Source organism: Dromaius novaehollandiae, chromosome 19 (assembly GCF_036370855.1).
Source record: "Dromaius novaehollandiae isolate bDroNov1 chromosome 19, bDroNov1.hap1, whole genome shotgun sequence".
Taxonomy (NCBI): domain Eukaryota; kingdom Metazoa; phylum Chordata; class Aves; order Casuariiformes; family Dromaiidae; genus Dromaius; species Dromaius novaehollandiae.
In genome coordinates, this window is record NC_088116.1 from 196,098 (window position 1) to 262,500 (window position 66,403).

Sequence of the window (66,403 nt, forward strand, 5' to 3'; positions counted from 1 at the left end):
ACGCAATGCGCATGCGCGCCCCCCCTCCCGCGTGCAGTGCCGCCTTTCAGACACGCGAGGGCAGCAAGGAGCAGGGCGCAGCGCTTTCCTGCCCCCCTTGTAAAATACTCGCTAGGCAAAAACGGCTTGGGCTCCTCCCGAACGCTTACCTGGCTTCATTACTACAGCTATTAGGAACCGAAGTGCATAGCCTTCTAGAAAAGGGAACGACCGTCTTTTCAAAACTTCCCGCGACTCCCCAGAATTGTCACTGCCTTGCATCAGCAGCCAGCTTCTTCCAACCCAGCCGCAAGAAACATTTTGCCTTCCCGCCAGAACTTTCTGCTCCCCGGGGGGTCCAAAGGAAACCCGTCACTCACTACTGGCTGTCAAAACGTACCGGAAGCCCTCAAATACAGGACAAGACGCCTTCTCTAAGGAAGCTGACTACTAGGTCTGCTTCACGGCAGCTTCTCCCCAGTATCAGGGCCCACTCAATAAACAAAATAGGACGAGAAATGTCTTAATCTGCTCCAAGTGCTTTCGTATAAGAGAACAACATCAAAACGAGGTATTGCATTTAGCCTCCACTACACGTGCTACCCCAGCGCCACGGACTTGCTTTAAAGCATCAGTGACGTACGCGGTCTGGCAGTAATTAATATTCACAGAATGAATACGCACTCGATCGAGTACGGGTGTTCATAAAAAGCTTTGCCAGTGCGTCGCTAGGTAACAAACCTAGACAAGCAGCTATTTGCCCTGATCCTTCGGCTTACATTTCTTCTGCCGGATGTAGTCAAACGTACCTGCATGCAGTGGCCTTGCGAGGCAGTGACACGGTGTCCGTGGGGTGGCTGTTCCAGGGTCTCTCGGGCTGTTCCAGGGTCCTCGGACAGCAACGGTGCTGGTCGACTTTCCCTTGCGCTGCACAGCAGGACAGCTCCGCACCGTGCCCTCCCAGCACCGCCACTCCTCCCAGCAGCTGCCTAACCGGCCCCAATCCTGAGCAAAGCTACGACCCCCAGGAGCCCGCAGCACCCCTCCTACTCTTCCCGCCCTCCCCATTTCCAAGAGGGACAGCCCCAGCCCCCGGGGACAACCCTGCCTGGTCACGCTGCTGTCCGAAAAGCGGATTCGTTGCCCGCTGTGCACTAAGCCAATAATGACACGCTCAGGAGAGACATTTGCTTATTTATTTCAGAGTTGTGCAAGCCTGGCTGCTCGGTGTTTCCCCACAAATCAAGCGCAACTTCCCCTTCCCCCGCCCCGGCTTTCCAAGTAGCATTTATACAAGTTGCAAGGTTTGCAACTTTCCCTCTTACACCGGTTGGTTAGTGATTTACATACAATTCTAATATTGCTTACACACCATTTTAAAACTACGCGTGCTCAGGGGAGGGGTCTTCACCCGGGCACAGGTCTTTCTGACCTATGGGCGTGATTTTCTTGTATTATAATGAGGACAGTTCAGTTCGGGGATACCTCGAATTCCTTTGCTAAATTGGCACCGTCTACATAGAAAACAAAACATTTTGATTTACTATTTCTTTAAGGCTTTAGCACTTCTAGCATGGCCTTGATTAAAGAATTATTTCCTCCCAGGAAATGGGGGGGGGGGGGGGGATGTTCTCCTCATCTGCCTAGTTTAAACAGCAGGAACACTCTTTCTGAGCTTCCAAGGTTGTCTTGCAACACCATCGGAGATGGAAAACACTTCCTGCCCTGTACCGGGGAAAAACAGGGGCATTCCACTGTCCCCCGTGACCTGTGGGGACTCAGGCGTGAGTGACACATGTCCAGTAAGGAACAGACCCAGCGGGCACTACAGCTCCTGGCCTGCCACGCGGCCGCCTGCTGGGAACCCCGCTGGCAGGGACCTGCCGCCGCCGCCCCCCCCCGCGGGGCCACCTCGAGAGGCGCAGCATGGTCACCCAGTAGCCCCGCCTGAGAAGACTACACCTCCCAGCATACCGTGCACGCGAAAAGGGCGGCCCGGAAGCCCAGTGCCGGAAGACTACTGCTCCCGGCATGCCATGCCAAGCAACATGGCCGCCCGGAAGCCCACTGCCGGAAGACTACCGCTCCCAGCATGCCGCGCTCAGAAAAAAAACATGCCCGACCGGAAGCCCAGTGCCGGAAGACTACTGCTCCCGGCATGCCGCGCCGAAAGCTACGGCTCCCCGCATTCCCGCACCCCAACGCCCGCCCCCCACCCGCAGCGCTGGGGCACCTTTGACCCTCGGCACATTCCGTTCCTTTCCGTCCCGCCCCCCTTCCCCTTCCCCCCTGTCCCCCCGGAAACGGCCGCAGAGCCCCGAGCGCGGCCCCGCCAGCCCCACCACCGGCCCGGGGCTCCCCCGACACCCCCGCGACCGGCCCCGCCTCAGCTCCGACACTGCCCCCGCCCCTCCACGACCCTCCTCCCCCCGCTCCCCGACACGCTCCCGAGCTGACACAGGAGACCCCCCCCCCCCGCGCTCCTCCGACCGCGCAGTAAACCGCACCACAGCCCCGGCGCACCCCCTTCCTCCCCCCGCCTCCGTGGCCCCGGGACGCTCCCAGCCGCCGGGACCCCCGGCACATGCGGGACCTGCAGCCTGCAGCGCGCCTCCCCCGGCCCCGCTCACCTCCTCCGCGGGGCGGCCGCCGGGCTGGTCCCGAAGGGCCGTGCTCCGTGGCAGCTCCGCTGCCCAGCTCCTGCCCCAGCGCCAGCTCCCCCCAACTGCGGCCCCAGCCCCCAAATGTGGGCCTGCCCTTGCCATCAGCCCCACCTGGGGCCTGTCCTGCCACCCAGCTCCCCCTGGCATTCATCCCAGCCCCAGGGCCCGCAGCTGTGGGCCTGCAGGAACTGGGCAGGGGGCCTGGCCATCAGCCCCTTCAGGGACAGCTGGGGCTGCCAGGGCAGCAGAGGCACCCCCACTCTCCTGACAGCAGCTTGCTGAGAGCTGAAGGGAGAGCCCTGCCTGGGGTGTAGAGTGCGGAAAGGGGAGTATGCGGAGCACAAGAGAACAAATCGAGAGCTCTGGGTGCAACACAAGTCAAGAAAAAAAAAAAAAAAAAAAGAACGATAGAGCAAACAGAGTGACTCTGGGGGCACCAAAAGGAGGGCCCTGGGGCACACCCAGAAGCACCCAGAAAACTCCAGGACAGGAGAAAAAGCTACACAGAGACCTCTGCGGCGTGCCGCAAAACACACACGGGGCCACAGGGCGCACCGAAAGGCACGCAGAGGGCTCGGGGGCAACCCAGAATGTGAACTGAGGGGTCCTGAGGGCATCAGAGGGCAAGTGCAGGGCTCTGGGGCAGACCAAAATACAGAGGAAGGGCCTTGGCGCACACCAGAGGGGTCACCAGGCACGCCGCAGGGCTCAACGCGGCTGACAGGATGGCGCCTGCAGGCTGCCCCAGGCACACGAGCGACACTGCGGAGTGCCAAAAGCAAATCCGGGAGCGGTTCGGGGACCTCACGCAGCCCTGGAGGGGCTCTGGCTGCCCTTGCGATGAGGGGAAACACCCCCAAGAGCCCCGAGGGTCCAGGCAACGCAAGGGAAATTCCCCGCAGCTCTGGGAACAGCACCGGGCTCCCTGGCAAGCGCAGGCACTCCCAAGTACATGGGACTCGGGGACCAGCTCCCAGCCCCGGACACAATGCGTAACCTCCTGCCCCGGGCATCGTGTTCAGGCAAACCGCCCTGGAGCTCGGCACCAGCATGCCTCCCCTTACCTACGATATCCAAAGAGTCACCGCCGCACCAGCGTCTGTCCGTCCGTCCGTCCGTCGGTGCTTTTTCCTTCAGGGCTAGGATTCAGCTTGGAGAGCTGAGAGGAAAATGCCTGATCCCGCCTGCCTGCACTTCTGCCCTAACCCAGGCCAGAGCCCCTCAGGTTACTCAGTCCTCAGCGCTGCCTCGGGGAGGCCGAAATAACTGCTAACGGTCATTAGCGATACTTACCCTAGTTACCCGTGCCAGAACGCCTCCTGCTGTAGCAGTTCCTGGTGATATCGAGGGGCCGCTGCATTCTGGCTTCCTTGTTTCATCCCGTCCCTTCGGTATTAGCCGCAAGCAAACGCTCGTCCGTCTCTTCTCTTCGTCAGCATTTGCTGTCCTTGGTTCCATCTCTGTAAGGAAGCGATAAACTCGCGTTTTACTTCCAGTGAAACGCTTAGGTTTATGCATGATCTTTTTCTCTTTACCCTGTTTTCTTTTTCCCCCTTTTTTTTCTTTTTTTTCTTCTTCTTTTCCTTAAGGGAAAGGTCTTAATACGGCACTTTGCACCATACGTTGCAGGGTAAACGGTCTGGAAACGTTACACACAGCAATTAGGGCTAGGTTATTAGGCAGGCGGGCACGTCGCCTAATACCTACCTAACGCCATCTTCCACGAAACCTTATTTTTATTCCGCTTCAGCGTTATTGTTACTGTTCGCAAACCCTCGTATGCATGCGCTTAACCGACAACTCTCTCGGTCTTTAACTACGTGGAGGAACGACAGCCCTCGATTTGCCTGTCTCCCTTTCAAACCTATTACCTTTTTGAGACTGCTCCTAGCTTCCTCTTACTCTTGCATGCTGGCCTCACAGGCGACGACCAAAATGAACCACCGGATCCCCAGGTCTTGCTGCTTCTCTTCGAGATGTCCCCCTTCGGTGGGCTACCCTGCCAAACAGACCAAAAAGACTGCCGAGGCCGCGAGGGTACCAGATTTTCAGACCGCTTCTCCGAGGCTTTCGGGGTGACTGACGTCACCGCTTCGCTTCACGTTGCTCACAGCTACCTCCGTCTATTACTTAGGGCTAAACCTGTTTCTGTTTGCAGAGGGGCTTGTTGCTTGTTTAAACTTGACATATAGTCCATAACCTGCTCTGCATGCTCCCTAGTCCCTTCTGCTTTTGCAACACTTGTGGTAATTCAAGGCGGTAATTAAGAGTCCCCATTGTCCCATAGGCTGGAGCGAGACATTGCTGCTGCTCTGAGGAGGCGCCTAAAAGCCACGCTGTTTTCGCTAGCATCACTGGGGCTTCCCAGAGCCCATCGGTGTTCTCTTTGGCTCTTCCCGAGCCTTTTAGGTTTTTTAGGCTATTCCTTAGCCCTCCATTTTAGGGCAATGTTCTCCTTAAGCACTGCGCACAGCACGATTATCCCAGATCAGCCACATCGTGCACACACAGAGGCTTCTGAGAGGCGGCTCAGAAGAAAAGAGAGAAAAGTCTCTTTGTCATCCGCACATTCACCCGTCAACACTCTTCACCAGGAAGTGCTGTAACTTCCTGTTTCTCTAAAGCGGGACTGAGTCGAGGCGGAGACGCACATCGCACCCCATCTTTGTTAGAACGCCTCACTGCTGCGGGCACTGGGTCTGGCAGCAGTTTGAGGAATGTTTGGGGCCTTGCACAGAGTGCAGGGGAAGGTCTGGAGTCAGTGACAACATTGCGGCAGGGCTCGGAGGCGTTTTGGGGCCTGTGGGGGTATTGGGGCAGGACTTGTGGGTGGTTTAATGGCTCTGGGGGGGCTGGTTGCAGGAAGGGTGGGACTCTGCGGGGCCCTCAGGGCAGGGGTGCCACCCCAGATGCGTAGTGAGCACATAGGGGTGCCCTACGTGGCTCTCAGCTCGGCGGGAGCAGCCACCGGTCTCCCACCCCACCAGACAGGGGAGCGGGGCGGGGGGGGGGGGGCAGAGGAGGTGGAGGGTACTATGAGCTCGCAGAGAACGCCAGAGGAGGCAGCAGGGAACTCCCCAAGGACCCCGCGTCCCAGACGACAGGAGGCATCAGGCTGCCGTGCCGCTGCTAGAGACATCCAGACCCCCGCGCAGACACCCCACACACACTCCTCCAGGCTGCGTCCGCAGGGGCGAGCGCACGCCCCGGCCCGCGCTGGGGAGGAACCGGGGCCCTACAGGCGACACACGCAAAAGGGAGAGTCAGAGCCGCGCTCCGGCAGACCCGGCGCCGCGCAGACCCGGCGCGGCGCGGCGCGGCCCCCAGCCCGACTCCCCCCCCCCGCCCCGCCGCCTCCACGCAGCGACGGCCCCGGCTGGCAGGACACAGCCCGACACCCGCGGCCACCCGAAGGCACATGCTCGCCTCACCTCGCCTCACCGCGGCCCCCACATGCTCGACTCCAGGCCGCCTCTGCCCTCGCCCGCCGCCGTCCAGCCAAAACACCCGCCCTGCTCGCCGCCATCTTGCCCGCCGCCGCACCGCGCCTGCGCCGGCCGCCCAGGGCTCGCGCCGCCGCACCGCGCCTGCGCGGCCCAGGGCGGCGAGCGAGGGGCGGGGGGAGCGCGAGGGGCGGGGGGAGCGCGAGGGGCGGGGGGGCGCAGCGCGAGGGGCGGGGGGAGCGGAGCGCGAGGGGCGGGGGGAGCGCAGCGCGAGGGGCGGGGGGAGCGCAGCGCGAGGGGCGGGGGGAGCGCAGCGCGAGGGGCGGGGGGAGCGCAGCGCGAGGGGCGGGGGAGCGCAGCGCGAGGGGCGGGGGGAGCGCAGCGCGAGGGGCGGGGGGAGCGCAGCGCGAGGGGCGGGGGGAGCGCAGCGCGAGGGGCGGGGGGAGCGCAGCGCGAGGCAGGCCAGACCCGCCATGGCCCCACCCTCGCGTGGTCGCAGCGCCGCGCTGCAGCCGGCCGGCTCCCGCGCGCCAACCGCAGCCCGCCGCGCCACCCCGGCGCTCAGGCCGAGCAGCGAGCGCCCCGAGGCTGCTCTGCCCGCGCCCGAGAGAGCGGCGGGCATCAGCGAGCAGGCGCTGGGGCTGCCCCGGGGAGAGAGCGCCGCGGAGCAGCTCCGAGACGGCACTGCCCGTCCCCGCGCCCCCAGGAAGCACCGAGAAGGAAAAGCCCTCTCGGGAAAAGCGCTCCCGGTCCGTGAGCACCGGGCAGGGGGCACGAGCGCGGCCCCTTCGCTTACCCGTCCCCGAGAGAGCGCAGAGTAGCGGCCAACGCGGCGACCGGCAGCGCGCACGTGTGCGCCGGCTGCCCGCAACGGTCTCCGTACGCAGCGGTGGCCGCCGGCGGCTGCAGTGCTGCCTTGTCGACACGCGAGGGCAGCCGTGAGCGCGCCGGAACGCAATGCGCATGCGCGCCCCCCCTCCCGCGTGCAGTGCCGCCTTTCAGACACGCGAGGGCAGCAAGGAGCAGGGCGCAGCGCTTTCCTGCCCCCCTTGTAAAATACTCGCTAGGCAAAAACGGCTTGGGCTCCTCCCGAACGCTTACCTGGCTTCATTACTACAGCTATTAGGAACCGAAGTGCATAGCCTTCTAGAAAAGGGAACGACCGTCTTTTCAAAACTTCCCGCGACTCCCCAGAATTGTCACTGCCTTGCATCAGCAGCCAGCTTCTTCCAACCCAGCCGCAAGAAACATTTTGCCTTCCCGCCAGAACTTTCTGCTCCCCGGGGGGTCCAAAGGAAACCCGTCACTCACTACTGGCTGTCAAAACGTACCGGAAGCCCTCAAATACAGGACAAGACGCCTTCTCTAAGGAAGCTGACTACTAGGTCTGCTTCACGGCAGCTTCTCCCCAGTATCAGGGCCCACTCAATAAACAAAATAGGACGAGAAATGTCTTAATCTGCTCCAAGTGCTTTCGTATAAGAGAACAACATCAAAACGAGGTATTGCATTTAGCCTCCACTACACGTGCTACCCCAGCGCCACGGACTTGCTTTAAAGCATCAGTGACGTACGCGGTCTGGCAGTAATTAATATTCACAGAATGAATACGCACTCGATCGAGTACGGGTGTTCATAAAAAGCTTTGCCAGTGCGTCGCTAGGTAACAAACCTAGACAAGCAGCTATTTGCCCTGATCCTTCGGCTTACATTTCTTCTGCCGGATGTAGTCAAACGTACCTGCATGCAGTGGCCTTGCGAGGCAGTGACACGGTGTCCGTGGGGTGGCTGTTCCAGGGTCTCTCGGGCTGTTCCAGGGTCCTCGGACAGCAACGGTGCTGGTCGACTTTCCCTTGCGCTGCACAGCAGGACAGCTCCGCACCGTGCCCTCCCAGCACCGCCACTCCTCCCAGCAGCTGCCTAACCGGCCCCAATCCTGAGCAAAGCTACGACCCCCAGGAGCCCGCAGCACCCCTCCTACTCTTCCCGCCCTCCCCATTTCCAAGAGGGACAGCCCCAGCCCCCGGGGACAACCCTGCCTGGTCACGCTGCTGTCCGAAAAGCGGATTCGTTGCCCGCTGTGCACTAAGCCAATAATGACACGCTCAGGAGAGACATTTGCTTATTTATTTCAGAGTTGTGCAAGCCTGGCTGCTCGGTGTTTCCCCACAAATCAAGCGCAACTTCCCCTTCCCCCGCCCCGGCTTTCCAAGTAGCATTTATACAAGTTGCAAGGTTTGCAACTTTCCCTCTTACACCGGTTGGTTAGTGATTTACATACAATTCTAATATTGCTTACACACCATTTTAAAACTACGCGTGCTCAGGGGAGGGGTCTTCACCCGGGCACAGGTCTTTCTGACCTATGGGCGTGATTTTCTTGTATTATAATGAGGACAGTTCAGTTCGGGGATACCTCGAATTCCTTTGCTAAATTGGCACCGTCTACATAGAAAACAAAACATTTTGATTTACTATTTCTTTAAGGCTTTAGCACTTCTAGCATGGCCTTGATTAAAGAATTATTTCCTCCCAGGAAATGGGGGGGGGGGGGGGGATGTTCTCCTCATCTGCCTAGTTTAAACAGCAGGAACACTCTTTCTGAGCTTCCAAGGTTGTCTTGCAACACCATCGGAGATGGAAAACACTTCCTGCCCTGTACCGGGGAAAAACAGGGGCATTCCACTGTCCCCCGTGACCTGTGGGGACTCAGGCGTGAGTGACACATGTCCAGTAAGGAACAGACCCAGCGGGCACTACAGCTCCTGGCCTGCCACGCGGCCGCCTGCTGGGAACCCCGCTGGCAGGGACCTGCCGCCGCCGCCCCCCCCCGCGGGGCCACCTCGAGAGGCGCAGCATGGTCACCCAGTAGCCCCGCCTGAGAAGACTACACCTCCCAGCATACCGTGCACGCGAAAAGGGCGGCCCGGAAGCCCAGTGCCGGAAGACTACTGCTCCCGGCATGCCATGCCAAGCAACATGGCCGCCCGGAAGCCCACTGCCGGAAGACTACCGCTCCCAGCATGCCGCGCTCAGAAAAAAAACATGCCCGACCGGAAGCCCAGTGCCGGAAGACTACTGCTCCCGGCATGCCGCGCCGAAAGCTACGGCTCCCCGCATTCCCGCACCCCAACGCCCGCCCCCCACCCGCAGCGCTGGGGCACCTTTGACCCTCGGCACATTCCGTTCCTTTCCGTCCCGCCCCCCTTCCCCTTCCCCCCTGTCCCCCCGGAAACGGCCGCAGAGCCCCGAGCGCGGCCCCGCCAGCCCCACCACCGGCCCGGGGCTCCCCCGACACCCCCGCGACCGGCCCCGCCTCAGCTCCGACACTGCCCCCGCCCCTCCACGACCCTCCTCCCCCCGCTCCCCGACACGCTCCCGAGCTGACACAGGAGACCCCCCCCCCCCGCGCTCCTCCGACCGCGCAGTAAACCGCACCACAGCCCCGGCGCACCCCCTTCCTCCCCCCGCCTCCGTGGCCCCGGGACGCTCCCAGCCGCCGGGACCCCCGGCACATGCGGGACCTGCAGCCTGCAGCGCGCCTCCCCCGGCCCCGCTCACCTCCTCCGCGGGGCGGCCGCCGGGCTGGTCCCGAAGGGCCGTGCTCCGTGGCAGCTCCGCTGCCCAGCTCCTGCCCCAGCGCCAGCTCCCCCCAACTGCGGCCCCAGCCCCCAAATGTGGGCCTGCCCTTGCCATCAGCCCCACCTGGGGCCTGTCCTGCCACCCAGCTCCCCCTGGCATTCATCCCAGCCCCAGGGCCCGCAGCTGTGGGCCTGCAGGAACTGGGCAGGGGGCCTGGCCATCAGCCCCTTCAGGGACAGCTGGGGCTGCCAGGGCAGCAGAGGCACCCCCACTCTCCTGACAGCAGCTTGCTGAGAGCTGAAGGGAGAGCCCTGCCTGGGGTGTAGAGTGCGGAAAGGGGAGTATGCGGAGCACAAGAGAACAAATCGAGAGCTCTGGGTGCAACACAAGTCAAGAAAAAAAAAAAAAAAAAAGAACGATAGAGCAAACAGAGTGACTCTGGGGGCACCAAAAGGAGGGCCCTGGGGCACACCCAGAAGCACCCAGAAAACTCCAGGACAGGAGAAAAAGCTACACAGAGACCTCTGCGGCGTGCCGCAAAACACACACGGGGCCACAGGGCGCACCGAAAGGCACGCAGAGGGCTCGGGGGCAACCCAGAATGTGAACTGAGGGGTCCTGAGGGCATCAGAGGGCAAGTGCAGGGCTCTGGGGCAGACCAAAATACAGAGGAAGGGCCTTGGCGCACACCAGAGGGGTCACCAGGCACGCCGCAGGGCTCAACGCGGCTGACAGGATGGCGCCTGCAGGCTGCCCCAGGCACACGAGCGACACTGCGGAGTGCCAAAAGCAAATCCGGGAGCGGTTCGGGGACCTCACGCAGCCCTGGAGGGGCTCTGGCTGCCCTTGCGATGAGGGGAAACACCCCCAAGAGCCCCGAGGGTCCAGGCAACGCAAGGGAAATTCCCCGCAGCTCTGGGAACAGCACCGGGCTCCCTGGCAAGCGCAGGCACTCCCAAGTACATGGGACTCGGGGACCAGCTCCCAGCCCCGGACACAATGCGTAACCTCCTGCCCCGGGCATCGTGTTCAGGCAAACCGCCCTGGAGCTCGGCACCAGCATGCCTCCCCTTACCTACGATATCCAAAGAGTCACCGCCGCACCAGCGTCCGTCCGTCCGTCCGTCCGTCGGTGCTTTTTCCTTCAGGGCTAGGATTCAGCTTGGAGAGCTGAGAGGAAAATGCCTGATCCCGCCTGCCTGCACTTCTGCCCTAACCCAGGCCAGAGCCCCTCAGGTTACTCAGTCCTCAGCGCTGCCTCGGGGAGGCCGAAATAACTGCTAACGGTCATTAGCGATACTTACCCTAGTTACCCGTGCCAGAACGCCTCCTGCTGTAGCAGTTCCTGGTGATATCGAGGGGCCGCTGCATTCTGGCTTCCTTGTTTCATCCCGTCCCTTCGGTATTAACCGCAAGCAAACGCTCGTCCGTCTCTTCTCTTCGTCAGCATTTGCTGTCCTTGGTTCCATCTCTGTAAGGAAGCGATAAACTCGCGTTTTACTTCCAGTGAAACGCTTAGGTTTATGCATGATCTTTTTCTCTTTACCCTGTTTTCTTTTTCCCCCTTTTTTTTCTTTTTTTTCTTCTTCTTTTCCTTAAGGGAAAGGTCTTAATACGGCACTTTGCACCATACGTTGCAGGGTAAACGGTCTGGAAACGTTACACACAGCAATTAGGGCTAGGTTATTAGGCAGGCGGGCACGTCGCCTAATACCTACCTAACGCCATCTTCCACGAAACCTTATTTTTATTCCGCTTCAGCGTTATTGTTACTGTTCGCAAACCCTCGTATGCATGCGCTTAACCGACAACTCTCTCGGTCTTTAACTACGTGGAGGAACGACAGCCCTCGATTTGCCTGTCTCCCTTTCAAACCTATTACCTTTTTGAGACTGCTCCTAGCTTCCTCTTACTCTTGCATGCTGGCCTCACAGGCGACGACCAAAATGAACCACCGGATCCCCAGGTCTTGCTGCTTCTCTTCGAGATGTCCCCCTTCGGTGGGCTACCCTGCCAAACAGACCAAAAAGACTGCCGAGGCCGCGAGGGTACCAGATTTTCAGACCGCTTCTCCGAGGCTTTCGGGGTGACTGACGTCACCGCTTCGCTTCACGTTGCTCACAGCTACCTCCGTCTATTACTTAGGGCTAAACCTGTTTCTGTTTGCAGAGGGGCTTGTTGCTTGTTTAAACTTGACATATAGTCCATAACCTGCTCTGCATGCTCCCTAGTCCCTTCTGCTTTTGCAACACTTGTGGTAATTCAAGGCGGTAATTAAGAGTCCCCATTGTCCCATAGGCTGGAGCGAGACATTGCTGCTGCTCTGAGGAGGCGCCTAAAAGCCACGCTGTTTTCGCTAGCATCACTGGGGCTTCCCAGAGCCCATCGGTGTTCTCTTTGGCTCTTCCCGAGCCTTTTAGGTTTTTTAGGCTATTCCTTAGCCCTCCATTTTAGGGCAATGTTCTCCTTAAGCACTGCGCACAGCACGATTATCCCAGATCAGCCACATCGTGCACACACAGAGGCTTCTGAGAGGCGGCTCAGAAGAAAAGAGAGAAAAGTCTCTTTGTCATCCGCACATTCACCCGTCAACACTCTTCACCAGGAAGTGCTGTAACTTCCTGTTTCTCTAAAGCGGGACTGAGTCGAGGCGGAGACGCACATCGCACCCCATCTTTGTTAGAACGCCTCACTGCTGCGGGCACTGGGTCTGGCAGCAGTTTGAGGAATGTTTGGGGCCTTGCACAGAGTGCAGGGGAAGGTCTGGAGTCAGTGACAACATTGCGGCAGGGCTCGGAGGCGTTTTGGGGCCTGTGGGGGTATTGGGGCAGGACTTGTGGGTGGTTTAATGGCTCTGGGGGGGCTGGTTGCAGGAAGGGTGGGACTCTGCGGGGCCCTCAGGGCAGGGGTGCCACCCCAGATGCGTAGTGAGCACATAGGGGTGCCCTACGTGGCTCTCAGCTCGGCGGGAGCAGCCACCGGTCTCCCACCCCACCAGACAGGGGAGCGGGGCGGGGGGGGGGGGGCAGAGGAGGTGGAGGGTACTATGAGCTCGCAGAGAACGCCAGAGGAGGCAGCAGGGAACTCCCCAAGGACCCCGCGTCCCAGACGACAGGAGGCATCAGGCTGCCGTGCCGCTGCTAGAGACATCCAGACCCCCGCGCAGACACCCCACACACACTCCTCCAGGCTGCGTCCGCAGGGGCGAGCGCACGCCCCGGCCCGCGCTGGGGAGGAACCGGGGCCCTACAGGCGACACACGCAAAAGGGAGAGTCAGAGCCGCGCTCCGGCAGACCCGGCGCCGCGCAGACCCGGCGCGGCGCGGCGCGGCCCCCAGCCCGACTCCCCCCCCCCGCCCCGCCGCCTCCACGCAGCGACGGCCCCGGCTGGCAGGACACAGCCCGACACCCGCGGCCACCCGAAGGCACACGCTCGCCTCACCTCGCCTCACCGCGGCCCCCACATGCTCGACTCCAGGCCGCCTCTGCCCTCGCCCGCCGCCGTCCAGCCAAAACACCCGCCCTGCTCGCCGCCATCTTGCCCGCCGCCGCACCGCGCCTGCGCCGGCCGCCCAGGGCTCGCGCCGCCGCACCGCGCCTGCGCGGCCCAGGACGGCGAGCGAGGGGCGGGGGGAGCGCGAGGGGCGGGGGGGCGCAGCGCGAGGGGCGGGGGGGCGCAGCGCGAGGGGCGGGGGGAGCGGAGCGCGAGGGGCGGGGGGAGCGGAGCGCGAGGGGCGGGGGGAGCGGAGCGCGAGGGGCGGGGGGAGCGCAGCGCGAGGGGCGGGGGGAGCGCAGCGCGAGGGGCGGGGGGAGCGCAGCGCGAGGGGCGGGGGGAGCGCAGCGCGAGGGGCGGGGGGAGCGCAGCGCGAGGGGCGGGGGGAGCGCAGCGCGAGGGGCGGGGGGGCGCAGCGCGAGGGGCGGGGGGAGCGCAGCGCGAGGGGCGGGGGGAGCGCAGCGCGAGGGGCGGGGGGAGCGCAGCGCGAGGGGCGGGGGGAGCGCAGCGCGAGGCAGGCCAGACCCGCCATGGCCCCACCCTCGCGTGGTCGCAGCGCCGCGCTGCAGCCGGCCGGCTCCCGCGCGCCAACCGCAGCCCGCCGCGCCACCCCGGCGCTCAGGCCGAGCAGCGAGCGCCCCGAGGCTGCTCTGCCCGCGCCCGAGAGAGCGGCGGGCATCAGCGAGCAGGCGCTGGGGCTGCCCCGGGGAGAGAGCGCCGCGGAGCAGCTCCGAGACGGCACTGCCCGTCCCCGCGCCCCCAGGAAGCACCGAGAAGGAAAAGCCCTCTCGGGAAAAGCGCTCCCGGTCCGTGAGCACCGGGCAGGGGGCACGAGCGCGGCCCCTTCGCTTACCCGTCCCCGAGAGAGCGCAGAGTAGCGGCCAACGCGGCGACCGGCAGCGCGCACGTGTGCGCCGGCTGCCCGCAACGGTCTCCGTACGCAGCGGTGGCCGCCGGCGGCTGCAGTGCTGCCTTGTCGACACGCGAGGGCAGCCGTGAGCGCGCCCCCCTCCCGCGTGCAGTGCCGCCTTTCAGACACGCGAGGGCAGCAAGGAGCAGGGCGCAGCGCTTTCCTGCCCCCCTTGCAAAATACTCGCTAGGCAAAAACGGCTTGGGCTCCTCCCGAACGCTTACCTGGCTTCATTACTACAGCTATTAGGAACCGAAGTGCATAGCCTTCTAGAAAAGGGAACGACCGTCTTTTCAAAACTTCCCGCGACTCCCCAGAATTGTCACTGCCTTGCATCAGCAGCCAGCTTCTTCCAACCCAGCCGCAAGAAACATTTTGCCTTCCCGCCAGAACTTTCTGCTCCCCGGGGGGTCCAAAGGAAACCCGTCACTCACTACTGGCTGTCAAAACGTACCGGAAGCCCTCAAATACAGGACAAGACGCCTTCTCTAAGGAAGCTGACTACTAGGTCTGCTTCACGGCAGCTTCTCCCCAGTATCAGGGCCCACTCAATAAACAAAATAGGACGAGAAATGTCTTAATCTGCTCCAAGTGCTTTCGTATAAGAGAACAACATCAAAACGAGGTATTATTGCATTTAGCCTCCACTACACGTGCTACCCCAGCGCCACGGACTTGCTTTAAAGCATCAGTGACGTACGCGGTCTGGCAGTAATTAATATTCACAGAATGAATACGCACTCGATCGAGTACGGGTGTTCATAAAAAGCTTTGCCAGTGAGTCGCTAGGTAACAAACCTAGACAAGCAGCTATTTGCCCTGATCCTTCGGCTTACATTTCTTCTGCCGGATGTAGTCAAACGTACCTGCATGCAGTGGCCTTGCGAGGCAGTGACACGGTGTCCGTGGGGTGGCTGTTCCAGGGTCTCTCGGGCTGTTCCAGGGTCCTCGGACAGCAACGGTGCTGGTCGACTTTCCCTTGCGCTGCACAGCAGGACAGCTCCGCACCGTGCCCTCCCAGCACCGCCACTCCTCCCAGCAGCTGCCTAACCGGCCCCAATCCTGAGCAAAGCTACGACCCCCAGGAGCCCGCAGCACCCCTCCTACTCTTCCCGCCCTCCCCATTTCCAAGAGGGACAGCCCCAGCCCCCGGGGACAACCCTGCCTGGTCACGCTGCTGTCCGAAAAGCGGATTCGTTGCCCGCTGTGCACTAAGCCAATAATGACACGCTCAGGAGAGACATTTGCTTATTTATTTCAGAGTTGTGCAAGCCTGGCTGCTCGGTGTTTCCCCACAAATCAAGCGCAACTTCCCCTTTCCCCGCCCCGGCTTTCCAAGTAGCATTTATACAAGTTGCAAGGTTTGCAACTTTCCCTCTTACACCGGTTGGTTAGTGATTTACATACAATTCTAATATTGCTTACACACCATTTTAAAACTACGCGTGCTCAGGGGAGGGGTCTTCACCCGGGCACAGGTCTTTCTGACCTATGGGCGTGATTTTCTTGTATTATAATGAGGACAGTTCAGTTCGGGGATACCTCGAATTCCTTTGCTAAATTGGCACCGTCTACATAGAAAACAAAACATTTTGATTTACTATTTCTTTAAGGCTTTAGCACTTCTAGCATGGCCTTGATTAAAGAATTATTTCCTCCCAGGAAATGGGGGGGGGGGGGGGGGGATGTTCTCCTCATCTGCCTAGTTTAAACAGCAGGAACACTCTTTCTGAGCTTCCAAGGTTGTCTTGCAACACCATCGGAGATGGAAAACACTTCCTGCCCTGTACCGGGGAAAAACAGGGGCATTCCACTGTCCCCCGTGACCTGTGGGGACTCAGGCGTGAGTGACACATGTCCAGTAAGGAACAGACCCAGCGGGCACTACAGCTCCTGGCCTGCCACGCGGCCGCCTGCTGGGAACCCCGCTGGCAGGGACCTGCCGCCGCCGCCCCCCCCGCGGGGCCACCTCGAGAGGCGCAGCATGGTCACCCAGTAGCCCCGCCTGAGAAGACTACACCTCCCAGCATACCGTGCACGCGAAAAGGGCGGCCCGGAAGCCCAGTGCCGGAAGACTACTGCTCCCGGCATGCCATGCCAAGCAACATGGCCGCCCGGAAGCCCAGTGCCGGAAGACTACCGCTCCCAGCATGCCGCGCTCAGAAAAAAAACATGCCTCCCGGAAGCCCAGTGCCGGAAGACTACTGCTCCCGGCATGCCGCGCCGAAAGCTACGGCTCCCCGCATTCCCGCACCCCAACGCCCGCCCCCCACCCGCAGCGCTGGGGCACCTTTGACCCTCGGCACATTCCGTTCCTTTCCGTCCCGCCCCCCTTCCCCTTCCCCCCTGTCCCCCCGGAAACGGCCGCAGAGCCCCGAGCGCGGCCCCGCCAGCCCCACCACCGGCCCGGGGCTCCCCCGACACCCCCGCGACCGGCCCCGCCTCAGCTCCGACACTGCCCCCGCCCCTCCACGACCCTCCTCCCCCCGCTCCCCGACACGCTCCCGAGCTGACACAGGAGACCCCCCCCCCCCGCGCTCCTCCGACCGCGCAGTAAACCGCACCACAGCCCCGGCGCACCCCCTTCCTCCCCCCGCCTCCGTGGCCCCGGGACGCTCCCAGCCGCCGGGACCCCCGGCACATGCGGGACCTGCAGCCTGCAGCGCGCCTCCCCCGGCCCCGCTCACCTCCTCCGCGGGGCGGCCGCCGGGCTGGTCCCGAAGGGCCGTGCTCCGTGGCAGCTCCGCTGCCCAGCTCCTGCCCCAGCGCCAGCTCCCCCCAACTGCGGCCCCAGCCCCCAAATGTGGGCCTGCCCTTGCCATCAGCCCCACCTGGGGCCTGTCCTGCCACCCAGCTCCCCCTGGCATTCATCCCAGCCCCAGGGCCCGCAGCTGTGGGCCTGCAGGAACTGGGCAGGGGGCCTGGCCATCAGCCCCTTCAGGGACAGCTGGGGCTGCCAGGGCAGCAGAGGCACCCCCACTCTCCTGACAGCAGCTTGCTGAGAGCTGAAGGGAGAGCCCTGCCTGGGGTGTAGAGTGCGGAAAGGGGAGTATGCGGAGCACAAGAGAACAAATCGAGAGCTCTGGGTGCAACACAAGTCAAGAAAAAAAAAAAAAAAAAGAACGATAGAGCAAACAGAGTGACTCTGGGGGCACCAAAAGGAGGGCCCTGGGGCACACCCAGAAGCACCCAGAAAACTCCAGGACAGGAGAAAAAGCTACACAGAGACCTCTGCGGCGTGCCGCAAAACACACACGGGGCCACAGGGCGCACCGAAAGGCACGCAGAGGGCTCGGGGGCAACCCAGAATGTGAACTGAGGGGTCCTGAGGGCATCAGAGGGCAAGTGCAGGGCTCTGGGGCAGACCAAAATACAGAGGAAGGGCCTTGGCGCACACCAGAGGGGTCACCAGGCACGCCGCAGGGCTCAACGCGGCTGACAGGATGGCGCCTGCAGGCTGCCCCAGGCACACGAGCGACACTGCGGAGTGCCAAAAGCAAATCCGGGAGCGGTTCGGGGACCTCACGCAGCCCTGGAGGGGCTCTGGCTGCCCTTGCGATGAGGGGAAACACCCCCAAGAGCCCCGAGGGTCCAGGCAACGCAAGGGAAATTCCCCGCAGCTCTGGGAACAGCACCGGGCTCCCTGGCAAGCGCAGGCACTCCCAAGTACATGGGACTCGGGGACCAGCTCCCAGCCCCGGACACAATGCGTAACCTCCTGCCCCGGGCATCGTGTTCAGGCAAACCGCCCTGGAGCTCGGCACCAGCGTGCCTCCCCTTACCTACGATATCCAAAGAGTCACCGCCGCACCAGCGTCTGTCCGTCCGTCCGTCCGTCGGTGCTTTTTCCTTCAGGGCTAGGATTCAGCTTGGAGAGCTGAGAGGAAAATGCCTGATCCCGCCTGCCTGCACTTCTGCCCTAACCCAGGCCAGAGCCCCTCAGGTTACTCAGTCCTCAGCGCTGCCTCGGGGAGGCCGAAATAACTGCTAACGGTCATTAGCGATACTTACCCTAGTTACCCGTGCCAGAACGCCTCCTCCTGTAGCAGTTCCTGGTGATATCGAGGGGCCGCTGCATTCTGGCTTCCTTGTTTCATCCCGTCCCTTCGGTATTAACCGCAAGCAAACGCTCGTCCGTCTCTTCTCTTCGTCAGCATTTGCTGTCCTTGGTTCCATCTCTGTAAGGAAGCGATAAACTCGCGTTTTACTTCCAGTGAAACGCTTAGGTTTATGCATGATCTTTTTCTCTTTACCCTGTTTTCTTTTTCCCCCTTTTTTTTCTTTTTTTTCTTCTTCTTTTCCTTAAGGGAAAGGTCTTAATACGGCACTTTGCACCATACGTTGCAGGGTAAACGGTCTGGAAACGTTACACACAGCAATTAGGGCTAGGTTATTAGGCAGGCGGGCACGTCGCCTAATACCTACCTAACGCCATCTTCCACGAAACCTTATTTTTATTCCGCTTCAGCGTTATTGTTACTGTTCGCAAACCCTCGTATGCATGCGCTTAACCGACAACTCTCTCGGTCTTTAACTACGTGGAGGAACGACAGCCCTCGATTTGCCTGTCTCCCTTTCAAACCTATTACCTTTTTGAGACTGCTCCTAGCTTCCTCTTACTCTTGCATGCTGGCCTCACAGGCGACGACCAAAATGAACCACCGGATCCCCAGGTCTTGCTGCTTCTCTTCGAGATGTCCCCCTTCGGTGGGCTACCCTGCCAAACAGACCAAAAAGACTGCCGAGGCCGCGAGGGTACCAGATTTTCAGACCGCTTCTCCGAGGCTTTCGGGGTGACTGACGTCACCGCTTCGCTTCACGTTGCTCACAGCTACCTCCGTCTATTACTTAGGGCTAAACCTGTTTCTGTTTGCAGAGGGGCTTGTTGCTTGTTTAAACTTGACATATAGTCCATAACCTGCTCTGCATGCTCCCTAGTCCCTTCTGCTTTTGCAACACTTGTGGTAATTCAAGGCGGTAATTAAGAGTCCCCATTGTCCCATAGGCTGGAGCGAGACATTGCTGCTGCTCTGAGGAGGTGCCTAAAAGCCACGCTGTTTTCGCTAGCATCACTGGGGCTTCCCAGAGCCCATCGGTGTTCTCTTTGGCTCTTCCCGAGCCTTTTAGGTTTTTTAGGCTATTCCTTAGCCCTCCATTTTAGGGCAATGTTCTCCTTAAGCACTGCGCACAGCACGATTATCCCAGATCAGCCACATCGTGCACACACAGAGGCTTCTGAGAGGCGGCTCAGAAGAAAAGAGAGAAAAGTCTCTTTGTCATCCGCACATTCACCCGTCAACACTCTTCACCAGGAAGTGCTGTAACTTCCTGTTTCTCTAAAGCGGGACTGAGTCGAGGCGGAGACGCACATCGCACCCCATCTTTGTTAGAACGCCTCACTGCTGCGGGCACTGGGTCTGGCAGCAGTTTGAGGAATGTTTGGGGCCTTGCACAGAGTGCAGGGGAAGGTCTGGAGTCAGTGACAACATTGCGGCAGGGCTCGGAGGCGTTTTGGGGCCTGTGGGGGTGTTGGGGCAGGACTTGTGGGTGGTTTAATGGCTCTGGGGGGGCTGGTTGCAGGAAGGGTGGGACTCTGCGGGGCCCTCAGGGCAGGGGTGCCATCCCAGATGCGTAGTGAGCACACAGGGGTGCCCTACGTGGCTCTCAGCTCGGCGGGAGCAGCCACCGGTCTCCCACCCCACCAGACAGGGGAGCGGGGCGGGGGGGGGGGGGGCAGAGGAGGTGGAGGGTACTATGAGCTCGCAGAGAACGCCAGAGGAGGCAGCAGGGAACTCCCCAAGGACCCCGCGTCCCAGACGACAGGAGGCATCAGGCTGCCGTGCCGCTGCTAGAGACATCCAGACCCCCGCGCAGACACCCCACACACACTCCTCCAGGCTGCGTCCGCAGGGGCGAGCGCACGCCCCGGCCCGCGCTGGGGAGGAACCGGGGCCCTACAGGCGACACACGCAAAAGGGAGAGTCAGAGCCGCGCTCCGGCAGACCCGGCGCCGCGCAGACCCGGCGCGGCGCGGCGCGGCCCCCAGCCCGACTCCCCCCCCCCGCCCCGCCGCCTCCACGCAGCGACGGCCCCGGCTGGCAGGACACAGCCCGACACCCGCGGCCACCCGAAGGCACACGCTCGCCTCACCTCGCCTCACCGCGGCCCCCACATGCTCGACTCCAGGCCGCCTCTGCCCTCGCCCGCCGCCGTCCAGCCAAAACACCCGCCCTGCTCGCCGCCATCTTGCCCGCCGCCGCACCGCGCCTGCGCCGGCCGCCCAGGGCTCGCGCCGCCGCACCGCGCCTGCGCCGGCCGCCCAGGGCTCGCGCCGCCGCACCGCGCCTGCGCCGGCCGCCCAGGGCTCGCGCCGCCGCACCGCGCCTGCGCGGCCCAGGACCGCGAGCGAGGGGCGGGGGGAGCGCGAGGGGCGGGGGGAGCGCGAGGGGCGGGGGGAGCGCGAGGGGCGGGGGGAGCGGAGCGCGAGGGGCGGGGGGAGCGGAGCGCGAGGGGCGGGGGGAGCGGAGCGCGAGGGGCGGGGGGAGCGGAGCGCGAGGGGCGGGGGGAGCGGAGCGCGAGGGGCGGGGGGAGCGGAGCGCGAGGGGCGGGGGGAGCGGAGCGCGAGGGGCGGGGGGAGCGGAGCGCGAGGGGCGGGGGGAGCGGAGCGCGAGGGGCGGGGGGAGCGGAGCGCGAGGGGCGGGGGGAGCGGAGCGCGAGGGGCGGGGGGAGCGGAGCGCGAGGGGCGGGGGGAGCGGAGCGCGAGGGGCGGGGGGAGCGGAGCGCGAGGGGCGGGGGGAGCGGAGCGCGAGGGGCGGGGGGAGCGGAGCGCGAGGGGCGGGGGGAGCGCAGCGCGAGGGGCGGGGGGAGCGCAGCGCGAGGGGCGGGGGGAGCGCAGCGCGAGGGGCGGGGGGAGCGCAGCGCGAGGGGCGGGGGGAGCGCAGCGCGAGGGGCGGGGGGAGCGCAGCGCGAGGGGCGGGGGGAGCGCAGCGCGAGGGGCGGGGGGAGCGCAGCGCGAGGGGCGGGGGGAGCGCAGCGCGAGGGGCGGGGGGAGCGCAGCGCGAGGGGCGGGGGGAGCGCAGCGCGAGGGGCGGGGGGAGCGCAGCGCGAGGGGCGGGGGGAGCGCAGCGCGAGGGGCGGGGGAGCGCAGCGCGAGGGGCGGGGGGAGCGCAGCGCGAGGGGCGGGGGGAGCGCAGCGCGAGGGGCGGGGGGAGCGCAGCGCGAGGCAGGCCAGACCCGCCATGGCCCCACCCTCGCGTGGTCGCAGCGCCGCGCTGCAGCCGGCCGGCTCCCGCGCGCCAACCGCAGCCCGCCGCGCCACCCCGGCGCTCAGGCCGAGCAGCGAGCGCCCCGAGGCTGCTCTGCCCGCGCCCGAGAGAGCGGCGGGCATCAGCGAGCAGGCGCTGGGGCTGCCCCGGGGAGAGAGCGCCGCGGAGCAGCTCCGAGACGGCACTGCCCGTCCCCGCGCCCCCAGGAAGCACCGAGAAGGAAAAGCCCTCTCGGGAAAAGCGCTCCCGGTCCGTGAGCACCGGGCAGGGGGCACGAGCGCGGCCCCTTCGCTTACCCGTCCCCGAGAGAGCGCAGAGTAGCGGCCAACGCGGCGACCGGCAGCGCGCACGTGTGCGCCGGCTGCCCGCAACGGTCTCCGTACGCAGCGGTGGCCGCCGGCGGCTGCAGTGCTGCCTTGTCGACACGCGAGGGCAGCCGTGAGCGCGCCGGAACGCAATGCGCATGCGCGCCCCCCCTCCCGCGTGCAGTGCCGCCTTTCAGACACGCGAGGGCAGCAAGGAGCAGGGCGCAGCGCTTTCCTGCCCCCCTTGCAAAATACTCGCTAGGCAAAAACGGCTTGGGCTCCTCCCGAACGCTTACCTGGCTTCATTACTACAGCTATTAGGAACCGAAGTGCATAGCCTTCTAGAAAAGGGAACGACCGTCTTTTCAAAACTTCCCGCGACTTCCCAGAATTGTCACTGCCTTGCATCAGCAGCCAGCTTCTTCCAACCCAGCCGCAAGAAACATTTTGCCTTCCCGCCAGAACTTTCTGCTCCCCGGGGGGTCCAAAGGAAACCCGTCACTCACTACTGGCTGTCAAAACGTACCGGAAGCCCTCAAATACAGGACAAGACGCCTTCTCTAAGGAAGCTGACTACTAGGTCTGCTTCACGGCAGCTTCTCCCCAGTATCAGGGCCCACTCAATAAACAAAATAGGACGAGAAATGTCTTAATCTGCTCCAAGTGCTTTCGTATAAGAGAACAACATCAAAACGAGGTATTATTGCATTTAGCCTCCACTACACGTGCTACCCCAGCGCCACGGACTTGCTTTAAAGCATCAGTGACGTACGCGGTCTGGCAGTAATTAATATTCACAGAATGAATACGCACTCGATCGAGTACGGGTGTTCATAAAAAGCTTTGCCAGTGAGTCGCTAGGTAACAAACCTAGACAAGCAGCTATTTGCCCTGATCCTTCGGCTTACATTTCTTCTGCCGGATGTAGTCAAACGTACCTGCATGCAGTGGCCTTGCGAGGCAGTGACACGGTGTCCGTGGGGTGGCTGTTCCAGGGTCTCTCGGGCTGTTCCAGGGTCCTCGGACAGCAACGGTGCTGGTCGACTTTCCCTTGCGCTGCACAGCAGGACAGCTCCGCACCGTGCCCTCCCAGCACCGCCACTCCTCCCAGCAGCTGCCTAACCGGCCCCAATCCTGAGCAAAGCTACGACCCCCAGGAGCCCGCAGCACCCCTCCTACTCTTCCCGCCCTCCCCATTTCCAAGAGGGACAGCCCCAGCCCCCGGGGACAACCCTGCCTGGTCACGCTGCTGTCCGAAAAGCGGATTCGTTGCCCGCTGTGCACTAAGCCAATAATGACACGCTCAGGAGAGACATTTGCTTATTTATTTCAGAGTTGTGCAAGCCTGGCTGCTCGGTGTTTCCCCACAAATCAAGCGCAACTTCCCCTTTCCCCGCCCCGGCTTTCCAAGTAGCATTTATACAAGTTGCAAGGTTTGCAACTTTCCCTCTTACACCGGTTGGTTAGTGATTTACATACAATTCTAATATTGCTTACACACCATTTTAAAACTACGCGTGCTCAGGGGAGGGGTCTTCACCCGGGCACAGGTCTTTCTGACCTATGGGCGTGATTTTCTTGTATTATAATGAGGACAGTTCAGTTCGGGGATACCTCGAATTCCTTTGCTAAATTGGCACCGTCTACATAGAAAACAAAACATTTTGATTTACTATTTCTTTAAGGCTTTAGCACTTCTAGCATGGCCTTGATTAAAGAATTATTTCCTCCCATGAAATGGGGGGGGGGGGGGGGGATGTTCTCCTCATCTGCCTAGTTTAAACAGCAGGAACACTCTTTCTGAGCTTCCAAGGTTGTCTTGCAACACCATCGGAGATGGAAAACACTTCCTGCCCTGTACCGGGGAAAAACAGGGGCATTCCACTGTCCCCCGTGACCTGTGGGGACTCAGGCGTGAGTGGCACATGTCCAGTAAGGAACAGACCCAGCGGGCACTACAGCTCCTGGCCTGCCACGCGGCCGCCTGCTGGGAACCCCGCTGGCAGGGACCTGCCGCCGCCGCCCCCCCCGCGGGGCCACCTCGAGAGGCGCAGCATGGTCACCCAGTAGCCCCGCCTGAGAAGACTACACCTCCCAGCATACCGTGCACGCGAAAAGGGCGGCCCGGAAGCCCAGTGCCGGAAGACTAATGCTCCCGGCATGCCATGCCAAGCAACATGGCCGCCCGGAAGCCCAGTGCCGGAAGACTACCGCTCCCAGCATGCCGCGCTCAGAAAAAAAACATGCCCGACCGGAAGCCCAGTGCCGGAAGACTACTGCTCCCGGCATGCCGCGCCGAAAGCTACGGCTCCCCGCATTCCCGCACCCCAACGCCCGCCCCCCACCCGCAGCGCTGGGGCACCTTTGACCCTCGGCACATTCCGTTCCTTTCCGTCCCGCCCCCCTTCCCCTTCCCCCCTGTCCCCCCGGAAACGGCCGCAGAGCCCCGAGCGCGGCCCCGCCAGCCCCACCACCGGCCCGGGGCTCCCCCGACACCCCCGCGACCGGCCCCGCCTCAGCTCCGACACTGCCCCCGCCCCTCCACGACCCTCCTCCCCCCGCTCCCCGACACGCTCCCGAGCTGACACAGGAGACCCCCCCCCCCCCCCCGCGCTCCTCCGACCGCGCAGTAAACCGCACCACAGCCCCGGCGCACCCCCTTCCTCCCCCCGCCTCCGTGGCCCCGGGACGCTCCCAGCCGCCGGGACCCCCGGCACATGCGGGACCTGCAGCGCGCCTCCCCCGGCCCCGCTCACCTCCTCCGCGGGGCGGCCGCCGGGCTGGTCCCGAAGGGCCGTGCTCCGTGGCAGCTCCGCTGCCCAGCTCCTGCCCCAGCGCCAGCTCCCCCCAACTGCGGCCCCAGCCCCCAAATGTGGGCCTGCCCTTGCCATCAGCCCCACCTGGGGCCTGTCCTGCCACCCAGCTCCCCCTGGCACTCATCCCAGCCCCAGGGCCCGCAGCTGTGGGCCTGCAGGAACTGGGCAGGGGGCCTGGCCATCAGCCCCTTCAGGGACAGCTGGGGCTGCCAGGGCAGCAGAGGCACCCCCACTCTCCTGACAGCAGCTTGCTGAGAGCTGAAGGGAGAGCCCTGCCTGGGGTGTAGAGTGCGGAAAGGGGAGTATGCGGAGCACAAGAGAACAAATCGAGAGCTCTGGGTGCAACACAAGTCAAGAAAAAAAAAAAAAAAAAAGAACGATAGAGCAAACAGAGTGACTCTGGGGGCACCAAAAGGAGGGCCCTGGGGCACACCCAGAAGCACCCAGAAAACTCCAGGACAGGAGAAAAAGCTACACAGAGACCTCTGCGGCGTGCCGCAAAACACACACGGGGCCACAGGGCGCACCGAAAGGCACGCAGAGGGCTCGGGGGCAACCCAGAATGTGAACTGAGGGGTCCTGAGGGCATCAGAGGGCAAGTGCAGGGCTCTGGGGCAGACCAAAATACAGAGGAAGGGCCTTGGCGCACACCAGAGGGGTCACCAGGCACGCCGCAGGGCTCAACGCGGCTGACAGGATGGCGCCTGCAGGCTGCCCCAGGCACACGAGCGACACTGCGGAGTGCCAAAAGCAAATCCGGGAGCGGTTCGGGGACCTCACGCAGCCCTGGAGGGGCTCTGGCTGCCCTTGCGATGAGGGGAAACACCCCCAAGAGCCCCGAGGGTCCAGGCAACGCAAGGGAAATTCCCCGCAGCTCTGGGAACAGCACCGGGCTCCCTGGCAAGCGCAGGCACTCCCAAGTACATGGGACTCGGGGACCAGCTCCCAGCCCCGGACACAATGCGTAACCTCCTGCCCCGGGCATCGTGTTCAGGCAAACCGCCCTGGAGCTCGGCACCAGCGTGCCTCCCCTTACCTACGATATCCAAAGAGTCACCGCCGCACCAGCGTCTGTCCGTCCGTCCGTCCGTCGGTGCTTTTTCCTTCAGGGCTAGGATTCAGCTTGGAGAGCTGAGAGGAAAATGCCTGATCCCACCTGCCTGCACTTCTGCCCTAACCCAGGCCAGAGCCCCTCAGGTTACTCAGTCCTCAGCGCTGCCTCGGGGAGGCCGAAATAACTGCTAACGGTCATTAGCGATACTTACCCTAGTTACCCGTGCCAGAACGCCTCCTCCTGCAGCAGTTCCTGGTGATATCGAGGGGCCGCTGCATTCTGGCTTCCTTGTTTCATCCCGTCCCTTCGGTATTAACCACAAGCAAACGCTCGTCCGTCTCTTCTCCTCGTCAGCATTTGCTGTCCTTGGTTCCATCTCTGTAAGGAAGCGATAAACTCGCGTTTTACTTCCAGTGAAACGCTTAGGTTTATGCATGATCTTTTTCTCTTTACCCTGTTTTCTTTTTCCCCCTTTTTTTTCTTTTTTTTCTTCTTCTTTTCCTTAAGGGAAAGGTCTTAATACGGCACTTTGCACCATACGTTGCAGGGTAAACGGTCTGGAAACGTTACACACAGCAATTAGGGCTAGGTTATTAGGCAGGCGGGCACGTCGCCTAATACCTACCTAACGCCATCTTCCACGAAACCTTATTTTTATTCCGCTTCAGCGTTATTGTTACTGTTCGCAAACCCTCGTATGCATGCGCTTAACCGACAACTCTCTCGGTCTTTAACTACGTGGAGGAACGACAGCCCTCGATTTGCCTGTCTCCCTTTCAAACCTATTACCTTTTTGAGACTGCTCCTAGCTTCCTCTTACTCTTGCATGCTGGCCTCACAGGCGACGACCAAAACAAACAACTGGATCGCTAGGTCTAGCCCCCTCTCTTCAAGATGTGCCCCTTCGCGGCTTACGTTTCTTGGTCTCTTCAACTTCAGCCGTGGCAATTAATCTAAAAAAGTAAGTATGACATCTATTCCTTTCCGTAGCTGCGCGTACGATAACAAAACAAAAGAGAAACAGCCAAAGCAAAGCTAAGGCAGATACAGGGAACAGCAGCCACAGGGTAGGAACGGGTTACTCAGTCCTCAGCGCTGCCTCAGGGAGGCCGAAATAACTGCTAACGGTCATTAGCGATACTTACCCTAGTTACCCGTGCCAGAACGCCTCCTCCTGTAGCAGTTCCTGGTGATATCGAGGGGCCGCTGCATTCTGGCTTCCTTGTTTCATCCCGTCCCTTCGGTATTAACCGCAAGCAAACGCTCGTCCGTCTCTTCTCTTCGTCAGCATTTGCTGTCCTTGGTTCCATCTCTGTAAGGAAGCGATAAACTCGCATTTTACTTCCAGTGAAACGCTTAGGTTTATGCATGATCTTTTTCTCTTTACCCTGTTTTCTTTTTCCCCCTTTTTTTTCTTTTTTTTCTTCTTCTTTTCCTTAAGGGAAAGGTCTTAATACGGCACTTTGCACCATACGTTGCAGGGTAAACGGTCTGGAAACGTTACACACAGCAATTAGGGCTAGGTTATTAGGCAGGCGGGCACGTCGCCTAATACCTACCTAACGCTATCTTCCACGAAACCTTATTTTTATTCCGCTTCAGCGTTATTGTTACTGTTCGCAAACCCTCGTATGCATGCGCTTAACCGACAACTCTCTCGGTCTTTAACTACGTGGAGGAACGACAGCCCTCGATTTGCCTGTCTCCCTTTCAAACCTATTACCTTTTTGAGACTGCTCCTAGCTTCCTCTTACTCTTGCATGCTGGCCTCACAGGCGACGACCAAAATGAACCACCGGATCCCCAGGTCTTGCTGCTTCTCTTCGAGATGTCCCCCTTCGGTGGGCTACCCTGCCAAACAGACCAAAAAGACTGCCGAGGCCGCAAGGGTACCAGATTTTCAGACCGCTTCTCCGAGGCTTTCGGGGTGACTGACGTCACCGCTTCGCTTCACGTTGCTCACAGCTACCTCCGTCTATTACTTAGGGCTAAACCTGTTTCTGTTTGCAGAGGGGCTTGTTGCTTGTTTAAACTTGACATATAGTCCATAACCTGCTCTGCATGCTCCCTAGTCCCTTCTGCTTTTGCAACACTTGTGGTAATTCAAGGCGGTAATTAAGAGTCCCCATTGTCCCATAGGCTGGAGCGAGACATTGCTGCTGCTCTGAGGAGGTGCCTAAAAGCCACGCTGTTTTCGCTAGCATCACTGGGGCTTCCCAGAGCCCATCGGTGTTCTCTTTGGCTCTTCCCGAGCCTTTTAGGTTTTTTAGGCTATTCCTTAGCCCTCCATTTTAGGGCAATGTTCTCCTTAAGCACTGCGCACAGCACGATTATCCCAGATCAGCCACATCGTGCACACACAGAGGCTTCTGAGAGGCGGCTCAGAAGAAAAGAGAGAAAAGTCTCTTTGTCATCCGCACATTCACCCGTCAACACTCTTCACCAGGAAGTGCTGTAACTTCCTGTTTCTCTAAAGCGGGACTGAGTCGAGGCGGAGACGCACATCGCACCCCATCTTTGTTAGAACGCCTCACTGCTGCGGGCACTGGGTCTGGCAGCAGTTTGAGGAATGTTTGGGGCCTTGCACAGAGTGCAGGGGAAGGTCTGGAGTCAGTGACAACATTGCGGCAGGGCTCGGAGGCGTTTTGGGGCCTGTGGGGGTATTGGGGCAGGACTTGTGGGTGGTTTAATGGCTCTGGGGGGGCTGGTTGCAGGAAGGGTGGGACTCTGCAGGGCCCTCAGGGCAGGGGTGCCACCCCAGATGCGTAGTGAGCACATAGGGGTGCCCTACGTGGCTCTCAGCTCGGCGGGAGCAGCCACCGGTCTCCCACCCCACCAGACAGGGGAGCGGGGCGGGGGGGGGGGGGCAGAGGAGGTGGAGGGTACTATGAGCTCGCAGAGAACGCCAGAGGAGGCAGCAGGGAACTCCCCAAGGACCCCGCGTCCCAGACGACAGGAGGCATCAGGCTGCCGTGCCGCTGCTAGAGACATCCAGACCCCCGCGCAGACACCCCACACACACTCCTCCAGGCTGCGTCCGCAGGGGCGAGCGCACGCCCCGGCCCGCGCTGGGGAGGAACCGGGGCCCTACAGGCGACACACGCAAAAGGGAGAGTCAGAGCCGCGCTCCGGCAGACCCGGCGCCGCGCAGACCCGGCGCGGCGCGGCGCGGCCCCCAGCCCGACTCCCCCCCCCCGCCCCGCCGCCTCCACGCAGCGACGGCCCCGGCTGGCAGGACACAGCCCGACACCCGCGGCCACCCGAAGGCACACGCTCGCCTCACCTCGCCTCACCGCGGCCCCCACATGCTCGACTCCAGGCCGCCTCTGCCCTCGCCCGCCGCCGTCCAGCCAAAACACCCGCCCTGCTCGCCGCCATCTTGCCCGCCGCCGCACCGCGCCTGCGCCGGCCGCCCAGGGCTCGCGCCGCCGCACCGCGCCTGCGCGGCCCAGGACGGCGAGCGAGGGGCGGGGGGAGCGCGAGGGGCGGGGGGAGCGCGAGGGGCGGGGGGGCGCAGCGCGAGGGGCGGGGGGGCGCAGCGCGAGGGGCGGGGGGAGCGGAGCGCGAGGGGCGGGGGGAGCGGAGCGCGAGGGGCGGGGGGAGCGCAGCGCGAGGGGCGGGGGGAGCGCAGCGCGAGGGGCGGGGGGAGCGCAGCGCGAGGGGCGGGGGGAGCGCAGCGCGAGGGGCGGGGGGAGCGGAGCGCGAGGGGCGGGGGGAGCGGAGCGCGAGGGGCGGGGGGAGCGGAGCGCGAGGGGCGGGGGGAGCGGAGCGCGAGGGGCGGGGGGAGCGCAGCGCGAGGGGCGGGGGGAGCGCAGCGCGAGGGGCGGGGGGAGCGGAGCGCGAGGGGCGGGGGGAGCGCAGCGCGAGGGGCGGGGGGAGCGCAGCGCGAGGGGCGGGGGGAGCGCAGCGCGAGGGGCGGGGGGAGCGCAGCGCGAGGGGCGGGGGGAGCGCAGCGCGAGGGGCGGGGGGAGCGCAGCGCGAGGGGCGGGGGGAGCGCAGCGCGAGGGGCGGGGGGAGCGCAGCGCGAGGGGCGGGGGAGCGCAGCGCGAGGGGCGGGGGGAGCGCAGCGCGAGGGGCGGGGGGAGCGCAGCGCGAGGGGCGGGGGGAGCGCAGCGCGAGGGGCGGGGGGAGCGCAGCGCGAGGGGCGGGGGGAGCGCAGCGCGAGGGGCGGGGGGAGCGCAGCGCGAGGGGCGGGGGGAGCGCAGCGCGAGGGGCGGGGGGAGCGCAGCGCGAGGGGCGGGGGGAGCGCAGCGCGAGGGGCGGGGGGAGCGCAGCGCGAGGGGCGGGGGGAGCGCAGCGCGAGGGGCGGGGGGAGCGCAGCGCGAGGGGCGGGGGGAGCGCAGCGCGAGGGGCGGGGGGAGCGCAGCGCGAGGGGCGGGGGGAGCGCAGCGCGAGGGGCGGGGGGAGCGCAGCGCGAGGGGCGGGGGGAGCGCAGCGCGAGGCAGGCCAGACCCGCCATGGCCCCACCCTCGCGTGGTCGCAGCGCCGCGCTGCAGCCGGCCGGCTCCCGCGCGCCAACCGCAGCCCGCCGCGCCACCCCGGCGCTCAGGCCGAGCAGCGAGCGCCCCGAGGCTGCTCTGCCCGCGCCCGAGAGAGCGGCGGGCATCAGCGAGCAGGCGCTGGGGCTGCCCCGGGGAGAGAGCGCCGCGGAGCAGCTCCGAGACGGCACTGCCCGTCCCCGCGCCCCCAGGAAGCACCGAGAAGGAAAAGCCCTCTCGGGAAAAGCGCTCCCGGTCCGTGAGCACCGGGCAGGGGGCACGAGCGCGGCCCCTTCGCTTACCCGTCCCCGAGAGAGCGCAGAGTAGCGGCCAACGCGGCGACCGGCAGCGCGCACGTGTGCGCCGGCTGCCCGCAACGGTCTCCGTACGCAGCGGTGGCCGCCGGCGGCTGCAGTGCTGCCTTGTCGACACGCGAGGGCAGCCGTGAGCGCGCCCCCCTCCCGCGTGCAGTGCCGCCTTTCAGACACGCGAGGGCAGCAAGGAGCAGGGCGCAGCGCTTTCCTGCCCCCCTTGCAAAATACTCGCTAGGCAAAAACGGCTTGGGCTCCTCCCGAACGCTTACCTGGCTTCATTACTACAGCTATTAGGAACCGAAGTGCATAGCCTTCTAGAAAAGGGAACGACCGTCTTTTCAAAACTTCCCGCGACTCCCCAGAATTGTCACTGCCTTGCATCAGCAGCCAGCTTCTTCCAACCCAGCCGCAAGAAACATTTTGCCTTCCCGCCAGAACTTTCTGCTCCCCGGGGGGTCCAAAGGAAACCCGTCACTCACTACTGGCTGTCAAAACGTACCGGAAGCCCTCAAATACAGGACAAGACGCCTTCTCTAAGGAAGCTGACTACTAGGTCTGCTTCACGGCAGCTTCTCCCCAGTATCAGGGCCCACTCAATAAACAAAATAGGACGAGAAATGTCTTAATCTGCTCCAAGTGCTTTCGTATAAGAGAACAACATCAAAACGAGGTATTATTGCATTTAGCCTCCACTACACGTGCTACCCCAGCGCCACGGACTTGCTTTAAAGCATCAGTGACGTACGCGGTCTGGCAGTAATTAATATTCACAGAATGAATACGCACTCGATCGAGTACGGGTGTTCATAAAAAGCTTTGCCAGTGAGTCGCTAGGTAACAAACCTAGACAAGCAGCTATTTGCCCTGATCCTTCGGCTTACATTTCTTCTGCCGGATGTAGTCAAACGTACCTGCATGCAGTGGCCTTGCGAGGCAGTGACACGGTGTCCGTGGGGTGGCTGTTCCAGGGTCTCTCGGGCTGTTCCAGGGTCCTCGGACAGCAACGGTGCTGGTCGACTTTCCCTTGCGCTGCACAGCAGGACAGCTCCGCACCGTGCCCTCCCAGCACCGCCACTCCTCCCAGCAGCTGCCTAACCGGCCCCAATCCTGAGCAAAGCTACGACCCCCAGGAGCCCGCAGCACCCCTCCTACTCTTCCCGCCCTCCCCATTTCCAAGAGGGACAGCCCCAGCCCCCGGGGACAACCCTGCCTGGTCACGCTGCTGTCCGAAAAGCGGATTCGTTGCCCGCTGTGCACTAAGCCAATAATGACACGCTCAGGAGAGACATTTGCTTATTTATTTCAGAGTTGTGCAAGCCTGGCTGCTCGGTGTTTCCCCACAAATCAAGCGCAACTTCCCCTTTCCCCGCCCCGGCTTTCCAAGTAGCATTTATACAAGTTGCAAGGTTTGCAACTTTCCCTCTTACACCGGTTGGTTAGTGATTTACATACAATTCTAATATTGCTTACACACCATTTTAAAACTACGCGTGCTCAGGGGAGGGGTCTTCACCCGGGCACAGGTCTTTCTGACCTATGGGCGTGATTTTCTTGTATTATAATGAGGACAGTTCAGTTCGGGGATACCTCGAATTCCTTTGCTAAATTGGCACCGTCTACATAGAAAACAAAACATTTTGATTTACTATTTCTTTAAGGCTTTAGCACTTCTAGCATGGCCTTGATTAAAGAATTATTTCCTCCCAGGAAATGGGGGGGGGGGGGGATGTTCTCCTCATCTGCCTAGTTTAAACAGCAGGAACACTCTTTCTGAGCTTCCAAGGTTGTCTTGCAACACCATCGGAGATGGAAAACACTTCCTGCCCTGTACCGGGGAAAAACAGGGGCATTCCACTGTCCCCCGTGACCTGTGGGGACTCAGGCGTGAGTGGCACATGTCCAGTAAGGAACAGACCCAGCGGGCACTACAGCTCCTGGCCTGCCACGCGGCCGCCTGCTGGGAACCCCGCTGGCAGGGACCTGCCGCCGCCGCCCCCCCCGCGGGGCCACCTCGAGAGGCGCAGCATGGTCACCCAGTAGCCCCGCCTGAGAAGACTACACCTCCCAGCATACCGTGCACGCGAAAAGGGCGGCCCGGAAGCCCAGTGCCGGAAGACTAATGCTCCCGGCATGCCATGCCAAGCAACATGGCCGCCCGGAAGCCCAGTGCCGGAAGACTACCGCTCCCAGCATGCCGCGCTCAGAAAAAAAACATGCCCGACCGGAAGCCCAGTGCCGGAAGACTACTGCTCCCGGCATGCCGCGCCGAAAGCTACGGCTCCCCGCATTCCCGCACCCCAACGCCCGCCCCCCACCCGCAGCGCTGGGGCACCTTTGACCCTCGGCACATTCCGTTCCTTTCCGTCCCGCCCCCCTTCCCCTTCCCCCCTGTCCCCCCGGAAACGGCCGCAGAGCCCCGAGCGCGGCCCCGCCAGCCCCACCACCGGCCCGGGGCTCCCCCGACACCCCCGCGACCGGCCCCGCCTCAGCTCCGACACTGCCCCCGCCCCTCCACGACCCTCCTCCCCCCGCTCCCCGACACGCTCCCGAGCTGACACAGGAGACCCCCCCCCCCCCGCGCTCCTCCGACCGCGCAGTAAACCGCACCACAGCCCCGGCGCACCCCCTTCCTCCCCCCGCCTCCGTGGCCCCGGGACGCTCCCAGCCGCCGGGACCCCCGGCACATGCGGGACCTGCAGCGCGCCTCCCCCGGCCCCGCTCACCTCCTCCGCGGGGCGGCCGCCGGGCTGGTCCCGAAGGGCCGTGCTCCGTGGCAGCTCCGCTGCCCAGCTCCTGCCCCAGCGCCAGCTCCCCCCAACTGCAGCCCCAGCCCCCAAATGTGGGCCTGCCCTTGCCATCAGCCCCACCTGGGGCCTGTCCTGCCACCCAGCTCCCCCTGGCACTCATCCCAGCCCCAGGGCCCGCAGCTGTGGGCCTGCAGGAACTGGGCAGGGGGCCTGGCCATCAGCCCCTTCAGGGACAGCTGGGGCTGCCAGGGCAGCAGAGGCACCCCCACTCTCCTGACAGCAGCTTGCTGAGAGCTGAAGGGAGAGCCCTGCCTGGGGTGTAGAGTGCGGAAAGGGGAGTATGCGGAGCACAAGAGAACAAATCGAGAGCTCTGGGTGCAACACAAGTCAAGAAAAAAAAAAAAAAAAAAGAACGATAGAGCAAACAGAGTGACTCTGGGGGCACCAAAAGGAGGGCCCTGGGGCACACCCAGAAGCACCCAGAAAACTCCAGGACAGGAGAAAAAGCTAAACAGAGACCTCTGCGGCGTGCCGCAAAACACACACGGGGCCACAGGGCGCACCGAAAGGCACGCAGAGGGCTCGGGGGCAACCCAGAATGTGAACTGAGGGGTCCTGAGGGCATCAGAGGGCAAGTGCAGGGCTCTGGGGCAGACCAAAATACAGAGGAAGGGCCTTGGCGCACACCAGAGGGGTCACCAGGCACGCCGCAGGGCTCAACGCGGCTGACAGGATGGCGCCTGCAGGCTGCCCCAGGCACACGAGCGACACTGCGGAGTGCCAAAAGCAAATCCGGGAGCGGTTCGGGGACCTCACGCAGCCCTGGAGGGGCTCTGGCTGCCCTTGCGATGAGGGGAAACACCCCCAAGAGCCCCGAGGGTCCAGGCAACGCAAGGGAAATTCCCCGCAGCTCTGGGAACAGCACCGGGCTCCCTGGCAAGCGCAGGCACTCCCAAGTACATGGGACTCGGGGACCAGCTCCCAGCCCCGGACACAATGCGTAACCTCCTGCCCCGGGCATCGTGTTCAGGCAAACCGCCCTGGAGCTCGGCACCAGCGTGCCTCCCCTTACCTACGATATCCAAAGAGTCACCGCCGCACCAGCGTCTGTCCGTCCGTCCGTCCGTCGGTGCTTTTTCCTTCAGGGCTAGGATTCAGCTTGGAGAGCTGAGAGGAAAATGCCTGATCCCACCTGCCTGCACTTCTGCCCTAACCCAGGCCAGAGCCCCTCAGGTTACTCAGTCCTCAGCGCTGCCTCGGGGAGGCCGAAATAACTGCTAACGGTCATTAGCGATACTTACCCTAGTTACCCGTGCCAGAACGCCTCCTCCTGCAGCAGTTCCTGGTGATATCGAGGGGCCGCTGCATTCTGGCTTCCTTGTTTCATCCCGTCCCTTCGGTATTAACCACAAGCAAACGCTCGTCCGTCTCTTCTCCTCGTCAGCATTTGCTGTCCTTGGTTCCATCTCTGTAAGGAAGCGATAAACTCGCGTTTTACTTCCAGTGAAACACTTAGGTTTATGCATGATCTTTTTCTCTTTACCCTGTTTTCTTTTTCCCCCTTTTTTTTCTTTTTTTTCTTCTTCTTTTCCTTAAGGGAAAGGTCTTAATACGGCACTTTGCACCATACGTTGCAGGGTAAACGGTCTGGAAACGTTACACACAGCAATTAGGGCTAGGTTATTAGGCAGGCGGGCACGTCGCCTAATACCTACCTAACGCCATCTTCCACGAAACCTTATTTTTATTCCGCTTCAGCGTTATTGTTACTGTTCGCAAACCCTCGTATGCATGCGCTTAACCGACAACTCTCTCGGTCTTTAACTACGTGGAGGAACGACAGCCCTCGATTTGCCTGTCTCCCTTTCAAACCTATTACCTTTTTGAGACTGCTCCTAGCTTCCTCTTACTCTTGCATGCTGGCCTCACAGGCGACGACCAAAACAAACAACTGGATCGCTAGGTCTAGCCCCCTCTCTTCAAGATGTGCCCCTTCGCGGCTTACGTTTCTTGGTCTCTTCAACTTCAGCCGTGGCAATTAATCTAAAAAAGTAAGTATGACATCTATTCCTTTCCGTAGCTGCGCGTACGATAACAAAACAAAAGAGAAACAGCCAAAGCAAAGCTAAGGCAGATACAGGGAACAGCAGCCACAGGGTAGGAACGGGTTACTCAGTCCTCAGCGCTGCCTCAGGGAGGCCGAAATAACTGCTAACGGTCATTAGCGATACTTACCCTAGTTACCCGTGCCAGAACGCCTCCTCCTGTAGCAGTTCCTGGTGATATCGAGGGGCCGCTGCATTCTGGCTTCCTTGTTTCATCCCGTCCCTTCGGTATTAACCGCAAGCAAACGCTCGTCCGTCTCTTCTCTTCGTCAGCATTTGCTGTCCTTGGTTCCATCTCTGTAAGGAAGCGATAAACTCGCATTTTACTTCCAGTGAAACGCTTAGGTTTATGCATGATCTTTTTCTCTTTACCCTGTTTTCTTTTTCCCCCTTTTTTTTCTTTTTTTTCTTCTTCTTTTCCTTAAGGGAAAGGTCTTAATACGGCACTTTGCACCATACGTTGCAGGGTAAACGGTCTGGAAACGTTACACACAGCAATTAGGGCTAGGTTATTAGGCAGGCGGGCACGTCGCCTAATACCTACCTAACGCTATCTTCCACGAAACCTTATTTTTATTCCGCTTCAGCGTTATTGTTACTGTTCGCAAACCCTCGTATGCATGCGCTTAACCGACAACTCTCTCGGTCTTTAACTACGTGGAGGAACGACAGCCCTCGATTTGCCTGTCTCCCTTTCAAACCTATTACCTTTTTGAGACTGCTCCTAGCTTCCTCTTACTCTTGCATGCTGGCCTCACAGGCGACGACCAAAATGAACCACCGGATCCCCAGGTCTTGCTGCTTCTCTTCGAGATGTCCCCCTTCGGTGGGCTACCCTGCCAAACAGACCAAAAAGACTGCCGAGGCCGCAAGGGTACCAGATTTTCAGACCGCTTCTCCGAGGCTTTCGGGGTGACTGACGTCACCGCTTCGCTTCACGTTGCTCACAGCTACCTCCGTCTATTACTTAGGGCTAAACCTGTTTCTGTTTGCAGAGGGGCTTGTTGCTTGTTTAAACTTGACATATAGTCCATAACCTGCTCTGCATGCTCCCTAGTCCCTTCTGCTTTTGCAACACTTGTGGTAATTCAAGGCGGTAATTAAGAGTCCCCATTGTCCCATAGGCTGGAGCGAGACATTGCTGCTGCTCTGAGGAGGTGCCTAAAAGCCACGCTGTTTTCGCTAGCATCACTGGGGCTTCCCAGAGCCCATCGGTGTTCTCTTTGGCTCTTCCCGAGCCTTTTAGGTTTTTTAGGCTATTCCTTAGCCCTCCATTTTAGGGCAATGTTCTCCTTAAGCACTGCGCACAGCACGATTATCCCAGATCAGCCACATCGTGCACACACAGAGGCTTCTGAGAGGCGGCTCAGAAGAAAAGAGAGAAAAGTCTCTTTGTCATCCGCACATTCACCCGTCAACACTCTTCACCAGGAAGTGCTGTAACTTCCTGTTTCTCTAAAGCGGGACTGAGTCGAGGCGGAGACGCACATCGCACCCCATCTTTGTTAGAACGCCTCACTGCTGCGGGCACTGGGTCTGGCAGCAGTTTGAGGAATGTTTGGGGCCTTGCACAGAGTGCAGGGGAAGGTCTGGAGTCAGTGACAACATTGCGGCAGGGCTCGGAGGCGTTTTGGGGCCTGTGGGGGTATTGGGGCAGGACTTGTGGGTGGTTTAATGGCTCTGGGGGGGCTGGTTGCAGGAAGGGTGGGACTCTGCGGGGCCCTCAGGGCAGGGGTGCCACCCCAGATGCGTAGTGAGCACATAGGGGTGCCCTACGTGGCTCTCAGCTCGGCGGGAGCAGCCACCGGTCTCCCACCCCACCAGACAGGGGAGCGGGGCGGGGGGGGGGGGGGCAGAGGAGGTGGAGGGTACTATGAGCTCGCAGAGAACGCCAGAGGAGGCAGCAGGGAACTCCCCAAGGACCCCGCGTCCCAGACGACAGGAGGCATCAGGCTGCCGTGCCGCTGCTAGAGACATCCAGACCCCCGCGCAGACACCCCACACACACTCCTCCAGGCTGCGTCCGCAGGGGCGAGCGCACGCCCCGGCCCGCGCTGGGGAGGAACCGGGGCCCTACAGGCGACACACGCAAAAGGGAGAGTCAGAGCCGCGCTCCGGCAGACCCGGCGCCGCGCAGACCCGGCGCGGCGCGGCGCGGCCCCCAGCCCGACTCCCCCCCCCCGCCCCGCCGCCTCCACGCAGCGACGGCCCCGGCTGGCAGGACACAGCCCGACACCCGCGGCCACCCGAAGGCACACGCTCGCCTCACCTCGCCTCACCGCGGCCCCCACATGCTCGACTCCAGGCCGCCTCTGCCCTCGCCCGCCGCCGTCCAGCCAAAACACCCGCCCTGCTCGCCGCCATCTTGCCCGCCGCCGCACCGCGCCTGCGCCGGCCGCCCAGGGCTCGCGCCGCCGCACCGCGCCTGCGCCGGCCGCCCAGGGTTCGCGCCGCCGCACCGCGCCTGCGCCGGCCGCCCAGGGCTCGCGCCGCCGCACCGCGCCTGCGCGGCCCAGGACCGCGAGCGAGGGGCGGGGGGAGCGCGAGGGGCGGGGGGAGCGCGAGGGGCGGGGGGAGCGGAGCGCGAGGGGCGGGGGGGGCGCAGCGCGAGGGGCGGGGGGAGCGGAGCGCGAGGGGCGGGGGGAGCGGAGCGCGAGGGGCGGGGGGAGCGGAGCGCGAGGGGCGGGGGGAGCGGAGCGCGAGGGGCGGGGGGAGCGGAGCGCGAGGGGCGGGGGGAGCGGAGCGCGAGGGGCGGGGGGAGCGGAGCGCGAGGGGCGGGGGGAGCGCAGCGCGAGGGGCGGGGGGAGCGCAGCGCGAGGGGCGGGGGGAGCGCAGCGCGAGGGGCGGGGGGAGCGCAGCGCGAGGGGCGGGGGGAGCGCAGCGCGAGGGGCGGGGGGAGCGCAGCGCGAGGGGCGGGGGGAGCGCAGCGCGAGGGGCGGGGGGAGCGCAGCGCGAGGGGCGGGGGGAGCGCAGCGCGAGGGGCGGGGGGAGCGCAGCGCGAGGGGCGGGGGGAGCGCAGCGCGAGGGGCGGGGGGAGCGCAGCGCGAGGGGCGGGGGGAGCGCAGCGCGAGGGGCGGGGGGAGCGCAGCGCGAGGGGCGGGGGGAGCGCAGCGCGAGGGGCGGGGGGAGCGCAGCGCGAGGGGCGGGGGGAGCGCAGCGCGAGGGGCGGGGGGAGCGCAGCGCGAGGGGCGGGGGGAGCGCAGCGCGAGGGGCGGGGGGAGCGCAGCGCGAGGGGCGGGGGGAGCGCAGCGCGAGGGGCGGGGGGAGCGCAGCGCGAGGGGCGGGGGGAGCGCAGCGCGAGGCAGGCCAGACCCGCCATGGCCCCACCCTCGCGTGGTCGCAGCGCCGCGCTGCAGCCGGCCGGCTCCCGCGCGCCAACCGCAGCCCGCCGCGCCACCCCGGCGCTCAGGCCGAGCAGCGAGCGCCCCGAGGCTGCTCTGCCCGCGCCCGAGAGAGCGGCGGGCATCAGCGAGCAGGCGCTGGGGCTGCCCCGGGGAGAGAGCGCCGCGGAGCAGCTCCGAGACGGCACTGCCCGTCCCCGCGCCCCCAGGAAGCACCGAGAAGGAAAAGCCCTCTCGGGAAAAGCGCTCCCGGTCCGTGAGCACCGGGCAGGGGGCACGAGCGCGGCCCCTTCGCTTACCCGTCCCCGAGAGAGCGCAGAGTAGCGGCCAACGCGGCGACCGGCAGCGCGCACGTGTGCGCCGGCTGCCCGCAACGGTCTCCGTACGCAGCGGTGGCCGCCGGCGGCTGCAGTGCTGCCTTGTCGACACGCGAGGGCAGCCGTGAGCGCGCCGGAACGCAATGCGCATGCGCGCCCCCCCTCCCGCGTGCAGTGCCGCCTTTCAGACACGCGAGGGCAGCAAGGAGCAGGGCGCAGCGCTTTCCTGCCCCCCTTGCAAAATACTCGCTAGGCAAAAACGGCTTGGGCTCCTCCCGAACGCTTACCTGGCTTCATTACTACAGCTATTAGGAACCGAAGTGCATAGCCTTCTAGAAAAGGGAACGACCGTCTTTTCAAAACTTCCCGCGACTCCCCAGAATTGTCACTGCCTTGCATCAGCAGCCAGCTTCTTCCAACCCAGCCGCAAGAAACATTTTGCCTTCCCGCCAGAACTTTCTGCTCCCCGGGGGGTCCAAAGGAAACCCGTCACTCACTACTGGCTGTCAAAACGTACCGGAAGCCCTCAAATACAGGACAAGACGCCTTCTCTAAGGAAGCTGACTACTAGGTCTGCTTCACGGCAGCTTCTCCCCAGTATCAGGGCCCACTCAATAAACAAAATAGGACGAGAAATGTCTTAATCTGCTCCAAGTGCTTTCGTATAAGAGAACAACATCAAAACGAGGTATTGCATTTAGCCTCCACTACACGTGCTACCCCAGCGCCACGGACTTGCTTTAAAGCATCAGTGACGTACGCGGTCTGGCAGTAATTAATATTCACAGAATGAATACGCACTCGATCGAGTACGGGTGTTCATAAAAAGCTTTGCCAGTGCGTCGCTAGGTAACAAACCTAGACAAGCAGCTATTTGCCCTGATCCTTCGGCTTACATTTCTTCTGCCGGATGTAGTCAAACGTACCTGCATGCAGTGGCCTTGCGAGGCAGTGACACGGTGTCCGTGGGGTGGCTGTTCCAGGGTCTCTCGGGCTGTTCCAGGGTCCTCGGACAGCAACGGTGCTGGTCGACTTTCCCTTGCGCTGCACAGCAGGACAGCTCCGCACCGTGCCCTCCCAGCACCGCCACTCCTCCCAGCAGCTGCCTAACCGGCCCCAATCCTGAGCAAAGCTACGACCCCCAGGAGCCCGCAGCACCCCTCCTACTCTTCCCGCCCTCCCCATTTCCAAGAGGGACAGCCCCAGCCCCCGGGGACAACCCTGCCTGGTCACGCTGCTGTCCGAAAAGCGGATTCGTTGCCCGCTGTGCACTAAGCCAATAATGACACGCTCAGGAGAGACATTTGCTTATTTATTTCAGAGTTGTGCAAGCCTGGCTGCTCGGTGTTTCCCCACAAATCAAGCGCAACTTCCCCTTTCCCCCCCCCCCCCCCCCGCCCCGGCTTTCCAAGTAGCATTTATACAAGTTGCAAGGTTTGCAACTTTCCCTCTTACACCGGTTGGTTAGTGATTTACATACAATTCTAATATTGCTTACACACCATTTTAAAACTACGCGTGCTCAGGGGAGGGGTCTTCACCCGGGCACAGGTCTTTCTGACCTATGGGCGTGATTTTCTTGTATTATAATGAGGACAGTTCAGTTCGGGGATACCTCGAATTCCTTTGCTAAATTGGCACCGTCTACATAGAAAACAAAACATTTTGATTTACTATTTCTTTAAGGCTTTAGCACTTCTAGCATGGCCTTGATTAAAGAATTATTTCCTCCCAGGAAATGGGGGGGGGGGGGGGGATGTTCTCCTCATCTGCCTAGTTTAAACAGCAGGAACACTCTTTCTGAGCTTCCAAGGTTGTCTTGCAACACCATCGGAGATGGAAAACACTTCCTGCCCTGTACCGGGGAAAAACAGGGGCATTCCACTGTCCCCCGTGACCTGTGGGGACTCAGGCGTGAGTGACACATGTCCAGTAAGGAACAGACCCAGCGGGCACTACAGCTCCTGGCCTGCCACGCGGCCGCCTGCTGGGAACCCCGCTGGCAGGGACCTGCCGCCGCCGCCCCCCCCGCGGGGCCACCTCGAGAGGCGCAGCATGGTCACCCAGTAGCCCCGCCTGAGAAGACTACACCTCCCAGCATACCGTGCACGCGAAAAGGGCGGCCCGGAAGCCCAGTGCCGGAAGACTACTGCTCCCGGCATGCCATGCCAAGCAACATGGCCGCCCGGAAGCCCAGTGCCGGAAGACTACCGCTCCCAGCATGCCGCGCTCAGAAAAAAAAACATGCCCGACCGGAAGCCCAGTGCCGGAAGACTACTGCTCCCGGCATGCCGCGCCGAAAGCTACGGCTCCCCGCATTCCCGCACCCCAACGCCCGCCCCCCACCCGCAGCGCTGGGGCACCTTTGACCCTCGGCACATTCCGTTCCTTTCCGTCCCGCCCCCCTTCCCCTTCCCCCCTGTCCCCCCGGAAACGGCCGCAGAGCCCCGAGCGCGGCCCCGCCAGCCCCACCACCGGCCCGGGGCTCCCCCGACACCCCCGCGACCGGCCCCGCCTCAGCTCCGACACTGCCCCCGCCCCTCCACGACCCTCCTCCCCCCGCTCCCCGACACGCTCCCGAGCTGACACAGGAGACCCCCCCCCCCCGCGCTCCTCCGACCGCGCAGTAAACCGCACCACAGCCCCGGCGCACCCCCTTCCTCCCCCCGCCTCCGTGGCCCCGGGACGCTCCCAGCCGCCGGGACCCCCGGCACATGCGGGACCTGCAGCGCGCCTCCCCCGGCCCCGCTCACCTCCTCCGCGGGGCGGCCGCCGGGCTGGTCCCGAAGGGCCGTGCTCCGTGGCAGCTCCGCTGCCCAGCTCCTGCCCCAGCGCCAGCTCCCCCCAGCTGCGGCCCCAGCCCCCAAATGTGGGCCTGCCCTTGCCATCAGCCCCACCTGGGGCCTGTCCTGCCACCCAGCTCCCCCTGGCACTCATCCCAGCCCCAGGGCCCGCAGCTGTGGGCCTGCAGGAACTGGGCAGGGGGCCTGGCCATCAGCCCCTTCAGGGACAGCTGGGGCTGCCAGGGCAGCAGAGGCACCCCCACTCTCCTGACAGCAGCTTGCTGAGAGCTGAAGGGAGAGCCCTGCCTGGGGTGTAGAGTGCGGAAAGGGGAGTATGCGGAGCACAAGAGAACAAATCGAGAGCTCTGGGTGCAACACAAGTCAAGAAAAAAAAAAAAAAAAAAAGAACGATAGAGCAAACAGAGTGACTCTGGGGGCACCAAAAGGAGGGCCCTGGGGCACACCCAGAAGCACCCAGAAAACTCCAGGACAGGAGAAAAAGCTAAACAGAGACCTCTGCGGCGTGCCGCAAAACACACACGGGGCCACAGGGCGCACCGAAAGGCACGCAGAGGGCTCGGGGGCAACCCAGAATGTGAACTGAGGGGTCCTGAGGGCATCAGAGGGCAAGTGCAGGGCTCTGGGGCAGACCAAAATACAGAGGAAGGGCCTTGGCGCACACCAGAGGGGTCACCAGGCACGCCGCAGGGCTCAACGCGGCTGACAGGATGGCGCCTGCAGGCTGCCCCAGGCACACGAGCGACACTGCGGAGTGCCAAAAGCAAATCCGGGAGCGGTTCGGGGACCTCACGCAGCCCTGGAGGGGCTCTGGCTGCCCTTGCGATGAGGGGAAACACCCCCAAGAGCCCCGAGGGTCCAGGCAACGCAAGGGAAATTCCCCGCAGCTCTGGGAACAGCACCGGGCTCCCTGGCAAGCGCAGGCACTCCCAAGTACATGGGACTCGGGGACCAGCTCCCAGCCCCGGACACAATGCGTAACCTCCTGCCCCGGGCATCGTGTTCAGGCAAACCGCCCTGGAGCTCGGCACCAGCGTGCCTCCCCTTACCTACGATATCCAAAGAGTCACCGCCGCACCAGCGTCTGTCCGTCCGTCCGTCCGTGCTTTTTCCTTCAGGGCTAGGATTCAGCTTGGAGAGCTGAGAGGAAAATGCCTGATCCCACCTGCCTGCACTTCTGCCCTAACCCAGGCCAGAGCCCCTCAGGTTACTCAGTCCTCAGCGCTGCCTCGGGGAGGCCGAAATAACTGCTAACGGTCATTAGCGATACTTACCCTAGTTACCCGTGCCAGAACGCCTCCTCCTGCAGCAGTTCCTGGTGATATCGAGGGGCCGCTGCATTCTGGCTTCCTTGTTTCATCCCGTCCCTTCGGTATTAACCACAAGCAAACGCTCGTCCGTCTCTTCTCCTCGTCAGCATTTGCTGTCCTTGGTTCCATCTCTGTAAGGAAGCGATAAACTCGCGTTTTACTTCCAGTGAAACACTTAGGTTTATGCATGATCTTTTTCTCTTTACCCTGTTTTCTTTTTCCCCCTTTTTTTTCTTTTTTTTCTTCTTCTTTTCCTTAAGGGAAAGGTCTTAATACGGCACTTTGCACCATACGTTGCAGGGTAAACGGTCTGGAAACGTTACACACAGCAATTAGGGCTAGGTTATTAGGCAGGCGGGCACGTCGCCTAATACCTACCTAACGCCATCTTCCACGAAACCTTATTTTTATTCCGCTTCAGCGTTATTGTTACTGTTCGCAAACCCTCGTATGCATGCGCTTAACCGACAACTCTCTCGGTCTTTAACTACGTGGAGGAACGACAGCCCTCGATTTGCCTGTCTCCCTTTCAAACCTATTACCTTTTTGAGACTGCTCCTAGCTTCCTCTTACTCTTGCATGCTGGCCTCACAGGCGACGACCAAAACAAACAACTGGATCGCTAGGTCTAGCCCCCTCTCTTCAAGATGTGCCCCTTCGCGGCTTACGTTTCTTGGTCTCTTCAACTTCAGCCGTGGCAATTAATCTAAAAAAGTAAGTATGACATCTATTCCTTTCCGTAGCTGCGCGTACGATAACAAAACAAAAGAGAAACAGCCAAAGCAAAGCTAAGGCAGATACAGGGAACAGCAGCCACAGGGTAGGAACGGGTTACTCAGTCCTCAGCGCTGCCTCAGGGAGGCCGAAATAACTGCTAACGGTCATTAGCGATACTTACCCTAGTTACCCGTGCCAGAACGCCTCCTCCTGTAGCAGTTCCTGGTGATATCGAGGGGCCGCTGCATTCTGGCTTCCTTGTTTCATCCCGTCCCTTCGGTATTAACCGCAAGCAAACGCTCGTCCGTCTCTTCTCTTCGTCAGCATTTGCTGTCCTTGGTTCCATCTCTGTAAGGAAGCGATAAACTCGCATTTTACTTCCAGTGAAACACTTAGGTTTATGCATGATCTTTTTCTCTTTACCCTGTTTTCTTTTTCCCCCTTTTTTTTCTTTTTTTTCTTCTTCTTTTCCTTAAGGGAAAGGTCTTAATACGGCACTTTGCACCATACGTTGCAGGGTAAACGGTCTGGAAACGTTACACACAGCAATTAGGGCTAGGTTATTAGGCAGGCGGGCACGTCGCCTAATACCTACCTAACGCTATCTTCCACGAAACCTTATTTTTATTCCGCTTCAGCGTTATTGTTACTGTTCGCAAACCCTCGTATGCATGCGCTTAACCGACAACTCTCTCGGTCTTTAACTACGTGGAGGAACGACAGCCCTCGATTTGCCTGTCTCCCTTTCAAACCTATTACCTTTTTGAGACTGCTCCTAGCTTCCTCTTACTCTTGCATGCTGGCCTCACAGGCGACGACCAAAATGAACCACCGGATCCCCAGGTCTTGCTGCTTCTCTTCGAGATGTCCCCCTTCGGTGGGCTACCCTGCCAAACAGACCAAAAAGACTGCCGAGGCCGCAAGGGTACCAGATTTTCAGACCGCTTCTCCGAGGCTTTCGGGGTGACTGACGTCACCGCTTCGCTTCACGTTGCTCACAGCTACCTCCGTCTATTACTTAGGGCTAAACCTGTTTCTGTTTGCAGAGGGGCTTGTTGCTTGTTTAAACTTGACATATAGTCCATAACCTGCTCTGCATGCTCCCTAGTCCCTTCTGCTTTTGCAACACTTGTGGTAATTCAAGGCGGTAATTAAGAGTCCCCATTGTCCCATAGGCTGGAGCGAGACATTGCTGCTGCTCTGAGGAGGTGCCTAAAAGCCACGCTGTTTTCGCTAGCATCACTGGGGCTTCCCAGAGCCCATCGGTGTTCTCTTTGGCTCTTCCCGAGCCTTTTAGGTTTTTTAGGCTATTCCTTAGCCCTCCATTTTAGGGCAATGTTCTCCTTAAGCACTGCGCACAGCACGATTATCCCAGATCAGCCACATCGTGCACACACAGAGGCTTCTGAGAGGCGGCTCAGAAGAAAAGAGAGAAAAGTCTCTTTGTCATCCGCACATTCACCCGTCAACACTCTTCACCAGGAAGTGCTGTAACTTCCTGTTTCTCTAAAGCGGGACTGAGTCGAGGCGGAGACGCACATCGCACCCCATCTTTGTTAGAACGCCTCACTGCTGCGGGCACTGGGTCTGGCAGCAGTTTGAGGAATGTTTGGGGCCTTGCACAGAGTGCAGGGGAAGGTCTGGAGTCAGTGACAACATTGCGGCAGGGCTCGGAGGCGTTTTGGGGCCTGTGAGGGTGTTGGGGCAGGATTTGTGGGTGGTTTAGTGGGTGGTTTAATGGCTCTGGGGGGGCTGGTTGCAGGAAGGGTGGGACTCTGCGGGGCCCTCAGGGCAGGGGTGCCATCCCAGATGCGTAGTGAGCACACAGGGGTGCCCTACGTGGCTCTCAGCTCGGCGGGAGCAGCCACCGGTCTCCCACCCCACCAGACAGGGGAGCGGGGCGGGGGGGGGGGGGGGGGCAGAGGAGGTGGAGGGATCTATGAGCTCGCAGAGAATGCCAGAGGAGGCAGCAGGGAACTCCCCAAGGACCCCGCGTCCCAGACGAGAGCAGGCATCAGGCTGCCGTGCCGCTGCTAGAGACATCCAGACCCCCGCGCAGACACCCCACACGCACTCCTCCAGGCTGCGTCCGCAGGGGCGAGCGCACGCCCCGGCCCGCGCTGGGGAGGAACCGGGGCCCTACAGGCGACACACGCAAAAGGGAGAGTCAGAGCCGCGCTCCGGCAGACCCGGCGCGGCGCGGCGCGGCGCGGCCCCCAGCCCGACTCCCCCCCCCCGGCCCCGCCGCCTCCACGCAGCGACGGCCCCGGCTGGCAGGACACAGCCCGACACCCGCGGCCACCCGAAGGCACACGCTCGCCTCACCTCGCCTCACCGCGGCCCCCACATGCTCGACTCCAGGCCGCCTCTGCCCTCGCCCGCCGCCGTCCAGCCAAAACACCCGCCCTGCTCGCCGCCATCTTGCCCGCCGCCGCACCGCGCCTGCGCCGCCCAGGACCGCGCGGGAGGGGCGGGGGGAGCGCAGCGCGAGGGGCGGGGGGAGCGCAGCGCGAGGGGCGGGGGGAGCGCGAGGGGCGGGGGAGCGCAGCGCGAGGCAGCCCAGACCCGCAATGGCCCCACCCTCGCGTGGTCGCAGCGCCGCGCTGCAGCCGGCCGACTCCCGCGCGCCAACCGCAGCCCGCCGCGCCACCCCGGCGCTCAGGCCGAGCAGCGAGCGCCCCGAGGCTGCTCTGCCCGCGCCCGAGAGAGCGGCGGGCATCAGCGAGCAGGCGCTGGGGCTGCCCCGGGGAGAGAGCGCCGCGGAGCAGCTCCGAGACGGCACTGCCCGTCCCCGCGCCCCCAGGAAGCACCGAGAAGGAAAAGCCCTCTCGGGAAAAGCGCTCCCGGTCCGTGAGCACCGGGCAGCGGTGACCAGCGCGGCCCACTCGCTCACCCGTTACCGAAAGAGTGGAGAGTAGCAGTGAACACGGCGACCAGCACTGCACGTGTGTGCGACGGCTGCCTGCAATGTCCTTCGTATGAGGAGGTGGCCCGTGGTGGCTGCAGTACTGGCGTGTCGACACGCCCCAGGGCAGCAATGAGCACAGAAAAGCCAGTGCGCATGCACTTCTCTTTCGGGAGCAGCACGGCCTTTTGGACACCAACCTGGCCCCCCCCCGGATGCCCAGTGCCGGAAGACTACCGCTCCCTGCATGCCGCGCAAAACAATATGGCCCCACCGGAAGCCCAGTGACGGAAGACTACCGCTCCCTGCATGCCGCGCAAAACAACATGGCCCCACCGGAAGCCCAGTGCCGGAAGACTACTGCTCCCGGCATGCCGCGCTAAAGATTGCCCACCGGAAGCCCAGTGCCGGAAGACTACCGCTCCCGGCATACCGCGCAAAACAACATGGCCTCCCGGAAGCCCAGTGTCGGAAGACTACTGCTCCCGGCATGCCGCGCAAAACAACATGGTCCCCCGGAAGTCCAGTGTCGGAAGACAGAAGCGTCTTCGACACAGGAGAGCAGCTGATAGCGCGGCGGGACGCAATGCGCACGCGCGTCTGCGTTACGGGTGCACTGATGGTTTTCCGACCCGCGAGGGTCGGTGGGGGCGGCGAGGAGCTTCTGCGCGCCTACTCGCTGCTCCACTGCTTCTGTGACACCCCAGGGCCGCAGTGACCACGGTGAACCCCATGCGCTTTTGCGCTCTCTCTGTGTGTAAGACCGCTTTTTCGACAGCCCGGGGAAGCAGTGAGCGCTGTGACCCCACCACGCGTGAGCGCCTCATTGGAGCATTACCCCTATCTCGACACGCGAGGGCAGCAGTGAGCGCGGGGAGGGGGGGGTGCGGAGGGACCCGGTGCGCCCGGGGGCGGCAGAGAGCGCCGCTAAGCCAGTGCGCATGCGCGAGCCACCATGCGCTGTACTTAGCTGCTATCGCTTGAGGGCAGCCGTGAACTACTGCGCATGCGTGTGGTCCCTTGCTTGCAGTGCTGGCGCCTCACCCTCTGTAGGCAGCTGGGCGCGTGGCCGGGGGGGGCACAGCGCATGCGCTCTTCGGCCGGCTGCAGTACCGCTGTGTAAGCGGGCGAGGGCGGCAGCGAGCGGCGCTACCTGCCCCCTGCGCTGGCTCCCACGCGCAGCACCGCCCCAGCAGCTGCCCCCGCGACTTCCCGTCCTGTCACCCCGGGCCAGCACGCGACTCCAGCACTGGCCTTTGGAGACATTTCACTGCCCTTGCCCAGTCTGATCTGCAGGTATTTACAGTGCCTGCTGCTAGGCGTAGACTCTCTGTATTTCATACTCAAGCCGTTTAGTATTATACTAGAGGCTTTATTAACAAAGCTTTCATTCTAACACTGCAAAATACGCTATGGACAAAAAGTACTCAGAGGCTGCCGTTAAAAAAAAAACACACACACAAACCACACACACACACACACACACTACTTAATGGGACAATTTGCAACCATTGCTTAAAGAAGCAACAGTCGTCTTTAGGACTTTGGACCTCTCACCTTCATTGACTTTTAAACAAAATAAAGAGCCAAAAGCAAGCTGCACTAGCGTCTCGACGGACCGCTCAGTTTTTATTATTAAACAGTAAGAGACGTTTGCACAGCATATGTCTACCACATTAAAGCATGAAAACATTAGTATTCTGATCACCTTTTGCGGTACTACAGGAAACAAGCTAAAAAGACTTGTTCAGTTTCTAAAATATCTGGACTTTTATAAGAGCGATCACAGCCTAAAGGCTATTACTGTGTGAAAAAGACTAATGGGCTTGACCTCCTACATACCACTTACCTGGTTCAACTGCTACAGGGATTAGTAACGAAAGTGCATCGCCTTCCATAAAAGGTGACGACTGTCTTTTAAAAACTTCCAGTGACTCCACAGATTGGTCATTACTTTTGATTGGTAGCTGGTCATTTCTTTTGATTGGTAGCCAGCTTCTTCAAACCCACCACAAGAAACATTTTGCCTTCCAGTCAGAACCTTCTGCTGCCCAGGGGTTCAAAGGAAACCAGTCATTCACTACTGTCTGTCAAAATGTACAGGAAGCCCTAAAGTACAGGACAAGATACCTTCTCCAAGGAAGCTGACTACCGTGTCTCCTTTGCTGCAGGTTTTTCCGAGTCTCACGGTCCCTTCAATAAACAAAATAGGACGATAAATATTTTCATCTGCTCCAAGTGCTTTCATATAAGAGAACAGCATCAAAATGAGTTGCTCTTGGACTTAGTCTTCAGAACACACGCTACCCCACCAGTGCCACGGACTCGCTTTAAAGGATCAGTAACGTACGCACTCTTGCAGTAATATTCATGGAATGAATAGGCACTTGAGCAAGTATGAATGCTCATAAAAAAAACTCTGACAATGTGTCACTAGGTAACAGACCTAGACAAGCAGTTATTTACTCCAATCCTTCGGCTTACATTTCTTCGGCTGGATGTAGTCAAAGGTGTCTTTTCCACATGCCGCGGTCAGGGCCTCCCCAGCAATTCCTGCAGCAACCCCCCCCTCTGAAGAAACAACTGAAGGACATCGATGACCTTGATAAAAGAACAGGGAAACCAACGCGTGCTGTGCACAGCACTCAAAGACCCAAGCTCTAGGTCAAAAATAAAACTCTCTGAAGTAGATCAGGTGGGCCAAAGAGGCAACTTCTTTGTGCCTCAACATTCATTGCGCATATGTAGGCTGCCTCTCCCTGCTATAATGGTATCCAATTCCAGCAAGGACACGGTGGAAAATTTAGGAAACTACAGGACTTACCAGAAGCATTTCCAATCCCTTGGGAAAACAGCGGAAGGAGAGGATCGCACAGGGCATGTGACTAGAAAGAATACTCTGCACAAAGGCCTAAAGTGACCAGCCCAGAGCATGGATCCCGTGGTCATCGACTACGGAGCCCGCTGCAGAGCAGGAGTTCTCATGTTCTCGTTGAATATATCGCTGACTGTGAAACACAATACACCGCAGTGATACAGATTGTTGGAGGTAAGCCTGGAATAAGAGCGATAGAAAAGTATACGCTGAAGACAGATATGACGTTACAAGCCACTTGGAATTCAGACATGCCTCTAGATTTACCGCCTATTTAAAGGCACATCTTCTGGAACTCTGTACTGTTTATTTTCCCAGAAGCCTGATAAAAGGATGAAATGTATATCAAAGAAAGGTACAGCATAACTGTGCTGGCCTACACATTACCGGTTTCAACCGCTGCACAGTTAAAGTGCTACCATTCCTGCTAAGAAACAATGTCAAAGCAGAATGATGAAGTAGGTCATAATTCTGAAACTGGACATAAAGGAGCCTCTTTTGCAGTCACAAGTTGAAATGCAGCATTCTCATTCTCTCTGATAACCTGTTGTAGAGATTGGCAGCCATACAGTGGCTTCCACACGACACAAAGGAATTAGATACTTGGGCAAATGCCACGTTCCGAATGCGGAACTATAGATCTGAATGCACAGATCTAAACAAATGCCTGTGATGTACCAGAGGTCTAGCGTATTTACATTTACCGTATATCAGTTCTCCTATGTCAGCTCTCTCCTATGTGGATAGGCTGTTCCGTCTTCTTTATTTGTTAGCTGACAGATGGGCCCTATGAGAAAGCAAAGGAAGGAAGAGATTCAAAATGAAATTAAAGAGTAGAGGTAGCCTCAAAGGGTTGGACTGATCTCCCCCCACCCAGCCAAACCACCTCTGGAAAGGCACATCTCAAAATACACGTAGTTCTGCACTCACTGCATTCCTGAGAGCCTAATAGTAGGTGGTGCTTGTTAAACAGGAATGAAATGATAAAACAGATGTTTAACAGTCTCAAAGCAATTCACGGCATGTACATATTATGATAAAACAAAAAGGAAAAAAAAGATAATTGGGGGGGGGGGGCGCAGGCACCATCTTAATATGGTTTATCTGCACCTTAATTCTGTCTCTTGGGCTTTGAGGGCAAGGCTGCATTTCGCAAGTTACTGAAATCATGCATTCATTGCTCACAATAACCGTGTTAAGAGTCCAGAGGAATACAGGTGTCCACCACCACACACCCCCGGCAGAGAGCGCTCTGCGACAGACGGAACCAAGAACAGCAATTAATAACACCTTTAGTTTACACACACAAAAAACCTGTTTCAGAAACAGCAGGACCTGGAGACTTTGTGCGGCAGGTTACAGACAAGATACAAAACGAAAACCCGCCCATAAAAGAAACGGTTCAGGCTTTTGTAAAAGGTGAACGTAGCTGTAAGTCATCTCAGATGAAATGGTTTCATCAGTCACAATTAAAGCTCGGGAAAAGTCCTCCAAAAATATAAGCACCTAGTGGTGGTTATATTGCCTTTTTAAACTGAGTTCCTTGTCTTTTTAAATTAAGTTCCAGGGATGGCGTAAAGATGACAGAGGACAGCAACTCAAAGAAAAGCTGCTAGACCTAGCGATAGTATTGTTGCTTGCGATTTTCACATGACCGTGTAAGCATAGCTGGAATCTGGGAGGAGTGACTAACGAACAGTAAAATATTATGACTGCACTAGAATAAAAGTCACATTGAAGGAAGACGGCAGAGATTAGTATTGGAGAGCACTTAATACATTTAACAGACAACGCTTAACCAGCATGTTTAATGTTTCCAAAAAGTTAACCCTACAGCGCACGAGTCTTACTCGTGCATTACACCCAGCACTTCTTTCAAAAGTAACGAAGAAAAAGAGGATTAAAAAAAAAATCTATGCCTACATGTAGCAATTCTTAAATTTAAGTTATTAAATCTGTCAGTTTCTTTTAAAGAATGGATGGAATCGATCAGCAACGCGCACGCATGGAGAACTGCCAAATTACTGACTAAGAATAATGAGGTAAGTTGAAAAGCTAAAAAGAAAAGGAAAAATGCTACCAATTGGACCCTTGAAGTCAACAAAAATAGGAGGAGACGTTCTCGCAGGAATCCCAGAGTCACTGTTAATAGCAATTGCTTGTTATTTTTGCCTCGCAGGAGCAGCACGGAAGTAATCCATTCCAACACCATTGACACTGTTAGCTGTATCCTGCTTTGGCTTGCTTTTGTTGGGGTTTGTTCTATTTTGTCATCCCAGATGCATACGTAAAAAGGGAAAGACACAATACTTTCTTTTAAGATTAACTTCCCTAGCTGAAGTTAAAGAGAAGTGCAAAATGGAAACAGAGAGCAAAAGCAAGAAATGGATGCAATTTAAAGCCGCCTCCCCCTCCAAATAAGAGAAACTCCACTTCTCTCCCTAAGGACAGATGTCCCTCCTATTATTGGCTACTGTGATGAACAGATCACCAACCCACAAAGCGTGGAATGGAGAATCATATACACACACAGAACTTATGAAACATCAGATTTTTGAGAGCTATGAGAAGCCCAGGTGAATCTCTCACGCCTAGAAAAGCTTCCCACACCACAATGTACTTTAACGTACCATATGCCATTAAAGGCAGCTTTACAACACCGGAACCGGGAGGACTGCACCTGCATACAGCCTTGCTCTGTGAGGAGCAGATTTATTTACACACAACTATAAACTACAAACAGGAGAAGCCAGGCTCCTTGATTACAGGCACTGCAAAACACTACACGTGCGGTATGTATTCATGCATCAAGTTGATGACAAAGGGATTTTTGTTACTGATGAGATGACCTGAACTGTAAAAGTGTGCAACCACAGCGTTCCTGTCTTAGGAAAACAGCACTACATATCCATCACCACAAAGAAGTTGTCTGATCTGAGAACCATCTTTTTAAGTATGGAAAAATCATAGGCAGTACGCGGTATCTTTGCAAAAAGGAACACGCTTTGAATTTGAAAGCCCCACTCTAGGGAAAGGAGCTTGGTGTTCTGCACACCCAGTCAGAAGGACTCAGGTGCATATTGGCCTACATCAAAAATTATATTCAGTCGTTTTTAATGGAACCAACTAACTCTCAGTCCTACAACACCAAAGTTGTTACTGTTTTTCCAATTAGTGTGCTACTGGTACTGTAGATTATGGTTTTGCTGTGTACTTGCACACACACAACCCCATTTCTCTGCTATAGCAAAGTCACTTTTGCAGCTGGCTCCTGATAGAAACCGTAACTTGCGAAAACAAAAATCCTGGGTAAGACAGTTGCGTACTTAAGACATCAGTTGTGAAGGACCTTTACTCCCAAAGCACAAACAATACGGGAACCCCTGGGCTTCAAAGAAGGAAGCTCTGGAAGGTTTACAGCCCAACATTAATAGTACTAGAAGCAGAAATCGTTTGGAGGGGGCCAGAAGAGCAGAGAGAAAGGAGTTCCAAGGAAAGAAACGAGCCAGAAGCTACATAAACGATCACACTTGCTAAGATAACCTCAAAGCATTCTTTGTCAGGAAGCGACGGTGAGAAGGGGGAGGGTGGGCGTGCTGACAGCACAGCATAGCACCTCACGAAGCACTAAATCAACGACACGGGTCGAGCTGTAGACATAGGGAAGACACCAGTTTGCATAAAGGCAGACCTGACAGAAAAGTGGGCTCGATGCCAGCGTCATGATCGCGAGTCAAGCTACACCACGCGGCAGCCCTGGCTGCGCGCAGGCAGACAAGAGGCAGTAACTGCAGACCACGCTGACGAGTAGGACAGACAGCAGCAGCAGCTCCAGACCGCCCTACCACGAGCACCTGTCCTAATGCCTGAGGACTCGGAGCCTCTGCTGCTCTCTGCCTCCATGACACCTTTCCCAGGAGCCTCTTCGCTGTCTACTACACACCCCACGGCATCTCTGTCTCACTAGTCCTCCCCTGCTGCACACCCACAGCCCTGCACCTCCGCAGGCAGTGTCACCGTGGAGGTGTCCGATGTGACCCGAACCAGGCCGATCAATGGCACCCTCTGGGCACTGCTGATCACCAGCTCTGCTGAGCGCCAACCGCCTCTTGGCACTGGCCGCACCAGCCAAAACACACAGCAATGACAGACCTCCAGCTGGATACGGGGACAGGGAGCAGAACAGAAGAAAAGAGGGTTAGAGAGCTTGGCAGAGGGATGGAGAAAGAAAGAGAAGGATAGAGACCTGGCCCCAGGGTCAGGGCGCTGGACAAAGGAATAGAAAGAGAGGGAGAGAGGGCCACACAGATGGAGGGAGGGCTGCACAGAGGACCAGGGAGCAGAAGAGAGAAAAAGAGGGAAGGGGAGGTGGGCAGAAGAATAGAGAGGGGCGAGGAGGGAAGGAGAGGCGGGGAGAGGGACAGGGAGCAAAAGAGTAGGGGGAAGAACCGGAGAGAGGAACGGGGACGGGAAGTGAGGGACAGGGAGCCGGCTGGAGCGATGGGAAGAGAATGAGAAGGACGACGAGCTGGCCAGAAAGGTGGGGAGAGAAAAAGAGGGAGGGGAAGTCAGACAGAGAGATGGGACAAAACAGGGGAAAAGAGGGACAGGGAGGCAAACAGATGGGTGAGGAGCTGAGCAGAGGGATGGAAATAGAAAGAGAAGGCCGGAGAGGTGGACAGAGGGCTGGGAAGGCAAAGAGAAGCACAGAGAGGCAGACGAGAGCAGCAGAGGGACGAGTAGCTGGACAGAAGGACAGTGGGCAGGTAGTGGGATAGGGAGAGGAAGAGGATGACGAAGAGCTGGATAGTGTGACAGGAAGCCAGGTAGGGGGATGGAGATGTCAACAGAGGGCTGGAAAGAGTACAGAGGGATGGGGAGCTGGACACAGGAATGAGTAGCTAAACAAAGGGACCACCCTCCGACTCCACCCCACCTGCTGAACACGCATAGCTCTCTGCATGCCACTGTGCCCAAAGTCCGCTTCTGTGCCCGCTTACCTGTTTCCCTACGGCTCCAGGGCGTCTGCAAGAGCGAGGGTGCATGCACAGGCCCAGGCTGGGGAGGAACTCTGCGTTCGGTCACGGTATTTTACTATTCCTTGTGCATTAGCCCCTTTCAGATGCTTAACCCCAAATGCCCTTAACAACTTCAGTACCCGTAGCACCTAGTTTTTCCACACTCTCAAATCTTCCTTACTCTTTCCCATCTTGTTTGAAAACCCTCCCAGATCCCTTCTGTACTTACGTGCTTCCTCAAAACAGTATCACCGAAACCAACAAAACAGGCTGAGCTGCTCCTCTTCGAGTTGCCGGCCCTCAGGACAGTAACCTGCAAATGAAGCAAACCACCAAGGTCACCGGGAGATTCTCGTTTTAGAGCTTTCTTCCCCCAAAGCTTTAACAATGGTTCCCTAACCTGGGCAAATGCAGAGCCTCCCTTAAGTGCTGTAGCGGTTTTTATTCTGGGGTCCCGAGCTGCCGTTATGACATTAAGCAGCAAAGCAAGGCAAGGCAAAGACAGGTGGGCTCACGGCTTACCCATCTAGCCACGAGAATTCCTATTTTAGGCCTCACTGGTTATTCCAGGTAGACAGGCTTCGCACAGACCTTGTGGCCCTGCCAGCAACAGCAACGCCATAGCAACTGGGCTACCAGTCGCTATTCCACCCCTCCTTTGCCATTCCATGAATTGCGGCTTATTACTCACAAGTCTGATAAGGACGCGGCCAACCTTCCTATGGCCGAAGGCTCCTCGTCAAGACCAGGCAGAGAACCTTTCCGCTGCCGTTTGGATTCTCCTGGTCGCTCTTGATACATGATAACTTACGAAGGTCCGAGGGCGGTGGTAGCCTGTAGTTCTTCATGGCAGCATACAGTCGTTCCCCGAGGTTCTGAATGCCTAGGATTGACACAGTTTATAAATACAAAAGTACTACTGCTATAGGGTGTAAAGCCAAGGTAAAATTCCTGCAACCAAAGAAAACCTCTTCACGTCTGACAGAACAAGCCACATGCGCCAGTGCCTATAGCTTGAGGCTAGCAACCCCTCCCGGGTGACTCTTCTGGCTGGCTGCGGATCTGAACTCCTCCGTCTCGCCTAAGAGCCTCCGTTGGGACACAACAACTTTGCCAGCCAGCACTCGTTGATGGAGGCAGAGTAAAATCCATCCCCCCTATAAAAGTATAGGCCAAAGAAAGAAAGAAAAAAAGGAAAAGAGAAAAAAAATCAAAGCTCTGCAGAAAACCGTAAGAATCCAAAGTGGTTTATAAGCACAAAAGCGCATCTAATACACACACAAGCAAGGTAAATGAGAATATGCAAGCCACAAATACCGCTTCCCCCAATCCCTGCTTTGGGAGCTACAACAGTTGGGCTCGCAGTGCAAGGGAATTTAGACTAAGTAGCCGCTAGAGATTAAACTTTCAGAAACCTTTTGCGTCCGCATTTTTGGCACAACCATGCTCTGCCCCTCCCTCCATTCAGACACGCACAGGAAGATCTGCTACTTGTAACACTTGCACAGCAATCCCCCCCCCCCCCCCCCCCGCCAACCCGCTCGTTAAGGTTAGCGCCTAGTGTGCCACTTGCTCTCTATTCATTTCCCTAAAATTACCCCTTTGGAGGGAATTGAGCAGATTGGACTGCCTCTGTGCTATCAAGGGTAAAAGTCTCAAAGATGGTGTCAGCCCAGATCACTGCTAAACAGTCTCTCTCACAGCCAGAGAATTTCTGTTCTGGCCCCAAAGGGGATGTTAGGATCATGCTCCTGGCACCCACTTTCCCTCACTGCCGTTTTCTAACAGTGCTGCTCCCATGCAGTCAGCAGATATGGAAAGCATTACTGAAAAAGGCTTGCCTTGTCCTGGGAATTTGAGGGCAGGAGGCGTTACAGCCACTTCTCCCAGTTTAGTGAAAGCAGCGTTGCATTCCTTGTTCCAGCTCCATTCCTGACTGATACCAGCAAAGCCACATTAACGCTCCTGGAGGAGATTAAATCCTCCTAAAATTGCTCCAAGATGGAACCGACGAGAAGGAGCCTTAATTCCACAAGGCTTTAACCTTTCCTCTATCCACCGTCTTCCTGTTTCCCCAAATACCATTGCCAGGTAACTATACCAGCGGTTGCGCTAATTGAGCCTTCCTGAAATTGATCTCTTAATTTTACACTTCAGACACTTCTTTCCCTCTCTCACTCCTACCTCCTCCTCAGTAACTCTGGTCGCCTGACCACCATCCATTCCCCCAAGATAATAATTTCCTGTCTCGTAGCTCTTAAAGTATGATGCTTCACAGACACGTCAAGTCACACTCACAGAAATGAATGTACGCAGTGTACTTTTTGTAACGCGTACAGACCTTCCGTTATATGTTGGTGATCTATCATTCGGATCACTATTAACGGCGATCCTTCCTCGCCAGGAGGAACGGGCTTTCCCTTTTTCTGGCAGAGGGAGACAGTTTTCACCCAGTTCCATTTGATTTTATTACTTCAGCTTGCTCACATTTTTTAGTCTCTTCAGCTTCAGCCACAGCAATTAATCTAAAAAAGTAAGCATTATATCTTTCCCTTTCCATATATGCACGTACGAAAACAAAACAAAATAGAAACAACCAAAGCAAAACGAAGGGCAGATACAGTTAATGATAGCCACAGGGTAGGAACGGGTTACTCAGTCCTCAGTGCTGCTTCTGGGAGGCCGAAATAACTAACGGTCATTATCAATAGCTACCTTAGTTACCTGTGCCAGAACACCTCCTGCCGTAGCCGTTTCCAGTGATATCGAGGGTCCGCTGCATTTTGGCTTCCTTGTTTCATCCCGTCCCTTAGGTATTAATCTCAAAAAACTGCTTGTCCAGCTTTTCTCTTCGTCAGCATTTCCTATCATTGGTCCCATCTCTGTTACAGAGAGAGAAACTCCCATTTTACTTTTTATGAAACACTTAGATTTATGCACGTTCTTTTTCTCTTTACTGTGCTGCTTTTCTTTTTTCCCCTCTTTTTCTTCTTCTTTTCCTTAAGGGAAAGGTCTTAATACGGTACTTTGCATCATACGTTACAGGGTAAACGGTTTGGAAACGTTACACACAGCAATTAGGCCTAGGTTACTAGGCAGGCGGGCACATCGCCTAATACTTACCTATGCCATCTTCCACAAATCCTTATTTTTATTCTGCTTCAGTGTTATCGTTACTGTTCTCGAACCCGTGTCTACACGCGCTTAACCGACAACTCTCTTGGTCTTCAACTACATGGAGGAACGATAGCCCTTGATTTGCCTGTCTCCGTTCCAAACCTATTACCTTTTCAAGACAGCTCCTAGCTTCCTCTTATGCTTGGATGCTGGCCTCACAGGCGATGACCAAAACGAACAACTGGATCACTAGGTCTAGCCACCTGTCTTCAAGATGTCCCCCTTCGGTGCTTACATTTCTTGGTCTCTTCAACTTCTGCCACGGCAATTAATCTAAAAAGTAAGCATTCTATCTTTCCCTTTCTATATCTGCACGTATGATAACAAAACAAAATAGAAACAACCAAAGCAACACTAAGGCACATACAGTTAACAATCGTCACGGGGTAGGAATGGGTTATTTAGTTGTCAGTGCTGCCTCTGGGACAAACAAACCAGAAAGACTGATGAGGCCGCGAGGGTATCAGATTTTTGGACCGCTTCTCTGAGGCTTTCAGGGTGGCTGACATAACTGCTTCTCTCCACATTACTCAAAGCTACCTTCATCTATTACTTAGGATTAAACTGTTTCTATTTTAAGGGGGGATTGTTGCTTGTTTAAACTTTATGTATAGTCCGCGACATGCTGCGCATCCTCTCTCTCGTCCCTTCTGCTTTCACAACGTTTTTGGTAATTAAAGGTGGTAAATTAATAGTCCCTGTTGTCCTGCAGGCTGGAGTAAGACATTTCTCCTGCTCTGAGGAGGCGCCTAAAAGCCATGCTGTTTTCTGTAGCATCACTGGGGCTTCCCAGAGCCCATCAGTGTTCTCCTAGGCTTTTCCCAAGCCTTTTATTTTTTAGGATAGTCCTTAGCCTGCCATTTTACAGTAATGTTCTCCTTCAGCATACTGCACAGCACGATTATCCCAGATCAGCCAAATCTCACACGTACAGCGGCTTCTGAGAGCTGGCTCAGAAGAAGAGAGAAAAAAAATCTGTTTGTCATCTGTGCATCCACCCATCAACACTCTCCACCAGGAAGTGCTGTAAACGCCTTTTTCTCTAAAGCGGTACTGGGTCAAGGGGGAGACACAGATCACACCCCATCTTTATTAGAACACCCCACTATTGTGCGGACCGGGTCTGGGAGGGGTTTTAGGATTGTTTGGGTCTTTGGGACAGAGTCTAGGGGAAGGTCTAGAGTCAGTCACAATGTTGCGGCAGGGCTTGGAGGCGTTTTGGGGTCTGTGGGGGTGTTGGGGCAGGATTTGTGAGTGGCTTAATGGCTTTGGGGGGGGGCAGCTGCAGAAAGGGTGTGACTCTGCAGGGCCCTCAGGGCAGGGGTGCCATCCCAGATGCACAGTAAGTGCATAGGGGTGCCGCACGTGGCTGTCAGCTTTGCACAGGGAGCCACTGGTCTCCCACCCCACCAGAGGAGAGCAGGAGGAAGGAGAAGGAGGGATCTACGAGCTCGCAGGGAACGCCAGAAGAGGCAGCAGGGAACTCACCAAGGGCCCCGTATCCCAGAAGAGCGGTGAAGGACCCCGCGTCCCAGACGAGAGGACGCGTCCGGCTGCTGCGCCGCTGCTGGAGACATCCAGACCCTTGTGCAGCGTACGAGTGCCTGGGGAGACGTCAGAGGCAACGGAGGACCCATCGACACATGCTGCAGCAGGGAAGCCCATGGCTTTGGGGCAGCTGTACAGGAGAGAGCAGGGCTCAGCAGGGGGTTCAATCAGTTGGTACCCGGGTCGGCTGGTGCCTGCAGTCTGTGCCCAGGGGTGGAGCTGGCCTCACACTGCCTGGGAGTGTCTGTCTTCTATCCATCTTCTTGCTCACCTAGCCGCAACTCTCAAGTAAATAACTTGGGGCTGCACTAATCGTACCCGACTCAAGTTGACCTTAATCCTGTTTGGTCCACAGATTTTAAACTTCCTCGTGACTTACCAGCACTCCCGGGCACGCCTGCCGCAACAGGAGTCGTCCCCCCGCCGACGCCGTGCCCCAATCCCGCTCCGGGGCCCGCCTGTCCCCCTCCCTCCCCCCCCCCCCCGCTCCTCCAGACTGCGCCCGCAGGGTTCCCCGCCTCGACCCGCGCTGTGGAGGAACCGGGGCCCTACAGGCGACACACGGAAAACGGAAAGGCAGACCCGCGCTCCGGCAGACCCCGCCCCGCGCTCCCGGCGCCGCGCCGCGCCGGGCCCAAGCGCCCCCCCCGCGACGCAGCAACGGCCCCACCGGCCAGGACACAGCCCCACGCCCGCGGCCACCCGAAGGCACGCGCTCGCCTCACCGGAGCCCCCCATGCTCCACTCCAGGCGGCCTCGGCCCTCACTCGCCGCCGCCGAGCGAAAACACTCTCCCCGCTCGCCGCCATCTTGCTCCCGCCCGCCGCGCATGCGCCAAGGCCGCGCGGCCGCAGCGGGGGCCCGGCGCTCGAGCACCGCGCATGCGCCGGCTACGGACCGCGCGGGACGGGCGGGGGCAGCAGGAGGAGCGCGAGGCAGGCCAGACCCGCAATGGCGCCCTCGCGTGGTCGCAGCGCCGCGCTGCAGCCGGCCGGCTCCCGCGCGCCAACCGCAGCCCGCCGCGCCACCCCGGCGCTCAGGCCGAGCAGCGAGCGCCCCGAGGCTGCTCTGCCCGCGCCCGAGAGAGCGGCGGGCATCAGCGAGCAGGCGCTGGGGCTGCCCCGGGGAGAGAGCGCCGCGGAGCAGCTCCGAGACGGCACTGCCCGTCCCCGCGCCCCCAGGAAGCACCGAGAAGGAAAAGCCCTCTCGGGAAAAGCGCTCCCGGTCCGTGAGCACCGGGCAGGGGGCACGAGCGCGGCCCCTGCGCTTACCCGTCCCCGAGAGAGCGCAGAGTAGCGGCCAACGCGGCGACCGGCAGCGCGCACGTGTGTGCGATGGCTGCCTGCAATGTCCTTCGTATGCGGTTGTGTAGAAAATGCCAAGCACCACAAAAAACATGAACTTGGCACAAGTCCGTGCCACCTGAATTAATTCTGAATAGCTCCGACGTGACTGCTCTCTCAGCCATTCAGTGAGCCACGGTTCCCCCAGTGACCTTTGCTCTGTCACTGACCCTCTCCTCCCTACAGGCACTCCCAGCCCAGCCCAGCTCTTCCAGCTACATACAGTACATGGCCTCAAAAACCTGTATACACAAGAATATCATAGCAAGCAACCCGATCAATTAAGTAAATTCTACCTGTTTTTGTTGCACCAAGACATCCCACACACTTCCCAGCAGGCTCCTAAACATTTAAGGAAAAGAGAAGAAAGTCCATTACCATTCATCACACCTCTTCACAACCCAGACACTTTCATTTCATAGCACTGAGAATGTGGCTATCACAGTATCTGTCAGTGCTGTCTCTGAACCCAGACTAACATGTACCCAGTGTCAATGGCCCACCCAACCAATAGGTAACTGTGGCCCCTAAATGATGCATGATCTCTTCTTGATCCCAATTACTTTCGACCCACTGCTGGTCAAACTTTGGGTTCTTAGGGATGCCATGTCTCCGTAAATATCCTTCCAAAGTCCCCATCTTGTCAAACCACACCCCACTCCTGATACCAAGAATGTTGTGGGATGACTGACTACCTTTACAGTCCCGGACTGTGTGGGTTTCATGTGGCATGAGGGAGGGGAGGAGAGAGAGAAAGAGATTTACTGCATGACTCCACAACTTATTTTAAAGGTCTAAATTTACTACGCAGGTACAAAACATTTACTACTACAATGGTACAAAGCAACAATTCTTGTCAACAGAAACTTAGTTCAACTAGAATACTTATTTTCCGATTCTAATTGATCTTACTCACGCTTAACCTCAGTGGCCAACATACACTCAGTCCCGGAGAAGTAACTGTGGGAGGGCATCCCCATCCTGAGGGGCTGCAAGTTGGCAGACCCACCGTCAGCCGTGCAGAACCAAAGACAGCCTCCAGGGCCAACCTATTTATACCCTTCAGGGGAAGGTGGAGGTGGAGTCACTAGGCCAGTTGCAGTTATCTTCACGCAGTCGCAGTCCCTAGCTCTTGGCTGCTGCAAGGTTCAACTCTCCTCCATCATTGTTATGATGATCGCACCCACAGTCACGGGGGGAGGGGGTGGCCAAACTAAGGATGCTGCCTTTTGGAGCTTTAGTTGGTATGCAGGGCTTGTTGTAAAACACACGAATGCAGACTGCTTGTAACTGGCACCAAATCTGGGGGGGGGCGGGGCACGGAGCTGGGAGCATCCCCGCACAAGGCAGCATTAGGCTGCTGCACCAGTGCTGGAGACATCCAGACCCTGTGCGGTGCATTGGTTCCTGGGGAGACATTAGAAGTGATGTGGAACCCAATGCCATGTATGGGATTGGGGAGCCCCATGGCTTTGGGGCAGCTGTACAAAGTGAGCAAGGCTTGGGGAGGCTCGGTAGAGGCTTTGATCACTTGATGCCCCTGTTAGCTGGACACTAGTCTCTGCCCAGGGATGTTTTTCTTCTCTCAGGCGGCTTCTTTCTCCAATTACAATTCTTAACTAACTTTGGGCTGTACTCATTGTGCCTGACCCAACTGACCTTACATCTTTTTGGCCCACTGATTCTAAACTGCCTTGTGACTAACCAGCACATTTGGGCATGCTTCGCTTGTCAAAATCCTGCTGCAGGGCCTCCCTGTCAATCCAGGTTGCATCCACAGTGATCCAGGTCACGCTGGGGAGGAGCCTGCGACATAAGGACAAAACAAGAAACAGAGAAAGTCAAACTTGTGCTCCTGGCAGACTCCCAGGCTCCCAGTGAAGACCAGTGCCAGGTCCAAGCAGCCCCACTGCCCCCCCCATCCCCTCCCACATACACACTTCCTTTATCCACACTTTCACCTCCAGGCAGCAACAGGCTCCAGCAAACAGGAAACATCCTAACACCCATGGCCACTCCAAGGAATGGGCTTGCCCAGCTGGGAACCCCCAGGCTGTCAGTGCCAGGTGATCTCTGGGAATCCTGAGAAAACCAGAGGGCAAACACAGGGCTCTGGGTTGCACTAGAAAGCAAATGGATGGCCCCAGAACATAGCAAAAGCAAATTTGGGGACCTGGGACAGACAGCAGCAATGATACGGAACAAACAACCCCAGGAGGCAGCTCACAAATCCCTCACTCCTGTCAAAGGCCAGTGCACAGAAATTATCTCTTCTCCCTCTGGTATCCTAGTGCATACAAGCAACAGAGCCAGCCAAAGACCTCCCCAAATAAAATAATTCACATAATCCGAGGGTGTCACCCACCTGCTCTGCCACTTCTCTTGGAAGAAGAAAGAAGCTGCTCTAGCCTGTGAGCTCTGCTGGGCCATCAGCACCTTGATGCTTTGGCACTCCCCAGCTGTGTCAAAGACACAATGCAGAAATGCCTAGCCACCTCTACAGCCTAGCTACCTCTGTGGTCTTCACTTGTCCCCTCACCCACCTGGTGGTTTCGTGGGACTGCTGTGAATCACTTACCAGCACCCTTTTGACTGCCAGTGGGCTGTGGAGCACAGCTGGGAATGCAAATGAGGTGATCTAATTATCCCATCTAGTTTAAAATCTAGTAGGTGAGACCTATAGGCATTACTTTAACTTTCATAATCATCCCTGATACGTTTAAGCAGTACAGAGACTACTTCTGAGAGCCTTCAGAAGGTCTTTTGCCTGGCAATAAATTAATAAGAATGCAGTAAATAATGTGGAACATCTGTATTTCTGGAGCAGAAATTATCCCTAAACTGCTTGTTAAGCAAGGAATATCCCTGCCCCTCAATGAGATACAGCTATCTCTGAGACAGAGTGCAGCAGATGTTTAACAAGCTTTAACAAGGAACAATAATTCAGGACCAGGTCTGAGGAATACTGTGCACAGTGGAAGGCTGAACGGGAAATTTTAGATTGTCAGAATAGAGTCATTCCCAAATTGCCGGTGAACCAAAATAGAGGTAGTGACAGTGTCTAAAAAGTGGCAGGGCAGGCTCCTTGCTTCTATATTTCGTCCAGACAATGGTGCCTCCGTTGGCAGAACCCACTCAGATGTCCTGCAGACTGAACAGGGTCTGTTTTCAGAGAGGAGCATGACACCAGATTGCTCTAGCACTTGGCTTCTGCTTTTTAGCTTATTCTGACTGCATGCCTGATTGGGTCAGTAGGTACCTTTGGAAAGGCACAGATTTGCATTCTTCACTGCTGCATAATATGCAGATTCCTGGCTCTTAGGTTGTAGTCTTCTGTATGAGGTAGGGAGCAGGGGAGAAGGAGGGTGTGGAAGATCACTGCATTTGGACTGTAATTCTCAGCTGCCCCAAGATTTGGGCTTTGTTTTTAACAGTTCCATTGGCTGCCGTAGAGCTGCTCAAGGGAGGTGACCAGATGTCTGGGTTTTGCTGCTGCTCTCTGGAATATATGACTGTGCCCAGTGTCCTGGTGAAAATGATCAATTTTATTTGGGTTAGGAGATTTTCCTTGTCTCTCCCTTTCAGTGGCACCCAGCATCAAAGCAGAACATAAGGAGACTGGAACCAATCTTGCAGCAAGCACCTCTGTTGGATCCCATGACATGCAAAAGGGATGTGTCACCGAGGTCCATACAGTGTTTGTCCTGTTACAGGCTCCTTAAAGAAACCTAAGCGGTAAGTTTTCTCAAGGAGAATATTTTCCATAAGTGATTATCACAGTCTGACTGTCTGCACTCTGGTCTGACATTTTAAATACCTAGTTCCTAGAGTTCATGTTCCTTTTCATTCAGCTGTTCACTATATGGAAGTTACATCTTCTCCTGTAAGAGCACGCTATGAAAAGCCTCATATCCTGGAGTTAAAATCTCACCCACCAAAAACAGAAAACCAAACTGTGAATCAAGCTCTCTTTCCTGAGACACTACTTGTTTTTTTAATTTGGCAGTTTGATTTCAATTCTTGTATTCAGCTGGTTATAGATCTAGCTGCAGATTTTTCTTCTCTCCGCTTTATTCTGACCACTGTCTGATCTCAAGGTTGTATTCATTCTGCCATGTCTTGACTCTCAAATGCTATTCTCTCAGGCATTTGTATTCCAGCCTGTTTTCCAGAAATGCTCATGCCACATACATCATCATATTGGATGCCTACCAGTGGTGGACCAACTGAGATGACTAACATCTATCACGCTCTCTTTTTGTAGCCTTCACCTTTCCCGGGTGTGCCGTGGAAGTCCTGCTTTGGTAGAATGTTTCAGCTTTAGACTTTTTCTGGGGAAGACTGTGGGTATTTGGATTGTCGTGGTTCAGTTTGTTTTTACAGCTCTAGGTTAGAGGAGACATAGTCAAAAGAATTTGCCTTGTTCTTAGAAGTGCAGGAGGAGAGATGAGTGGCAGTCCTAGTTTTCGGTCTGTGATCCAAGGGCAGCAGGTTGGCTCATTCCATGGTTTTGGATCAACCTTTAAGAAAGGCCAGTTTCCAAAGCAAGAAAATGATCTACCAGTCACCTTCATAAGTGATTCACAGCAATAGGAGAATGTCATGTCCCATATATGGCAAATGCTAAATGCTATACAGCCTCTGGAGTGGCCTGGGAGCTTAAGATTTATGATAGTTTTGAAAGTGTGGATTGGGAGTGTGCTGAGGGAGGGACTGAGAGAGAGGTAGGTTTGTTCCATCGGAAAGGCAGGAGTTAACTTACAAAATTGGAGTCTGAGTCATTCAAAAGTTCAGATGCCCAGTGTTTTGTCCAAGTCCCCCCTGCCCTCCCCCCAGATTAAAAGAACAAATACAGTGAATAGAATATGAATCTTGAAAAATATGTAATAGGCAAAGATGTTTTGAATAGGTTGAGGAGCTTTCTGGCATGTACAAGCATGGTGGGTGTGAATGCACTCAGTATCAACCCTTCCCAGGCTTTGCATGGTTCCTTTTAATATAGCAGTAAGTGATAGTATCCATATTTTAGGCTTGAGTTTATCATTTAAAAGTCTATGTGTCTCTAGGTCTCCTCCAGAGAGCCATTTAGAATACCTAGATTTACTGCAAATCTAGTTTTATAGTTTAGATGTCTTTGTGGGTGCTGTGTGAATGCAACTCATGGGCCTTTGGTTTTCTCTTTACTTTATTCTGTTATTGAAGCTGCCCCTTCTGCATTTAGGTTTCTAATGGGTTCTCTGGGTTTAAGTGTTTAGAAAGCATATTAGTCACCCATCTGCCCAAGGCACAGTACACCATGACTTGCAAAGTCATTAACAGTTGGTGTTAATAGATTTGTTTGTTTTGCCATCGAAACAGAGACCATTAATTACTGATTCCTCTTGGAGGACACGGAGGGAGTGGGTCCAGAATTCTGGGAAAATGTTTCAGAGTTGGTTTGTTTTTTGGCAATATTCTACTGAAAGTGTTAAAGGTAGCTGAAATTGCTGGGGAGGATGGTAGGTGTAGATCTGAAGGGACAGTAACCTCCCTAGTAAACTAGGGAAAGGAGGAAGCAACGAATGAGCAGAATGACACATCCAATGTGAGTTTGAATGACTTGACCCAGGTCACACAGCATACTTGTAACAGAAACAGGACAAGAATCGAGACTACTTGTTTCTTCTGCAGTGCTTTCGTTTTGGGACCCCCCCCAGCCATTCATTTCAATCATCCAGTAAGGTTCTATGCAGCTCAGAGCCGGGGTGGAGAGACGCTGCATTTGGATTAACTGCTTGTTTACCAGAATCTCTTTGCTGGGCATATCTAATCAAAATGAAACCTTCTAATCACTGGCCTTCTGATGTCAGTGTTTTTCACTGAACATTGCTGAACACATGCACAGTGATGCTGCAGTT

General features: G+C 58.5%; 5 long non-coding RNA genes across 16 annotated transcripts; all 5 read right to left on the reverse strand.

The window, feature by feature from the left end:
- Positions 1-2,944: 2,944 nt before the first annotated feature.
- LOC135330295 (uncharacterized) lies at positions 2,945-5,974 on the reverse strand. The gene is made up of 2 exons (XR_010392218.1): positions 4,514-5,974; positions 2,945-4,102 (listed from the first exon to the last, which is right to left on the reverse strand). It is a non-coding gene; the product is annotated as an uncharacterized LOC135330295 (long non-coding RNA).
- Positions 5,975-9,981: 4,007 nt separating this feature from the next.
- LOC135330296 (uncharacterized) lies at positions 9,982-13,282 on the reverse strand. Its single transcript, XR_010392219.1, has 2 exons — positions 11,550-13,282; positions 9,982-11,138 (listed from the first exon to the last, which is right to left on the reverse strand). It is a non-coding gene; the product is annotated as an uncharacterized LOC135330296 (long non-coding RNA).
- Positions 13,283-17,092: 3,810 nt separating this feature from the next.
- Positions 17,093-20,210, reverse strand: LOC135330297 (uncharacterized). Its single transcript, XR_010392220.1, has 2 exons — positions 18,660-20,210; positions 17,093-18,248 (listed from the first exon to the last, which is right to left on the reverse strand). It is a non-coding gene; the product is annotated as an uncharacterized LOC135330297 (long non-coding RNA).
- A 4,521-nt stretch (positions 20,211-24,731) lies between these two features.
- Positions 24,732-46,716, reverse strand: LOC135330298 (uncharacterized). 6 transcript variants are annotated; one of them, XR_010392225.1, is made up of 9 exons: positions 46,534-46,716; positions 44,400-44,522; positions 43,822-43,988; positions 43,466-43,629; positions 35,285-35,451; positions 34,929-35,092; positions 34,351-34,517; positions 26,300-26,463; positions 24,732-25,888 (listed from the first exon to the last, which is right to left on the reverse strand). It is a non-coding gene; the product is annotated as an uncharacterized LOC135330298 (long non-coding RNA). The 6 variants fall into 6 exon arrangements; XR_010392223.1 differs by having other exon boundaries at positions 44,400-44,527; XR_010392224.1 differs by lacking the exon at positions 46,534-46,716 and adding an exon at positions 45,966-46,085 and having other exon boundaries at positions 44,400-44,527.
- A 1,436-nt stretch (positions 46,717-48,152) lies between these two features.
- LOC112987663 (uncharacterized) lies at positions 48,153-60,007 on the reverse strand. Of its 7 annotated transcripts, none has more exons than XR_010392232.1 (9): positions 59,889-60,007; positions 59,104-59,293; positions 57,725-57,888; positions 57,163-57,320; positions 55,130-55,321; positions 54,668-54,751; positions 50,125-50,207; positions 49,370-49,600; positions 48,153-48,738 (listed from the first exon to the last, which is right to left on the reverse strand). It is a non-coding gene; the product is annotated as an uncharacterized LOC112987663 (long non-coding RNA). The 7 variants fall into 7 exon arrangements; XR_010392231.1 differs by having other exon boundaries at positions 48,153-49,146; XR_010392228.1 differs by lacking the exon at positions 48,153-48,738 and adding an exon at positions 56,780-56,963 and having other exon boundaries at positions 49,411-49,600.
- Between the last annotated feature and the right edge of the window lie 6,396 nt (positions 60,008-66,403).